The sequence below is a fragment of the Lathyrus oleraceus genome, chromosome 5 (assembly GCF_024323335.1).
Source record: "Lathyrus oleraceus cultivar Zhongwan6 chromosome 5, CAAS_Psat_ZW6_1.0, whole genome shotgun sequence".
Taxonomy (NCBI): Eukaryota; Viridiplantae; Streptophyta; class Magnoliopsida; order Fabales; family Fabaceae; genus Lathyrus; species Lathyrus oleraceus.
Genome location: NC_066583.1, coordinates 321314015 through 321380556, shown reverse-complemented (window position 1 = coordinate 321380556; position 66542 = coordinate 321314015). Strand labels below are relative to the sequence as shown.

General features: G+C 37.4%; 3 protein-coding genes and 1 non-coding gene across 4 annotated transcripts; 1 reads left to right on the top strand and 3 right to left on the bottom strand.

The window, feature by feature from the left end:
• The first annotated feature begins 4979 nt into the window (after positions 1-4979).
• Positions 4980-5086, top strand: LOC127088635 (small nucleolar RNA R71). Its single transcript, XR_007790464.1, has one exon. It is a non-coding gene; the product is annotated as a small nucleolar RNA R71 (small nucleolar RNA).
• An 8835-nt stretch (positions 5087-13921) lies between these two features.
• LOC127088307 (protein LEAD-SENSITIVE 1) lies at positions 13922-15023 on the bottom strand. The gene is made up of 2 exons (XM_051029243.1): positions 14805-15023; positions 13922-14621 (listed from the first exon to the last, which is right to left on the bottom strand). Exons 1-2 carry the CDS (start codon positions 14896-14898, stop codon positions 14029-14031), a joined length of 687 nt encoding a protein of 228 aa, XP_050885200.1. The 5' UTR covers positions 14899-15023; the 3' UTR covers positions 13922-14028.
• A 3479-nt stretch (positions 15024-18502) lies between these two features.
• On the bottom strand, positions 18503-19339 carry LOC127088306 (protein LEAD-SENSITIVE 1-like). Its single transcript, XM_051029242.1, has 2 exons — positions 19246-19339; positions 18503-19089 (listed from the first exon to the last, which is right to left on the bottom strand). Exons 1-2 carry the CDS (start codon positions 19337-19339, stop codon positions 18503-18505), a joined length of 681 nt encoding a protein of 226 aa, XP_050885199.1.
• A 30516-nt stretch (positions 19340-49855) lies between these two features.
• LOC127088305 (protein LEAD-SENSITIVE 1) lies at positions 49856-50952 on the bottom strand. Its single transcript, XM_051029241.1, has 2 exons — positions 50779-50952; positions 49856-50647 (listed from the first exon to the last, which is right to left on the bottom strand). The coding sequence occupies exons 1-2, from the start codon at positions 50870-50872 to the stop codon at positions 49998-50000; spliced, it is 744 nt and encodes a 247-aa protein (XP_050885198.1). The 5' UTR covers positions 50873-50952; the 3' UTR covers positions 49856-49997.
• Positions 50953-66542: the final 15590 nt, after the last annotated feature.

Genomic DNA, 66542 nt, shown 5'->3' with positions numbered 1-66542 from the left:
GAGAAAAGAAAAACAAGAGTTTTAGTCAGGATTTGGCCAAATGCCGAAAGAAGAAGAGAAAAGTTTTTAATAAATTAAAATAAATTAAGAATGAATACTAAACAAAAATTAAAAGAATAATTAAGGAAGAAATAGAAAAATAATAATAGAAAAAAAATAAATAAAACATTTGTGGGTTGTCTCCCACTAAGCGCTTTGTTTAATGTCGCAAGCTCGACATAAAAACTATCAATTATAATCTATAAGTTCTGGAGGCATTTCGTCTAAGTGCAAGACTTGCGAATCTTCATTGTTTTCTGCATAGTGATAATGTTTTAGACGTTGCCCGTTTACGGTAAATGGTTCCATAGATTTGCCTTTAATTTCTACTGCTCCGCTGGGAAAAACATTGGTGATTTGAAAAGGACCTGACCATCTAGATCGTAGTTTTCCCGGGAATAACTTTAGTCTGGAGTTAAATAAAAGGACTGTATCGCCTTGTTTGAAGATTTTCCTTGATATGCGTTTGTCATGCCATTGCTTTGTTCTTTCTTCTGGCATTTTCGTAAGCGTCTCTTCTGAGTTCCTCTAATTCGCTTATATCAAGGATTCTCTTTTCGCCGGCGGCTTTATAGTTTAAATTTAGATTTTTAATAGCCCAATAGGCTTTATGTTCTAATTCTACTGGGAGGTGACAGGATTTTCCATAAATTAGCTTAAATGGGGTTGTCCCTATGGGAGTTTTGTAAGCAGTTCGGTAAGCCCATAAAGCTTCTGGTAATTTCAATGACCAGTCTTTCCTTGAAGTGGCGACTGTTTTCTCTAGTATCTGTTTGATTTCTCTGTTAGACACTTCCACTTGCCCACTGGTTTGAGGGTGGTAAGGTGTCGCTACTCTATGTCTTACGCCATACTTAAGCAGTAATTTTTCGAGTACCTTGGATATGAAATGCGATCCACCATCACTGACTACTATTCTTGGGACACCAAACCTTGGAAATACTATATTCTTAAAGAGTCTAGTTACTACTCGTGTGTCGTTTGTTGGAGAAGCTATAGCTTCAATCCATTTCGATACGTAGTCAACTGCCACGAGTATGTATTTGTTACCGAAAGAGGATGGAAAAGGTCCCATGAAGTCTATTCCCAACACGTCGAAAATCTCTACTTCCAAAACGCCCTTTTGTGGCATCTCGTCACGTCTAGATATGTTTCCTGTGCGTTGACATCTGTCACATTTCTTAATAGCTGCATGTACATCCTTCCATATATTTGGCCAATAGAAACCGGCTTGTAGGATTTTAGAGCAGGTCTTGGATGTACTTACGTGTCCACCATAAGGAGCGGAGTGACAGTGTTGGATTATATTTTCTACCTCTTCTTCGGGTATACACCAACGGAAAATACCATCGGGGCCTCTTTTAAAAAGTAAGGGGTCATCCCAGTAATAATGTTTTATGTCATAGAAGAATCGTTTCTTCTGCTGGTAGGATAAGGTAGGTGGAACTATTCCGGCAGCTAAATAATTGACGAGGTCAGCGTACCACGGTGTAACAGATATAGCTAAAGTGGTTTCTACTTGTTTATCAGCGTTATTTTCTTCCAAAGTAGCTATAAGTTTATCGTACGAGAAATCATCGTTGATCGATGTTCTTTCCGGTTCAAGGTTCTCAAGTCTAGAGAGGTGATCTACTACTACGTTTTCAGTTCCTTTCTTGTCTTTGATTTCCAAATCGAACTCTTGTAGCAACAGGATCCATCTTAGGAGTCTAGGTTTAGCATCCTTTTTTGTTAAGAGGTATTTGATAGCAGCGTGGTCAGTGTAGATGATTATTTTGGTTCCGACCAAGTAAGAACGAAATTTATCTAGCGCAAACACTACTGCTAGAAGTTCTTTCTCGGTTGTGGCGTAATTCATTTGTGCTTCATCTAGAGTTCTACTTGCGTAATATATAACATGAAGCTTTTCATCCTTTCGTTGTCCCAAAACAGCACCTACAGCGTAATCACTAGCATCACACATTATTTCGAATGGTTCATTCCAATCTGGTGTCTGCATTATGGGTGCGGAGATCAGTGCTTGTTTAAGCGTTTGAAATGCTTCTAAACATTTATTGTCGAATATGAATTCAGCATCTTTCATTAATAACCCGGCCAAAGGTTTAGTTATTTTAGAGAAGTCTTTAATGAATCGTCGGTAGAAACCGGCATGTCCTAAGAAGCTTCGTACTTCTCTCACAGTTTTCGGGGGTTGAAGATTTTCGATTACCTCTATTTTATCTTTGTCTACTTCAATTCCTCTGTTCGAGATGATGTGTCCTAAAACAATTCCTTCTTGTACCATAAAGTGGCATTTTTCCCAATTAAGTACTAGGTTTACTTTTACACATCGCTCTAGAACTCTCTCTAGGTTTTCAAGGCATTCTTCAAAGCTTTGTCCGCATACGGAAAAGTCATCCATAAATACTTCCATGATGTTTTCTAGAAAATCGGCGAATATTGCCATCATGCACCTTTGGAAGGTTGCAGGAGCATTACACAAGCCAAACGACATTCGTCTATAAGCGAAGGTACCAAAAGGGCACGTGAACGTTGTCTTTTCTTGGTCATCAGGGTGAATTGGTATTTGAAAGAAACCTGAGTAACCGTCTAGATAGCAGAAATGAGAATGTTTTGCTAATCGTTCTAACATCTGGTCAATGAATGGTAAAGGGAAGTGATCTTTTCGGGTAGCTTTGTTTAGTTTCCTATAGTCAATGCACATTCTCCATCCCGATTTGATTCGTTTGGTTATAGTTTCTCCTTTTTCATTTTCAATGACTGTTACACCTCATTTCTTTGGTACTACGTGTATAGGACTAACCCATTTGCTATCAGATATAGGATATATGATACCTGCCTCTAATAACTTGGTTATTTCCTTCTTCACTACCTCACTCAGGATCGGGTTTAGTCTCCTCTGGTGTTCCCTAGAAGTTTTACAGTCTTCTTCTAGCATGATGCGGTGCATACAAATAGAGGGACTTATTCCTTTAAGATCGGTGATGTTGTAACCTAGTGCGGTTGGATATTTTCTTAAGATATGCAGGAGTTTTTCTGTTTCGAGTCTTCCTAGGTAAGCATTAACTATCACTGGTCGTTCAAGTTCTAAGTCTAGGAATTCATATCTCAGATTCTTGGGAAGTGTTTTCAGGTCTAAGGTTGGTTTCTTAAGGCATTGCGTAGGGTCCGGTGTTATTGCTAAACATTGGTTAAATTTGTCTTCTACAAGATAGTCAGATGATTTGTCTTTTTCTAACTCCGTTTCTTTTATGCATTCATCGATGATATCCATGAAGTAACATGTATCTTCTATTGCAGGTGCTTTCAAAAATTGGGAAAGAATGAACTCAATTTTCTCTTCTCCTACTTCAAAAGTGAGTCGTCCTCGTTTTACGTCTATGATTGCACCGGCAGTTGCTAAGAACGGTCTTCCCAGTATAATGGGTGTAACTTCATCTTCTCTAATATCCATAATTATAAAATCAGTTGGAATGTAGAATTGACCTATGCGCACTGGAACGTTTTCAAGAATTCCTACAGGATATTTGACAGAACGATCTGCTAGTTGCACAGACATTTTAGTTGGTCTTAATTCTCCCATTTCAAGTCTCTTTCATATGGATAAAGGCATAACACTAATACCGGCTCCTAAATCGCATAAGGCTTTGTCAATGACAAATTTTCCTATGTGACAGGGTATAGAGAAACTACCTGGGTCTTTAAGTTTAGGAGGCATATTCTGGATTATAGCGCTACATTCAGCGGTGAGTGTAACGGTTTCTCTATCTTCAAGTTTCCTTTTATTAGAAAGAATTTCTTTTAAAAACTTGGCATATGAGGGCATCTGCGTAATAGCTTCTGTAAACGGAATTGTGACGTTTAATTGTTTTAGTAGGTCAACAAATTTTTTGAATTGGCCCGCATCTTTGGTTTTAATAAGCCTTTGAGGGTAAGGGATAAGTGGTTTATAAGGTGGTGGAGGTACATAAGGTTCCTTCTTTTCTACAGTTTCCTTGTTACTCTCTTCCTTTTCCTTAGGTTCACTTTCCTCCTCAGTTGACTTTTTAGAGTTTGGGTTTTCTATCCTTGGGTCAGACGGTCCTTCCACTTCTGTTCCACTTCTCAGTATAATTGCATGAGCGTGGCTTCTTGGGTTAGGTTGGGGTTGGCCAGGAAATGTACCAGTTGGGGCAGCAGTAGGCACTTGTTGTTGAGCTACTTGTGAAATTTGCGTTTCCAGCATTTTGTTATGAGTAGCAAGGGCATCTACTTTACTTGCTAGTTGTTTAATTTGTTCGTCAGTGTGTACATTCTGGTTTAAGAAATCTTTATTGGTTTGTTGTTGAGAAGCTATAAAGTTTTCCATCATGATTTCCAAGTTGGATTTCCTAGGGGCATTATTGTTAGGTGTAGATGGAATCGGCTTCTGATATCCCGGAGGTATAGCTGGGGCTTGATTTGGAGATTGTCCAGGTGCGTATAAAGCATTATTACTTTTATATGAAAAATTAGGATGATTCTTCCAATTTGAGTTATAGGTGTGCGAGTAGGGGCTTCCTTGAGCATAGTTTACTTGCTCCGCTTGAATTCCTGTTAGGAGTTGACAATCTGCAGGAGTGTGACCTTGGATTCCACAGACTTCGCAATTCTGAGTTATGGCAACTACGGTGGCTGGAGGTGATACATTTAAACTTTCAATTTTCTGGACCAGAGCATCCACTTTTGCATTAACATGATCAAGGTTACTTATCTCGTACATGCCAGTTTTCGTTTGAGGTTTTTCTACCATTGTTCGTTCGCTTCCCCACTGATAGTGGTTTTGAGCCATGCTTTCGATAAGTTGGTAAGCATCAGCATAAGGTTTGTTCATTAGTGCACCACCTGCGGCGGCGTCTATTGTTAACCTCGTGTTGTACAGGAGACCATTATAGAAGGTATGAATTACTAACCAGTCCTCTAAACCATGGTGTGGACAAAGTCTCATCATGTCTTTGTATCTTTCCCATGCTTCGAAAAGAGACTCGTTATCTTTCTGTTTAAATCCATTTATCTGGGCTCTTAACATAGCTGTTTTGCTTGGCGGAAAATATCGAGCAAGAAAAACTTTCTTCAACTCGTTCCATGTGGTGACTGAGTTGGAAGGAAGAGATTGAAGCCATCTTCTAGCGCTATCTCTTAATGAGAAAGGAAAAAGACGAAGTCGAATTGCCTCTGAAGTGACACCATTAGCTTTAACAGTATCAGCGTATTGGACAAATACGGATAAATGAAGGTTTGGATCCTCGGTAGGATTTCCAGAGAATTGGTTCTGTTGCACTGCCTGCAACAGTGAAGGTTTGAGTTCAAAGTTGTTTGCTTCGATTGCGGGTGGAGCAATACTTGAATGCGGCTCATCTTGCGATGGAGCGGCGTAATCTCTAAGAGCACGAGCTGGTTCTGCCATCTCGGGTATCGAAGGGAAAATATTTTTGAAATCAGGAAGTTCAACAGGAGGGAGATTGTTTGCAGCACGATATTCCCGAATTCGTCGTAAGACTCGGAGATATAGTTCGATGTCGTTGATTCGTAAGTAGAACGGCTCGCCTTGTGAGCGAGTGTGTGGCATACAAATCAACGAAAGAAAGAAAAGAAAAAGAAAAGCCTTAGTCTCTACAGCGTAACAGAAGAGTTACGATATCGACTAAATAAAAGTCCCCGGCAACGGCGCCAAAAACTTGATCGCGACTTTATGAGTCGAATTTGGGGTACAAACTGCAAGTGCACAGTTCTATCGCGTAGTTTTAAAAGATATCGATCCCACAGGGACTTATGAATCGATATACCGTTATCTAAGGTTACTTCGTAAAGCTAAGGCAGGTAATACTTTGATGGTTTGGGGGAAAAGCTAAAACTAAAATAAGATCTAAAATAAATATCTAATAAGCGGATATCGGTATGTAGTTCGTCGTAATTAGGGAATCAATTCTTTGTTGGTTTCTTGGTTTTAAAATAAATCTTTTCAGTTGACGCTATTGATTAAAAGTCTTATCTCAAACTCTCGCTCTGTTGAATAAACTATGATTTTATATTAACGTAGCTGTCACTTATAGTTAAGTCAAAAACCACTTTTTGAAAACAATAGGATCCGTAGAAACTCTTTTTAAGAAAACACTAATCGTTTAAACACCCTTATCTCAAACTCTCGCTCTGTTGACTTAGGTTATATAATTAAATTCAAATGCTTAACTCTCGTCCTCACATTCAATCTTTAAAAATACTTTTTGAAAAAGGTTAGAATTTAATTAACTCTAAAAATTGCTCTCGCCCTGATCTAGAATTAATGTCCAATTTACACTGTCCAGTCAAAAACTCAAACTCTCGCTCTATTGCTTTTAACTTCTTTATGTCTTTTACTTTCGTACAAAAACCTTGTTATTAAACCTGTAAATTGAGACCGTAAAAAGAGTGATTTTAATTTTAAACTTAATTAAACCAATTTGGTTTTGATTCCTTCATTCCGCTTACTCTACATACCGATACCTAAGTAAATCAGCCAGACATGCTAAACAGACTTAAATAAATATCATGCATAAACAGATTCATCTCGGGCAAATAATATAAATAAACAGTAAAACAGGGCATATATAAATTCAAACAATAATTAAAGAACCTGAGAAATTAAATAGCAGTCTTGAACACTCCACCACAGGCCGGTTGGATTTGTTCTTGAATTCTTCAATCAAACAGAAAAATAAAAGCGAAGGAATAAAAAAACTAGATTCTAACGTAAGGTTAGATCCGGTAAAAGGTACACAATAGTCTCCGGTGTAGAAACTATTGTGCGAAAAAGAATTAACTAAATGCTAAAAAGGAAAATAGAAATTGCAAGGGAAACAATATAAAACTCGTAAAAGCAATGCTGTAAAAAATGTGCTCGTACTGCTGGAAAAGAAAAAAAATGCGAAAAAGCGAAAACGGCAAAGAAATCTGGAAAAAGCGTGGACCCGAGAGCTTTCCAAAAAGCTACTATTTATACTGCTACTTGTGTAACTGCTTCCAAGGGTTTTTCGTGTACACGGTCTTTACGTTCCAAGGGTCAAGCGTGGAAGTAGCTTCAACGTGGTTTGTTTCAACATGGTCTGTTGCGTTCCTGGTGCCAAAAATATAGGGGAATGGTGTGACGTCCGTCACACCATGTGTGACGCTCGTCACAAGAGTGTGCAAAGCGTGACGCTCGTCACAGCCTTTGTGACGCTCGTCACAGGCACAACGCCTGTGCTTTTTGGGCTGGGCTTTGGCTTTTGATATTTGCTTCTTTTCATTCCTTTTTGCACCTCCTTTTCTTCCTTTTTTACTTGTGCTTCAAATAAACCACCTGAGATAAATAGAAAGAAAATACCGCGTAATATCTAATAAAATGAAATAAATTGAAGTAAATAATAATATAATTTAATTAAATTGAGTCCTAGAATGTGATACTATTTCATGTTATCAGATTCGTCAAATGCAAATTTAGTATGATGTCTATGTTCAGGTTGTGGCACAAGATATAACAATCATCTGCTTATATGTCGATGACTTGCTAGTACTGGAAATAACTTGGAGAACTTGTCAAAGTTCAAAGAGCTGATGAAGAAGGAATTTGAAATGTCGGATCTGGGAAAGTTGTCATACTTCCTAGGCATGGAATTTCAAATGTTGAAGCAAGGTATGGTGCTACATCAAAGAAAATATGTCAAGGAGATACTCAAACGATTCAGGATGGATGATTCGACTCCTGCATCTTCTCCTATCGAACCAAATTTGAAGTTTGAGAAGCATGGAGAGGAAGACAAAGTCGATGCAACTTTGTACAAATAAATTGTCGGATCTCTGAGATATGTGTGCAACAGTTGACCTAATATATGTTTCTCAATCGAATTAGTGAGCAAATATATGAGTGAACTAAGGGTGTCACACATGAAAGCTGCAAGAAGAATCCTCAGATACTTAAAAGGATCGATAAACTATGAAATTTTATTTCGAAGAGACTCTGAAAGAAAATAAGCTATGGTTACTTGTTATTCAGATGCTGATTGGCGTGGAGATAAGGAAGATCGAAGAAGCACTACTGGATATTTCTTTCAAGTATTTGGTGCCCCAATCTCATGGTGCTCGAGAAAACAACTTGTGGTTGCATTGTCATCGTGTGAGGCTGAATATACAACATGATCCTATGTTGTGTGTCAAGAAGTTTGGATAAGATATGTTTTGGAAGAGATCGAGATTGAAGTGAAGAAACCTCTGGTACTGTAGATCGACAACAAGCCAGCCATAAATCTTGCGAAGAATCCAGTTTTGCATGGAATAAGTCAGCACATAGAAGCTAGATTTCACTTCTTAAGGGAAAAGGTGAATCGAGGTGAACTTGAAGTAAGACATTGCTCAAGTGATGTACAATTGACCGATATTTTCACCAAAGGATTGAAGATTGACAGGTTCCTAACTTTGAGAGAGAAATTAGGAATAATTCAGATCGACAATCATTAGTGTGTTTCGACAACTTGGATTATAGGGGGGTATGTTGAGATATTAGATATAATCCAAGTTGAGTTGTGTGGCCCAAGCCCAAAGCGAATTAAGGTTTAGGGTTTGTTACTTAGTTTGTTATTTTACTTAGTAGGGAAGTCACTCTAGTGTATATAAATAGACACTTTATAATTCAGTTTTACTCATTCAATTCAATAATACAATAATTATTTCATTATTATTTCTTTATCTCCTCACTTAAAGTGCCTCACGCACTAACATCTCCAATACTCTTTAGGGCTTGCCACACTTCTATCTCAGTGATAGGGTCTGTTAGATCATGGTGGTATTTCTCATTTAGTTGTGGTCCATTTCTCAAAGCTTCAATGTCCACATGGAGTAACTCACGAGTTGCCTTGCCAACCAAATCTCCATAGTATCTCAGCATTTCCTTCTCTATCTCCTTGAAGTCAGTCATTGTGTCACCATCCACAATCCGATGAATTTTGTTTTGTTTATTTCTACCTTTGACAATTGCATGGAAATATGAATTATTCCCATCTCCAAGTTGCACCCAAGTTACTTTTGCCTTTTGCATCAGTAAATTTTCTTCCTCGTCAGTTACCTCCAAAACCATATCACTCCACCTCTTTACTTCCCGAGTTAGATTCTAATTAAACCTATCACCTGCTAGTTTTTGTTGGGCAATTGTGAGATTTGTTCGATACTCCTCAATCCTCTCTGCATCTGCAAACACTTGTCTATTCAAGCCCCTAAGGAAAGGTTGTAAATGTTGCACTTTTATCCAAAGAAGATACATCGATTTACTAGTCTCCTCAATCTTCAAATTACTATTAACCACCTCCAAAAATTCAGGTGTTTCAACCACAATGTTCAGAAATTTGAAGCGAGATTGATGTCTATGTGTGTTACCATCGTGAAATTCTGTAAAAATTTAATAAAAACTAAAAAAAAATTAAAAATCCTGAAAATACACCATATTTCAAAAATATAAAAAAATTATTGTAGTAAAAATATAAGAGGTGTGAGAGTGTCAAATAAAATTTAAAAGGTGGACAAAAAAACGATTTTAATGCATCCTCTTTGTTTAGAAAAAAGAAAAGTATATGGTCAATTCTTGAACTAGGCGAAACACTTTTGATTTGACTCCTCCTTTGCGTAAAAAAATGACTTGGATCAACTGTATCATCATTATTATTATTTTTGTTTCTTCATTTTGTTTCACTTATAATAATAATATATATTTTTTTGTGTTTTTTTGTTTTGTTTCACTTAGGATATATATACCATAATTATTACTTTCAAAGTATTATTGTTTTAACTTTTCGAATCAGCTGTCAATTTTGCCCTTAAGTATTTTAACAAAATGGGATTCAAAATTATAATATTCAAAATTAGATATCTTTTTTATTTATTATTAATATGTATTTAAAATAGTAATTAAATAAATAATTATTAAAAATTAAAAAATTAAAAAAAATTAAAAAAAAAATATTAAAAAATAAAAAAAATAAAATAATTATTATGATGCTTCAATACTAGAATTAATTATTAAAATTGTTCATTTATTAATAAATAAATTAACAAATAGAATCATTATCCAATCTTAAATTTAGAATACTATAACACACATTATTATTTAAACTTCTCAAACCAGCCATCAAGTTTGCCCTTCAAAATTTTAATAAATTGATACTCAAAATCATTATGTTCAAAATTCTTATCTCTTTCTTCCTTATTATTAATCATTATTGTTATTTTTAATAATAATAATTAAAAAATAAATTATTATTAAATTTCTTCAGTACTATAATTAATTTTTAAAATTATTTATTATTAATAAAATAAATCAGTTTGTAATGATAACCTAGACACACTTTTATTGATATTAGTGGTGGTAAGTTTTGATATTAAGAATAATAAATTTATATTAGTAAAAAATTATCTGAAAAAGATATAAAATTAAAAATCTAATGACTAGAAATTACATATTTATTGAAGAAGGTGAAAATAATGTAATTCAACTTTGTTTCGTGTGATTAATATATATTCATAATAATTAATGTTGTGAAAAATTGACATCGAATTTATAAAAAGAATAAAATTAAACGTTGAAGAACATAAAAAACACAGAGTTTTTTATACTCCAATAAATGTATCTATATATTTTTATTTATTTGTGATGTTCTTTTTAAAATATATGTAATATATTCACTATAATTGCAAACACTTCTAATTCATAAAAAAAATATTAGTACTTTATTTTATGATAAAATATTAGAATGTGAATACACAAATTTGTTATGGAAAGGAAAAATTTAGCATTTTTTATTTTATTTTAAATTTATAAAAAAAATATATGTTAGTGTTTTTTTAATGAAAAAATGTTAGCATTTATACTATATAAAAGAGATTAATTGAAATACACTGTCAGTGTAAAAGGGTTTTACACCATCAGTTAATTATAGACGTTGAATATTAAAAGAAGTTTGACTTTTATTTTAAAAATCTATAAAGTAATACAAACGGGTGATGGTGATGAACCGACGGTGTAAAACTTTTTACACTGACAGTGTATAGTAATTAATCTCTATAAAAAAAGCTGCAAATATTAATTTTTCATATAAAAAAACATAAAACAAATATGATGGTTGAATATACAAATTTGTTACGGAAAACACAATTTTTTCTTCTTCTTAAATTTGCAGCCTCACCAAAATAATTTCAATAAATGTTAAAGTTTACTTTTATAAATCAGATTTTACCATTAAATATAAGAGATTAATTGAAATACACTGTCAGTGTAAAAGGGTTTTACACCATCACTTAATTATAAACGTTGGATATTATAAGAAGTTTAACTTTTATTTTAAAAATCTATAAAGTAATACAAACGGGTGATGGTGATGAACCGACGGTGTAAAACTTTTTACACTGACAGTGTATAGTAATTAATCTCTAAATATAATTACTCATTTGTTCTAACTAAAAAAATCTTATTTTACTCTTAAATTTTCTATCTTAGTTCTGAACAAAGTACAACACATTATATATGGACAATATTTAAATTTTTTTTGTAAACAATCAATGTATTTTATATCACCTCAAACACTTCAACAATCTACATTAAAAGTGGATAAGCATGCTGTGAATAATTGAAACTTCTACAAATAAATCAATAAATACATAAATGTGTTTCATTATGTAATTAACAGAAAAATTACTCAACTAGTTTAAATACGAGAGAAATGTGTCACCTAAAAATTGATTAATAAAAATTATTTTTTGTAGGGTGGTAAATGGATATGTCAGCCACATTCGAGTTCGATGGCGTGGAGCCAACATGGTAGACAGTGCTGGTATAAAATATCTTTGTCTACCCCGCCAAAAATTTAGCATGGAGCGAGGCCAGCCTGACAAACACCGTTCTATAAAATCTAAAACTTGCAAAAATTCATGTCTGACATGTTAATGCTCGCGTCTCAACAAAACAGGTGAAACATACATAATATGGGGTGTGAAAGATGAAAAACTTAGGCTCACACCGTGAAAAATGTAGGCAAAACAGGCATGTTAGACGGGGTCAGACCCGTTTTGCCACCTATAACAATTTATATCACTAGTTGTTTGAATCAATGTTTTAAAAATCGAACCAGAGATTGAACCGGTGAAACTTCTGGTTTAAGGTTCAATTGGTTCAACCGATTAAACCTAGGATATAACCGTTTATTAATATGAAACTAAATTTCATAAATATGTCATACATAATCATATGTTTACAACTTAATAAAATAAATATTTTAAAAATTTATTATAAACTTAATACAACAATATAGAGCTTCATTTAAGAATAATTCGTACAAATGAAAGAGTTACAATAAAATAAGTTAAACTAATTCAAAAAAAAATTAAAATAATAGAACATAATAACTAAAATAAAGTTCAAAAAATTAAATAAATAAGAATACCAAAAATAAATAATACAATATATACTTAATTAAACAACAAAAATCGAATTCGAACTGAATTACGACAAACAAGTCATAACTGACAACAACAAATAATATTGACTTGAACGACAAACAATATTGAACTAGACAACGTGATTATGTTTGAAAGAGACAGCGTGATGATGATGAAGTATGGTTGAAAGAAAAACTATAACGAAGTGATAAATTTTAAAAGTTTGTATGATTGTAAAAAATACATAATTCTTTTTTGTATTGGAAAATGTATGTAAAATTTTGATATTGACATATTACACTTTTTAAAAAAACTAAAAAAAATGGTCAATTTAATGCATTTTTTTGAATCCGAAAGTTTTACAAAATCGACTTTGGTTCGAATGATTTTGGACGGTTCAATCCGATTTTTTCAATTTTACTCCAATTTTGACCCATTAACGATTTTGAAAGGTTAATCCAACCGGATTCATCTCCGATTTCCGATCAAATGGGTTGAACCGACCAATTCCATAATGTTTTTAAAACATTGATTTGAATATTACTCCCTCCGTTCCTTTATAAATGTCAATTTCCTGAGATTTTTTTTTTTAATTGTCACTTGTAAAGTTCAAAATAGTATTAATTATACTTTTATCAAAATTACCCCTAAATAATTATTATAAAGAGAGAAAAAGTAAAATAAATGTAATATATAACTAAAGGTTTATAGGTAAAAAAGAATTATTATGTAAAAAGTAAGAATAATGATTAACTTTTTTAATATGTATAAAAAATAAAATAAAAATCACTTAAAGGAGTGAATAGTTACTTAATATTATTTTAAATGATACTTTAAACTGCTCCACTCTCACATTTAGCCATGCAAATACACATTTATCAGTTTTAACCCCCACAACAATTTGTGTCATTAATTATTTGAATATTAGTTACTTAATATTATTTTAATTTCCTCATTTTATCCCCGCAACAATTTGTGTCACTAATTATTTGAATATTAGTTACTTAATATTATTTTAAATGGTCCCGTAAACTACTCCACCTGTTTCAATTTATTTGAGTATGTTTCATTAATTTATGAATTATATAATTGATAAATATTTGATCATGCAAAGTCACATTTACTCAACTCAATTGTCCACATTTCTTACTCAACGACAACATTCAATGTGATTTTGTTATTTATACTTTTGGACAAATTGTTTCCGGTCTTCAGATTCTCTTTCCTTTTTTACTAAGTATCTTAAATTATTTTTAAAATTCTAAATTTTAATATATTTTAATAATGATCTACACTATCGACTATAAATATAACTAATATCTATTCATTATATATATATATAATATATATATATATATATATATATATATATATATATATATATATATATACTTTTGACAATTTCTTTTGACACATGTTAAGAACATAATTGAAACTTAACAAAGGCATCTTTAAAACACCATTCAAGTATAAACATTCCACAAAATAGTTTTTGTTTAACCACACTTACTTTCTCTTCTTTCTCTTCTAGCCATCTCAGATTTTTTCCACTGGTACTTTAGTTACATCTTCGCGATATCCAATATCAGAAACCAATCTTTTACCGCTGTACGATACACGACCAAAAAATGTTGGACTATAATAACGGACAGCCAAACGGACTACAGACTTGACAGCAGATCTTATTGCCTGTCCACTCCCCCCTCCTACACTGTCGTTTGTGATTACTCGAAGGCCCGTTTTGCAATAAATTGCAAAATCTTCACAGTTATTCTCGGAGACATGGTAGCCACCAAATCCATTTTCAACAAGATAATTAGCTCGGTGAATGACTTCATCTGCTGGATCAGAAGAAGCAAGGGTGCACGTACCTCCTCGAGCTTGGTTTAGAAAATGTAGTTTGTTGACACCATACAGAAAGAGGCATGGTTCACCACCAGAGAGAAAACAGTCTAAGCAAGACAAGATGACACCATTACTCCTTGTTTGCTTAGCATCAACACATTTTTGACATGGAATGTGCGTATCCAAAGCGGGGAATGAACTTGTAAAGAGACGGTCGAAAAGAGTTTGTGTTCCACTTGTTTCTCTTGTGAAGTGTATTACCATTCCCTCTCGAACATATATTCCTGTTATCATACAAAAATGGAGTTAGCAGTAGCACTAGCAGAACTCAAATATGGCATTAACTTGAGTATCATTGTAATAACTGAAAAACATAGAATAAGTTTCAGACATAGGAATATGATACATAGATGAATATGAATATGAATGCACAGATGAATAAAATAAAGAAAAGAAGAAAAGATAACCATGATGTGCATAAAGATAAGACTGCCTCCAAACGTAAATGTGATCGCCTGGTTTCAATTGTTTCCGATCAATCTTATTGGAAAGAACTTCCATTTTGATGTGTATGTGAAATGCCAAGGTGAAGACTGAAAGGGATGAAGAAATTAAATAAAACGAACACGAATACAGTTTCTGTGTCTCTAGACCTTTCACTACCGCAGTACTTTTTAGGCAAACGATATTCCATTTATGAGCTAAGTTCATGCAGTGTGAATAATAGCCTTTGGCTTTTCAAGGTGCATCGAATATATATACTGATATTAACAACATAGAGAAGGTAAAGGGGCAATGTATTTTCCATATAAGGCTCAAGAATAGAATCATTTTTTTTTTGCTAAAAAGAAATACAAGCCATTATTTTCTTTTTAAGTCTCTGTTTGGTAAAATAAAGTACTAGATTGTTTAGTTTTGGTTAGTAAAAAAATAACTGAAACTGGTTAAATTAATTTTTAGCGGATGAACTTATAAATTTGATTAGGGTTGGTAAATAATCCTACTCATTCGAATATAGTTTAAAATTTGATTCGACAATCAAATCATTGAATTAGATTCATGAATGAATCAGATGAGTTGAATATGAAAAAAAAAACTATTTCATTAATTAAATGAATTGAATTTAAATTATATATAATTTGATTCGTTAAGTTTATATATTAACTCGATTATATATAAGAAGAATTATATTAACTCTAATAACAGGTTTAAAAACTTAATTCAAATCTTAACCCTCTATCTTCTTTTAATTTAAGATTTTTAGTTGATAATTTATATTCTGAAATAAGTAAAATATTTTTGAAAATAACTATCCAAATAAAATCATAATCATAAAAAGAAATGTTATATATATATATATATATATATATATATATATATATATATATATATATATATATATATATATATATATATAAGATTGAATTGTTTTATTTAATAAATCTTTTATATCAAATAAAAATTTAAATAATTTATACCGGTGAGTACATTTTACTTTTATTTAAATAATGATTAAAAAACTAAAAACTCTTTCATGATTAAAATATTAAAAATTTATCAATAAAATTTAAAAATTAAAGCTATGGGAAATTCTTTATTATTTTATTTACAAAATATTAAAGATTTGTCAATAGAATTTTGAAATTAAAGTTATTTTACTTTAATTTAAATATTTTTCATTTAAAAAATAGACTTAAAAGAATTATTTTTAAATTCGTGAGACAAACAAAATAAACCTAATGAATTGAGTCAAATTGTTCATAAATTTAAACTTAAATAAAATTTAAGTCAAACTCAAATAAAATTTTAAATTGAGATAATTTTTATCAAGGACGAGTTCGACTTATCTCAGTTTATTTATAGTCTAAGATTGATGAATGTTGGCAAATAAACTTGTTCATTGAATTTGTTGTTTTTAATAAAATTAACGACTAGCTTATACTTGTAAAATGATATAAAAAGATGTATTAATTAATATTTATTTATTTTGTTAAGATAACAAGATAAAATTGAAAAATATTGAAAAGGTATAAGTTTTAAACTATAGCTTTAAGCTATAACATATTTGAATTAGCTTATCAAAAAATTATAAGTTATATTTTTTACTAGAAACTCGTAAAAAAAAAGTTATCAAACATACTTTTTATAAACTATAAATCATAAATTATAAGTTTAAATACGTGATATTGTGAAAAGGTCTCTTAATTTTTGCTTGAATTGATAAAATCGGATGAAACAGAATTTTATTCTATTACATCATTTATCACCATATTTCATCCCTTTCGATTTCTTCCCCAACATAAAGGAAAATTTTTATTTTGTGGTTTTTCTTTTAAGAGCAACACACATTTGTGAGTGACACATCACATACTCACTTAAAATTTTAAGATGATAAATGTCTGAATTCTCTCACTTATAAATGCTCAACTCTATAGTTTTTTAACTAATGTGGGACTTTCCTACACTTTGTTTCTCAAAATTTCCAGCTCACACTTGTTATTCTCAAGACTTTCCCTCAAATGTGAGTTTATCCATAATATTCTCATTCAAACGAAAGTTCTTTCATCCACATACACTTGTACCGCCCGTTGAGACTCTTCAATGGGACACCTCCTATCCACCATCTCTGGATAGTACTTTCATGTTTTGATTACATATTTATGTTTTGAGTACATATTCATGCCAATACAGGTGTAACTAATTGCCAATGTTGCATACGTCCTGCAAATCCTAACATCCAAGTAGTTGTTGTATGAGAACGAAATTTCTTCCAATCTAATGTGACCGGTGGCAATGGAAACCCCTCTTTCATGTTAACCTGATAAAGTAAAATAATTAAAATATTAAGTCATATAACATAAAATATTAACTGAAATAATGTAGTGAAATAATTAAAATATTTAGGCATATAAATACGTACCTGAACCCAATGATTGTGGTTAACAAAACCAATGCAATAAATAGAGACATTTGGTGAGTGTGAACTTGTCATCGGAAAGAAAGTCATGCACGAATTGCCTAAACAGACAAGTACAACATTATAGCGATTCGCTATCAAGTAACCCATATCTGGTAGACTCAACCATTTTTCAGGTGGCTGTGAACCAAAGGATTCTACCATCAAAGATTCTCTCACTTCTGACAACCGATTAGAAAATAACTTGTCATACAAAGTTGACGTATCCTTGTCTATTATTTCCAACCCCAACTCTCTGCGAACCATTGGCCAACCATCCTCACCATATCCATGCAATGATGCAATGACTCTAAATCCACAATTACCATCTGATTCAACATTAACTACATCTTCAATGTATGACCTAATATGATTAGGAAATTGAAGAATGAATTGTGGTTGCTTCTTTGATAATTTTATCTTCTTCGAAGTCTGTGATGGTTGAGATTGCCTTTGTGAAGATTGAGATGCCTTATCAACATACTCATGATACGAAGGGTCCCTATAAACATCATATTCTGCTGGTTTTTTCCCTTTCTTCTTCACTCCTCCTTTGGTTTTTAGTTTCTCAGGTGGTGGACACAATGGAGTCATTGTTGGGTATGATAGTTCACATACCCTACTCTTTAATGCCCTTTTCCCAATAACATCTAATGACCTAAATCGTCTGCACAATTCATCCATTGCAGAAGTCATATCCACCTCTGATCCATCATCTTCACCTACCTCTAACTCAACTTCCATAGTTAGTTTCCTCCAATGAACATGAACAACATCAATGGGTATAGCTATACCACCTAGTGTGTATCTTCCTAACTCACAAGTACAAGGTAACCCATAAGATGTTCTAAGAGTACAACCACATATTTTCCTGTTAGTTCCAACATAATCAACTCTCAATAACTCTTCAGCAATACGTCTCAAAGCAGCTCGAGATACGGAACCACGCAAATAACCATAAAAGGGACTTACGTGCGCGTGTTCAACTTCGTAAAAACTCTTTTGAAAAGAAGCTCTAATGTTTCCCAGTTGTAACCTCAAGTTGTTATTCATGGCTTCCCAACATTTGACCATGTCACCTATACTGTTTCCTAACATCTGCTTTAACTTCCAATGAGCAGATTCAACCATAAAAATATTGAAAATAACACATAAAAAATAGTTTTTGTTTAACCACACTTACTTTCTCTTCTTTCTCTTCTAGCCATCTCAGATTTTTTCCACTGGTACTTTAGTTACATCTTCGCGATATCCAATATCAGAAACCAATCTTTTACCGCTTACACGACCAAAAAATGTTGGACTATAATAACGGACAGCCAAACGGACTACAGACTTGACAGCAGATCTTATTGCCTGTCCACTCCCCCCTCCTACACTGTCGTTTGTGATTACTCGAAGGCCCGTTTTGCAATAAATTGCAAAATCTTCACAGTTATTCTCGGAGACATGGTAGCCACCAAATCCATTTTCAACAAGATAATTAGCTCGGTGAATGACTTCATCTGCTGGATCAGAAGAAGCAAGGGTGCACGTACCTCCTCGACCTTGGTTTAGAAAATGTAGTTTGTTGACACCATACAGAAAGAGGCATGGTTCACCACCAGAGAGAAAACAGTCTAAGCAAGACAAGATGACACCATTACTCCTTGTTTGCTTAGCAGCAACACATTTTTGACATGGAATGTGAGTATTCAAAGCGGAGAATGAACTTGTAAAGAGACGATCGAAAAGAGTTTGTGTTCCACTTGTTTCTCTTGTGAAGTGGATTACCATTTCCTCTTGAACATATATTCCTGTTATCATACCAAAATGAAGTTAGCAGTAGCATTAGCAGAACTCAAATATGGCATTAACTTGAGTAGCATAGAATAAGTTTCAGACATAAGAATATGATACATAGATGAATATGAATATGAATTCACAGAGGAATAAAATAAAGAAAAGATAACCATGATGTGCATAAAGATAAGCCTGCCTCCAAACGTAAATGTGATCGCCTGGTTTCAATTGTTTCCGATCAATCTTATTGGAAAGAACTTCCATTTTGATGTGTATGTGAATTGCCAAGGTGAAGACTGAAAGGGATGAAGAAATTAAATAAAACGAACACGAATACAGTTTCTATGTCTCTAGACCTTTCACTACCGCAGTATTTTCTTAGGCAAACGATATTCCATTTATGAGCTAAGTTCATGCATTGTGAATAAATAGCCTTTGGCTTTTCAAGGTGCATCGAATATATATACTGATATTAACAACATAGAGAAGGTAAAGGGGCAATGTATTTTCCATATAAGGCTCAAGAATAGAATCATCATTTTTTTACCAAAAAGAAATACAAGCCATTTTTTTCTTTTTAAGTCTCTGTTTGGTAAAATAAAGTACTAGATTGTTTAGTTTTGGTTAGTAAAAAAATAACTGAAACTCATTAATTAAGTAATTTTTAGCGGATGAACTTATAGGATTGATTAGGGTTGATAAATAATCGAACTCACTTTAATATAATTCGAAATTTGATTCGACAACAAAATCGTTGAATTAGATTCATCAACAAATGAGTTGAATATGAAAAAATAAAATAAACTATTTCGTTAATTAAATAAATTGAAATTAAATTATACATAGTCTGATTTGTTAGATTAGTTAATTCAATTATATATAAGAAGTTTTATATTGGCTCTAATAACAAATTTAAAGACTTAATTCAAATCTTAATCCTCTATCTTCTTTTAATTTTAGATTTTTAATTGATAATTTATATTCTCAAATAAGTAAAATATTTTTGAAAATAACTATACAAATAAAATCAACATCGTATAAAGAAATATTATATATATATATATATATATATTATATATATATATATATATATATATATATATATATATATATATATATATATTAAAGATTGAATTGTTTTATTTAATAAAAAATTTATATCAAATACAAATTTAAATAATTTATACCGGTGAGTACATTTTACTTTTATTTAAAATAAAGATTAAAAAACTAAAAACTCTTTCATGATTAAAATATTAAAGATTTATCAATAAAAATTTAAAATTAAAATAGTACCTATGCTATGGGAATTTTTTTATTATTTTATTTACAAAATATTAAATATTTGTCAATAGAATTTTGAAATTAAAGTTATTTTACTTTATTTAAATATTTTTCATTTAAAAATATTAATTTAAAATATTAATATAAAAAAAGTAGACTTAAAAAAGTTATTTTAAAATTCGTAAAACAAACAAGATAAACCTAATCAATTAAGTCAAGTTATTCATAAACTTAAAATAAATTAAAAAATTTAACTTAAAATTTTTTAAGTCAAACTCAAATCAAATTTTAAACTGAACTAATTTTTATCAAGACGAGTTCGACTTAACTCGGTTTATTTATAGTCTAAAATTGATGAATGTTGGCAAACAAATTAGTTCATTGAATTTGTAGTTTTTAATAAATTTAACGACTAGCTTATACTTGTAAAATGATATAAAAAATGTATTTAATTAATATTTATTTATTTTGTTAAGATAACAAGATAAATTGAAAAATATCGAAAAGGTATAAGTTTTAAACTATAGCTTTAAGCTATGTCATATTTGAATTAGCTAATCAAAAAATTATAAGTTAATTTTTTTTACTAGAAGCTCGTAAAAAAAATAATGTTATCAAACATATTTTTTATAAACTATAAATCATAAATTATAAGTTTAAAAAGGTGACATTGTGAAAAAGTTCCTTAATCTTTGCTTGAAATGATAAAATCGAATGAAGCAGAGCATAATGAAATAATATTTTATTATTTAGAATATTTAAAATCGAATGAAGTTGAGTGGAATAAAGTTGTATGGATTTTATTCTATTTCATCACTTATCACCATATTTCTTCCCCTTCGATTTCTTCCCCAACATAAAAGAACATTTTTACTTTGTGATTTTTCTTTTAAGAGCAACACACATTTGTGAGTGACACATCACATACTCACTTAAAAATTTAAGATGATAAATGTCTGAGTTTTCTCACTTATAAATACGCAACTCTACAGTTTTCTAACTAATGTGGGACTTTCCTACACTTTGTTTCTCAAAGTTTCCAACACACACTTGTTATTCTCAACACTCTCCCTCAAATATGAGTTTATCCATAATATTCTCCCTCAAACAAAAGTTATTTCATCCACATACACTTGTACCGTCGATTGAGACTCTTCAACAGGACACCTCATATCCACCATATATGGATAGTACTTTCGATACAAAGAAGTCGGTCCCTCACTTGAACCAAACTCTGATATCATTGTTGGATCATCAATTTTGGGCGATCAACATGAGGTAGCATTTTTATTTTGGGATTTCTCTTTTAAGAGCAACACACTTTTGTGAGAGACATATTACATACTCATCCAAAATCTTAAGGTGATAGGTATGTGAATTCTCTCATTTATAAATGCTTAAGTCTCTATTTTTCTAACTAATATGAGACTTCTCTTCACTTTGTTTCTCAAAGTTTCCAACTCACACTTGTTATTCTCAACATGAATAATTTGTCTTATTATGTTCTAAAATTTCCAAACAATGAAATGGTAACTTCGTTTCACTCTGCTTCACTCAATTCCGCTTCATTTGTTTCATAATATGCATACATTAGGTTAGTAAATGAGCTTATAGATAATAGCTTTTAAGTTGGTTCATGGCTCATAGATAATAAGAATGCTAAATGAATTTGCAATGTTTTAGGAAAATTAACTGTTAAATTAATTTATACTTGTAAAATAACATAAAAAATATATGTTCAATTAAAAAAAAATTAAAATCGCTAGAGTAAAATTGAGATAGAAAATGAAAAGTTATAGTATAAACTTATCGTTATAAGCTATGTTTGGTAAAAATAGTTGATAGTTGATTAGTTAACTGATCACTTATAATTAATGATTAATAATTGATGGTTTACAACTAATGATTGATAACCTATAATTGATGAATAATATCTAATAAATTAATTGAAATATTTGATAAATTAATGTTTACATTAGCTAATAAATATAAAATAACATTTTTAATTAATAACTTTGCAGTTTTATTATTGTTTATATATTGTATTAAATTAATTTTCATTCGATAAAATCAATAAACATATGTAAAACATTATATATATATATATATATATATATATATATATATATATATATATATATATATATATATATATATATATATATATATATATATATATATATTGATGCGTTTATGTAAATTTTGGCGGCGGACGATGAATAACAGAGTAAGAGTGAATAACAATAGCGATAAAGAGTAAGGGTGAAATCGACGAATGAAGAGAATTAAGAAAGATGGAATTGAAATGATGAGAAAATGAATGGAGGAAGTGTTGCAATAAGAAATTTATGATCTTTTTTTTCCAGATATAAAACTTGATTTTTTCTATATGGAATTTGAAACATATTTATTTTATTTTAAATCAAAATAAATTATAAAAGATAAAAATGAGTTTTAGTTTCTATAATAAGGTTAAAAATGGAAGAAAAAACTGATAATTAAAAGTTAAAAGTTCAAAAAATAACTTCAAATAACATTTGAAAAAAATCTAAAAGGCATTGGTGGAAAGGCTGACTAGGATCGAAGAAAGTATACACATCGCCAATTTGAGAAACAACTTTGTGCAATAGGTAGCCTTGCACAAAAGCGTCGCTCCTGAGCCGAGAAGGGGTCCAGAAGAGATCCAAAAATCTCCAAGCCACCGACGACACAAGTGTCATACTCCGTCCTCTGATCCCGAAGGAGGAGGGAGAGGCAGACACACTTCTTCTGAAGTTCCCCATCTTAGGAGAAGGGAAATGTATGAATAAGATGCTCTGGTCCATCTGCAGAAGAAGTACCCCGTGTCCACTCACATCTTAGACAAAAGGATCCTAAAGTCACTGGATAAGCCTTTAAAACTCCAATTATAATGATATTAGAGATTCTGATGATCACATCGAGCATGTGGATGACCGACTGGACTACTATCATGCTGACAGTGATGTGAAGTTCAAGCTCTTTTCGCTAACCTTAATCGAATATGCTTTATCCTGATATAATCCCATTCTATACAAAAGCATAGATTCTTGGTATGTCTTGTGCAAAGCTTTCACCGCCCATTTCACTACCAGTAAGAGACAACAAAACACCATGGTCATGCTTAGAGGGATCACGTAAAGTAAGAAGGAAATCCTATGCGGATATATTGATCGTTTCACCAAGGTGGGGGTAGATGTTGAAGGCTCAAATGAGAGCCTAAAGTGTTGGATTTTTTAGAAGAGCCTCAGATTGGATTGTGCATTATGGGAGAAGTTAGGGCTCAAAGAGACCCAAAATCTGAAGGATTTGTTGAGTAGGATGCAATTGTACAACAACTGTAAAGAAAAGTTGTTCGACAAAGGAGGTAGCCGGGGGTCAGTACACACTAGATATTATTGACCTTTAGAGAAAGACTTTAGATAGTCTAAAAAGAGAATGAATGTAGACCCTGCTCGAGGTTTGGCGTGTATACTCCCTTTAACACTTAACAGGAGAGAATCCTGAAGGAGTACGCCAACACAAAGTTAAAAGATTTTAGGATAAATAACCATTATCCCATCAAGGAGTCTGCATGGAATAAAAATTCTAAATACTATCGTTTCCACAAGAGTCACAACAAAGACAACAACGATTTTATCCAACTGAAGGATGCCATTTAGGGGATAATTAACAAATAATGGTTATCAGAGTATACTAAGGACGACATGAGAAGTATAGAGGATTATCCTAAGAGGAAGCAATCCCCTAAGAAATTCTTTGAAGTTGTGGTCAAGGTCAAAGGCAGAGAAGTAATCAGTCGAGAAGACGAAAGGAATAAGTGGAAGCGCCGATACATCACTTCCACTACTAGAGGTGTCTTGAGAGTAAGCAACCCATTGAAGATTACAATGAAGAGGTAGATTATAGAGTTGATGGTCGTTAGCAAGAAAGAGGGGGGTACCTCTACGAAAATCTCACTGAGACATATCATCTAATTTTGGGATATCAAAAGGTTGGCTGAATCCCTAACATGATTTTCCCTTTGGGTCATAACAGTCGTGACCTACAACTTCGATGTCTCCAGGATACTGATTGATGGCGACACTGCAATATTATGTACTCGAATCTCTTATAGAAGATGGGATTGAAGAAAGAAAAGTTGAGGCTCTATGAAGGGTCAGATCTACAAGCCTTCAATAACATTGTAACCTGTCTATGGGGGTACATATAGTTGATGGTCACCTTGGGGGAGGGATATATATCAGGACCACTGATTCCTAATTCCTAAAGTTTCCTTGCAATAGTGTTTACAATTTCATCCTAGGTCGTCTCTTTGTGACAACGCTAGATGCATTGGCTTCCCCCGTCCACATCAAGCTAAAGTACCATAACTTGCATGAAGAGGCGACCACATCCAACGCCAGTCTTTCTGGAGGAAAGCGGATATGCAAGGCCTTACAATAGGACCAGAAAGAAGGAAAAGCTAAGGCCAAGGATCAATATGTCCTCCTTGACCGGGCATCTAAAAGACATGTCTATCTAACCTCCTCTGAGGAAAGCGAGTCATCTCGGCCTGACCAACAGAAGTGCATGAATATGGAAAAATCCTTGAAGTGGCCAACAAATAGTGGCTACGCCACTTGGTTATGTTAATTTTAATTTCTTTTTGTAGAATAAAAACAATCATAATGTATTATAATCATTTTATTAAAGAAAGGAATTTTTTTCACTAAATTATATATTTCCTTTGTGATTATGAAGGTAACGACGAGTCAGAGGTAGTAACAGAGATCAAAGCCCCATCACAAAGACTTAGGGGTGTTGTCATAAACATCACATGCTTATGATTAATGCAATCAGATCCCACTATGCTAACAGACACACATGTGCATACACACACACACACACACACTCACACACACACCCAAAAACACATACACAAAGAGATAGGGAGAGAGAGAGAGAAAGCCTAAAAATGGAAAAATAAATGGCTCAACCCCTCTTTGTAGGTAGACACTTTAGAGAGCATTATGGGTCCACCAATGTGTCAACATAAAATTATATTTTCACCTAGGGGGATGGGAAGGGTCCCCATAGACGTCCGATAAACTTCGAGGAAAACTTTGAGGACAACCTAAGTCATAGATAAATCTAAAACTAGAAATAACACCATAAATCTTGTAAATTATCTATAAATAAATGAAATCAAGTTTATATACATTGAAGAACAAAAGTGTCAAAGCGACAAACATGTCGACTACGAGAACACCTCTAAAAATAATAAGGTGTTCGTCAAAGTACTCTACTTGCTTCAAATCACTCTCAAAAGCAACCTTAACGAAAAAGAAACCCTCTTGTAGCGATTTAGCTAGATCCTTACAAAGATCAAGGTTCTCTTGACATATCGCGCAAAGACTGTCCCCGACATTCAATCCCGAGATTTTTCCAGAGAATTCTCTAGTTCTTCAATCCTTTTTTGAGAAATATTCGAGAACTGATTCACTTCTGCCATAGCGGCCTCTGCCTTGGATGAAGATGATGGAACAAAGGCCAAAAGCTCATTCTTCTCAGCTACCTCTCGGGGAAGCCATTATACCTTTTCTACCAAAGTACAAAGATATTTTAAAGGCTACATAGCAGCTTCTATGGCCAGGAATTTGTTGGAAGCACGTCGAACCTCCTGCAAATAATTATCCTGCTTGACTATAAGATCATTGACCCCTTCATTGAGCTTCCCCTTACGTTAAAGCCGATAGGGCAAGAAAGCTTCTCCTTAGCCAACAAATTTGAGTTTCAAAATAGCCGACAGTTAGTGAGTATGGAAGGCCAATTCGGACAATTCGGCCAATTTCCATTGTCGGACTTCCTAGAAAATACCTAAGAAATAAACATAATCTTCATCAGAAAACAAAGACCAGACTTTTTATTTGTTCTCGAACCAGGACACACTAGCAGTACTAGATTTTTCTCCACCTGAGTGGAAGCATACCCTTCTACAGATATGACTGGGACGCTTATGAGGAGTCCCTTCCACCTAAATCTCTTTCACCTATGGGGTGGGCACTAACCTTTCCATCGCAATTGGGGAGGAATAATCTCAACCTTCCACTTAAGGAGGACGGATAATCCTTCCATCTGGGATTGTAGGTGTTGGAATAAGGGTTATTTTTCTAGAAATTAGCAAATTGGGCCTCTTCACTTACTCCTTCCAAATAGCATCTTCCATTTGCATGTCCCTCTCCACAAAAATCGCACCTAAGTGCTTGTACCTATCTCACATTAGATTTACTCAATATGCTTTCAGCTAGCTTTTTATTCAATAATTCAATTTGGGTTAAAAGTGCAATATAACTATCAACAACTAACACACCTTTCTATGTGCCTACAATTTCAATTTTTACTGGCCTTTCACTCTTTGAACGATATTCATTCAATCACATCTTTTCAATCAGGTCTTTAATTTGTGGTTCGGGGTCATTGTTCTGATCGTACCTCCCGCGGAAGCATCTAACAACATGCGTGTTTGACTCTTGAGACCTTTGATAAAATTTTGCATTTGCTCCATGTTATTCATATTATGACTCTGGCACATGCATAATAAAAGTTTAAATCTTTCCCACTAGTCATACAGGGATTCAGTTTCCTGTTGCTCAAAATTTGTAATTTTCGCTCTTTGCTCAGCAGACTGAGTGATGGTGAATAATCTCTCTAAGAATTTATCCTCCATCTCTTTCCATATCTGTATTGTTCCATTCTGAAGGCAAAGCAATGAATCCTTGGCTCTTCCAAACAACGAGAACCCAAACAACCTTAGCTTGACTTGGTCTTCTGTGACGCCAGTTGGTATGTACATTAAAGTTGTTTCGTAGAAGCAAGCAAGATGCTCCCACTGATCTCTAATTGTGTTCCCATCAAACGAGTTTCCTCTTCAGAGTCCGAAGAAATTAGTGGATTGTCTTTTACTAAGATACGTTGAGTTAGAATTGCACGTTTAAATCTTTCAATTTCTGGATCAAACAGTGACAATACCGATCCTGAGTTGTGCATACACAAACAAGAAATACCTCTGTAACACTGTAATTAACAAGAAAAAAAACTAAATAAACAAACGTTGCATAAGCGTTGCCTTTTTGAACTTAACAATAGTCCCCGACTACGATGCTAAAAACATGATGACTTCTCGGAAAGTGTACTAATAATGCCGCAGTAATAAAAATATCGAATCCATAGGGACTACTATTTAACAAAACAATATTGTGCAATGCGTAGAAAATAGTAAATTGGGGGATCGAATTTTAATTACAAAAAATAAATAAAGTGTTATGTCAATAATACGAAAGCGATGAGGTTGTGTATAGAACTCCAATTTCTCTATTATTGATGTTCGGTGTTGTCACTATAATTCTACGATGAATTAACAAAATCGTTATACCCAATCCCTTGGTGTATAACTTACTAATATATACTCAGAGTTTTATATCCCTAGTCCACCAACGTAAGCACAATTAGGCAATACAATAGAACATTAATTCCTAAGCCATTACTCGAGGTCTCTTATCCCTATTCAACTGGCGTAAGCACAATAATTGTCCTAGGTCCAACACATATACTAATATTTAGTATTCCCTATATGCCCAAATTTAGATTAAAAGAGTGTCTCGCATAAAAAGCATTAAGAATAAGGTGCAATTGAATAAAATTATAACTCAAATTATTCATGCAATAGAAAATCAAACATGCGTCCCAATAGTATTAAAATAGGTTCATCAAACACAACCTAATCTAAAAAGAATTAGCTACTCATGATGGAAAATATAATACCGAAACAAATAAGAAGGTTGCATGAGAAACCCTTGAAAAATTGGCCTCCAATGGCTTCAAATGCTCTCCAAATATGCCTCATGGTGTTGTAAACCCTTCCTTCACTTGTAAAACTTCAGAATCCTTGAAAAAGTACCAAACTTCCCCTCTTAAAGCCTTCAGAATGGATCAAAAACAAGTCAGAAAAAGCCTAGAAAAAATACCATCGCGCGCGTTATAACCTGCATTAAGTGCGCGATGCTTCGCGTGATTATTCAAGTAGCTGCACGTTTTTGCTCCTTTTTTCACCTGATTTTCACTAAGTCATTATTTCTTCATACTTACTCATTTTTGCATCATTCTTTGGCCTTTATTCTTCATTTTTGTTCCTCTTTAACTTATTTTGATCTGTTTCTTCAATCAAAAATATGTAATGATAGAGTGTCATCAAAGATCATCATGAAAGGAATAAAGCAATCAATTGTCTTAAATCAATTGTCTTAACTGCAATAATACTAATTACCATGTTCACAAATGTGGATATGCACCATAGTGACTATTGGAAACTTTAGTTCAGCATGCTTCAAAAAGTATTACGTCCTCCAAGGTGCTTCAAAAAATACCACACAATAAAGTTTTTGGCCAAGGACCTACGCCGATTACGCCAAAGTAGAGCATCATCAATGGATGTTTCGCTACAATCTTGTCATTAAAAACTTTATAATGTCAATCAAATCTAAATCAACTCCTCATTACATGTATTGATATAGATCAATTACAATTGGGTTTCAGTCTGAACTCAAATAATTAGTCGACCCACGCCAACAATATTTATCATCAAACACCTAACAAACTCACACTTAACACATGCCAACAAGCTTCATTATCAACAACACACACCCACAAGCTTCATTATCAACAACACACACCCACAAGCTTCATTATCAACAACACACTTACACTCAACTCTCAATCCAACAAAATTTCCAACCCACAAACACCGAAACACATAATCAATACATGTCACATACACAATCCTAAAACCAAGAGGATACCTTGTACTACCAACAACAACCATAACATTTTTATCACTCACAACACCAACAAACATCACCCACAAGCTCATCGTACACATACCAAAAAACCAACAAGCAACTCAAATAGATATATACTTCCAAACACCACAACATTAAAAACCTTTTTTTCCCAACGCAACGTCATCATTCAACTGATCTGGCTACCGTCCAACCACTACGCCAAAAACTGGAATAGACAGCGCACCTTAGAGGGTGCTTTATTACAAAAGTGAAGCGAAAAAATAAGGAGCAATAGACAGCGCACTTTAGAGGGCGCTTTTGTAATAAAGCGCCTGTCATACCCCAAAATTTGCCCATTAATCTTGCAAAACATCTCTCGAAGCACTCCAACTTATTCTGCAAGGCACTGACCTTAAAGGAACAAAAGCCCAGCTCACAACAGGCCCAATCCAGAAAATGGCCCAAACTGGCCTGCTCGCTAGGCGAGCAAACCCTTCGCCTAGCGAACCCCTCGTTATGACACTCGTCCCAGCGAAGCACCAGATCCAGTAAAAGCCCAAACTAGCTGGCTCGCTAGGCGAGCAATTCCTTCGCCTAGCGAAGCTTGCGATATATCAGAATTTTCGGGCTTCATTCTGAGCCCATTAGGTCATCACAATCACTATAAATAGCCAAGCTTCAGTCACGGAAAAGGGGGAGAACGAAAACGGAGAAAGGAGAGCCCTAGCAAGCAAACCCTGATACTCACTGGAGACGAACCCTGAAGGAACTCGGCGGCACCAAGGTCTACCTCTGCCCAATTCAATCCGATTTGCCGATTCGAAGTCGCAATTCAGTTGCCCACAGGTTTACCTTGCTATTGTTGCCTTATGTTCTTAATTTGCATATGGCTTTATGATTAGATTTATGAAAATAGCTTAAGTTTGGCATGTGAACTTTAATATATACCTGAATACCTTAAATGATTAACCATATAATTGCAGTAATGAAAGCCATAAGGCATAAAATTGGTTGAAAATGTACTGATATCAAAACCAGAATCCGCAGCCGCTCGCTAGCACATCGCTAAGCGAGCATGCAGCGAGTATTCGCTACGCCTTCGCTAGGCGAGGCAGGAGCGAACGTGACAGTGGCTGACTTTTCTGTTCTGATTTTTCACTCATGTTTTAGCATAGCCATGCATCATTTATCAAACCCTATTTACTGTTGTGATCTTTTTCCTTGTGGTGTAATCCTCGATTGCACCCTGATTTGGTGTTTTGACATGTTTGTTGAGTTTTGTAAAGGTTCGCATGCATCAGGAAAGGATTGCTTGTTAGGTATCCCACTTTATTCGTGGGGTACCCTTATGGAGATTCACCCTGAATTACTCAATTGATTTTAATGTATCAATTTTATGGCGAAGATCCACCCTAATGGCTTAATTGGTCTTCATGTATTAATTTTAATGTGGACCTAATTACCTACTTGATTACGGCTACCTAATTGAATGTAAAACTTTGTCTTTAAATAAGTGATCTCGGACCTCTCTTTGTTACCCTACGATTATGGTATTATGGTCATGTCCCGCGAATATGGGGATACCCTTAGCAAAGACCCTTCGGTTAAATCATCATAGTCCCTCGAATGTTGCCTTTGTCCCTCGATGACCCTTCGGTGTAGCCTACGGTTAAATGATGATAGTCCCTTCGAATGCTAAGGTATCCTCACAACTGTTGCCTTCAATGACCAATCGATGACCTTACGATGACCCTTTTACATCCAAAGGATAACACTACTTACTTCTCAATAGTAAGGACAGTTTTACCCTCATAAGGATAGGAAATGCCCGTAAAGACCTCGGATAGGTATAACTCTTAATTGCTCATTCATAACCTAAAATACTTTTCACACCTCAACATCCTTTAGAAAATCACCACTTGGCATACATTCGTACTAGAGTCATTGCCGAGTTATATTTTTCTAAACAACTTTCAAAACTAAACGAGATAACCACTTTGTATACATTCATACAAGGATCATTACAAAGTTAAATTCTCCTTTTCAAAATATTTTCTACACATTTTTCAAACACTTGTTCAAACGAGAAAAACATAAATGATTGAGCAATTAAGAGCCATGGATAACCATGGATACAAAGGGTGCTAACACCTTCCCTTTGTATAATGTACCTCCCGAACCTAAGAATCTAAATTAAGGTCTTTCCTGTTCTTTTCCACCTTTCCTTATTGGATAAAAGAAAAGTCGATGGCGACTCTTGCTAACCGCGACATTGCGATTAAAAAACACATTAAAGTCAGTTCACCGTATGACAGAACTGGCGACTCTGCTGGGGAATTACAAAGAGAGGTCACCTTAAAAAATCATTTATGTTTTTAAATTGTTCCTTCTTTTAAGGGTATTTTTGAGTGAAAGATCCTACACCCGGATCTAGTGTACCTTAGGTAAGTAGCAATAGATCATCGCGACTATCCGGCGTATACTGGAATGGTTAAAATGATGGCTACGGTTAATGTGACACTTTGGATGTCCTGATGTTCCTCATGTTTACTTGAGGAAAAATTTGGCATTCGCGTGGTGTCATCAAAGCATTAACCAGACCTTTAGAACCCTAATTGACTCATCCTAGCCATTAGAAAGTAGTGAGATAACTGGCTTCGGTTCCGACTGGGGTTGGTTGATACTCGATACTACACTCTTTGAGATTGGACTTTAGGGAAGCTTCGGTCAACCACTTGGTGTTGCACTGAAGTGGACTTAAAGAAAGTTCAATGATTTGAGATCCTTCTAGAACCCGATTACTATTCTAGGACAGGTTGAACCAACCAAACTTCAGTGGGGAGGGTACTTACCTATGGAACTCATGCAAGCCTTAAAACCTAGGAATGATTGTTGTGTGACTTGCTTGTGCTCGTTATTTACATAACATCATAATATCATAATATCATAACATCATGACATTGTACTAACCATTTCAAGGACTTAGGGATTTAGCTTTGCTCTGTTAAACAGGTTATGGCTTCCAGGAAGACTATCCGGATCAATCTTGTAGCAATCTCTCCTCAACTCAAGGGTTTAGTGTCAGAACTTCCCGATCATGCTCAGTTCATCAAGAGACATGGTTCTATCCTCAATTTGGTTACCACTGGTTTCAGAGAAGATATGATAAGAGTTCTATTCCAGTTCTTCGATCCTAAACATCATTGCTTCACCTTCCCAGATTATCAGTTGGTACCCACATTAGAAGAATTTTCCAAGTTGCTTGGGATACCTATTCTTGATCAAACACCTTTCAGTGGTTTAGAAAAGATTCCGAAGTCTAAAGAAGTTGCCATGGCTTTACACTTGACAAAATCCGACATTGAAACTAATTGGGTAACAAGAAGTGGAGTTAAGGGATTACTTGCCAAATTTCTGATAAGTAAGGCCCGAGAATTCCTAAAAGTTATGAATGTCCTTGCTTTCGAAGATGTCCTAGCATTACTAATCTATGGTTTGGTGTTATTCCCTAATCCAGACCAATTCGTAGATATGAATGCTATTAAGATATTCCTCACTCATAACCCTGTGCCTACCTTGCTCGGAGATATTTTGCATTCCCTTCACACTCGTACTATGAAAAGGCAAGGGACTCTCATGTGCTGCGTACCCTTATTGTCTAGGTGGTTTATTTCGCACCTTCCTCAATCAGTCTTGAAGAATGATCAGAATTTGAAATGGTCTCAAAGGATAATGTCGCTCTCCCATTCAGACCTCCGTTGGTGTCCTCATCTCAAAGAAAATGTTATCATCATTGACCGTTGTGGAGAATTCTCTAACGTACCACTCCTGGGGATAAGAGGGGGTATTACTTATAATCCTGCCTTAGCCCTACGTCAGTTTGGGTATGCGCGAAGAGATGGTCCACATGAAGTAATTATTCAAGGCACTGTGTTTGACTATGACGACGACTCTCAAGATCTCTGTCAAAGGTTTGTACGGGCTTGGGGCATGGTGAAAAGAAGCACTTTAGGACAGAAAAATTCTATTTCTATGGAGCCTTATCTCAGATGGGTACGCGCCAGAGCTCGTGAACTTGGCATGCCATATCTTGCAGTTGGACCGCTGATTGTTGAACCAGAAGCTGAAGGAGGTACTTCTCAGATCATTCCTTATCCAGATATGCCTACCGATGTTGAAGAGTTGAAGAAATCCTGGACCCAGTTGAGAGAGGAAAGGGATGCTTTTGAAGCCCAGTTCAATGCAGAAAGGAAGAAAGTACTAGAGCTCACCAGCCAGCTTAATGAGGAACGAAGACTCAATACATATCTTCGCCCAAAAAGAAGCCGTCCCTGGGAGACTTGAGCTTTTATTGTATTCTTTATTTTTTGTAATGAACATTGATTAAAGAAATCATTAATAAAAGTGACCCTCTTTTGGTAGTTTACGCAAAGTTAAATTCCAAAAGTCCTTGAAAACATTTCATCCATTGCATAGCATGACATAACATTGCATAACAGGTATTCCAAAAGACCATATTCTTACGGTCTTCCTCTCAAACAGAAAAATGGCTCTCGAACAAACTGTCAAAGATCTCCAGGCTCAGAATGCTCAATTCCAGGAGATGGTGCTGAGCTTATCCAAGGGGCAGGAAGAACTGAAGGCTCTCTTGCTCGAGAAGAAGAAAGACCAGAAACCTGTGGGTTACATTAACCCGGGAAGAAGGCTTAAAAGACAGGTCGCGGGGGTCAAGTTTGGAATTCCGAATGGTCCAGAAGAGGAGACGGAGAATGATTCAGAGGAGGAGAATGTTGATTTCAGCCAGGAGGATGACGATGAAGATTATGAGAAGGAACAGTACTCTCCAAGAGATGGCAAGTACAAGCTGCTGGAAGAACGTATGCTAGCTATGGAGGGTCAGAAGGCGCCCGGTCTGGATTTCGAAAGTTTGGGACTGGTCTCTGATGTGGTCATCCCTCGCAAATTCAAGATCCCCACTTTCACTGAGTACGATGGTGCGTCTTGTCCTCAGATGCATCTGAGAGCTTATGTGAGAAAGATTCAGCCGTATACCACTGATAGGAAGCTATGGATCCATTTCTTCCAAGAGAGTCTGTCTGGCACTCAGTTGGAATGGTATTATCAGCTCGAAAGTTCTAACATCCGCATCTGGACTGATTTAGCGACAGCTTTCTACAAGCACTACCAGTATAACTCTGAACTAGCGCCTACTCGGCTACAGTTGCAGAATATGGCTATGGGATCTAAAGAAAGCTTCAAAGAGTATGCTCAAAAATGGAGAGATTTGGCTGGCAGAGTCAAACCCCCTATGACTGATCGAGAATTGGTAGACATGTTCATGGGTACGCTGACTGGCCCATTCTACAGCCATCTACTGGGAAGTTCTTCTTCGGGTTTCACCGAACTTATATTGACAGGTGAACGGGTGGAGAGCGGCATTCGAAGTGGAAAGATACAGGCGACTACTTCTGCAAGCACCAAAAGGTCCTATCAGGGGAGGAATGAATCAAATGTTGTGTACAGTCAAAGGGGTCGTAGTAAGAAGAATCGTGACCATACCATTGGAGTAGTTACGATTGCAGCACCGCCAACTCAAAACTTCCAGCCCAAACAAGACAAGCCAAGAAGGCAGTTTACCAGGATCAACATGACCTTGGCACAAGCACTACAGGGGATGCTAAAGGCAAATCTGATCACCCTCAGAGACCCTCCTATGAAACCCAACACTGCCTCTTCTCGTTATAATCCCAATGCCAGGTGTGCATATCACTCCGATATCCCCGGGCATGATACAAATGATTGCTGGTCATTGAAGAATAAGGTTCAGGATATGATCGAAGCTGGGGAAATTGAATTTGAGCCTCCGGAGACTCCCAATGTCATCACTGCACCTATGCCTAATCATGACAAGGCTGTTAATGCTATGGATGACAATTCTCACATTTCTAATGTAGCTGATCTAGCATCTCCTCTCCTGGCCATCAAGAAGAAGTTGTTGCAAGCCGGTTTATTTCCAGGTTGTGCGGCAAATTGCGATCTCTGTCTATCCCGACCCAAGGATTGCTTGAAGTTAAGAATTGGTATTCAACGGCTGATAGATGATCGTACAATTCTCTTTGAAAGGATTCCTAAGGTGGGAAACACTGTTGAAGAAATATCTGTGATTGCAAGGTCCAAAGTTCCGGTGAAGATTACTGCTCCCAGAGTACCCGTGAAGATTACTGCTGAGCCCAAGGTAGCTCCCCTAATCATTACTGCACCGGGCCCAGTACCGTATTCTTCAAGCAAAGCCATTCCGTGGAATTATGGAGGTGATGTTTACATCCATGGTGTAAAGCAAGTTGGTAGTTCTGCTAATCCTAATGACATTGTTGGGACTAGTAAAGTTACTCGAAGCGGAAGGATCTTCTCTCCGGAGATCTCACCTCCAGTTCCCGAAAACCGAGGAAAGGAACCAGTCAACCCTTCTCAGTCAGAGACACCGATCGAAGCTACTACTGAAGATGTTGCCAAACAAGAAATGGAAGAAGTGCTGAAAATCATCCGCAAGAGTGATTTTGATGTGGTAAAACAATTAGGGCATACTCCTTCCAAAATCTCGATGTTATCCTTGTTGTTATCTTCTGAATCTCATGCCCATGCCTTGATAAAATTCTTGAAGACTGCTCATGTACCTCAGGAGACCTCCGTCGATCAGTTCGAAAACTATGTTGCTAATCTGACTGTTGACGATGGCCTAGGTTTTTCCAATGCTGACCTGACACCAGCGGGAAAGAACCACAATAAAGCTCTGCATATCTCCATTGAATGTAAGGGGATCACCTTGTCTCATGTGTTGATCGATAATGGCTCTTCATTGAATGTGCTACCGAAAGCCGTGCTCGATAAACTTGACTGTAAAGACATTGAACTGAAGCCTAGTGACATTGTGGTGCGTGCTTACGATGGTGCGAAGAGTGTTGTCCATGGTGAAGTGGTTCTCCCTATCAAGATAGGGCCTCAAGTCTTTGACACTACCTTTCATGTAATGAACATTCGTCCTGCCTATTCCTGCTTGCTGGGACGCCCTTGGATTCACGGGGCAAGTGTTGTAGCTTCGTCTCTCCATCAAAAGCTGAGATATCCAATAGAGGGTAAGATCGTCACTGTGTGTGGGGAAGAAGAGTATATCGTCAGTAGTGTGCATACCTTCAGATACGTTGAGATGGATGGTGAATTCTTCGAGACTCCGTCTCAGTCATTTGAAGTGGTTCCTCCGCCCAGTCCTGTCCTTAAGCCAACTCCCCTTGTGCCCAAGGTTATTCGAGCTCCTCCTGCCATGGTTTCTCTGAAAGATGCTCGAGCTGTGGTCGAAAATGGTGGTCGTACTGGTTGGGGTCAACTGATCAACGTACCCTACAAGTCTGATAAATCTGGTCTGGGATTTAACTCTGAAAAGATGGTCAAGGATCAAATTAATGCTGTAGAAGATGCTGATAGCGATTGCGATCTGGATAGCTGGATTTTCCCAAAAATTGGTGACGGACTCAATAATTGGAAGGCTGAAGACACTATCCCGATTTCCTTTAGTCAGGAGTAATTGCTATTGTCTGTTTTAGTGTTGCAATTTTTAAATTTTATAGTTGAACTTCTTAAAGCATTGTGTCTATGCCCGGGGCACAATAGCTAATCTGTTAAGGGTTTTGTCATTTTCATAAGCATATTCATATTCAATAAATCAATGGACTTTTTGCATTCAAATATTGCGCTCTTTATCTTTCCTGTCATCTTCCGAAAAAGCTATGTTTTCTTACACACACTCACGTAACAAATTGCAGATCCACACCCACTCTGGATTCTGTTGATAATAGTTCTACTACTGTTCATTATGCCTTTGAAAATCCGATCTACCAAGCTGAGGATGGAAGTGACGAAGATTGTGAAGTACCTGGAGAACTTGCCAGACTGTTACTACAAGAAGAAAGGACCATACAGCCGCATGAAGAGTCAATCGAAATTGTAAATCTGGGTACTGAAGTAGACAGAAAAGAAGTCAAGATAGGAGCAGGCTTGGAAAACAGTGTCAAAGAAAGATTGATCCAGATGCTACATGACTATGTAGAGATCTTTGCCTGGTCTTATGAAGACATGCCCGGATTAGATACTGATATAGTAGTGCATCGTCTGCCAATGAAGGAAGACTGTCGTCCTGTCAAGCAAAAGGTTCGCCGCATGCGTCCCGAAATGTCTGAGAAAATCAAAGCCGAGGTTATGAAACAATTCAATGCCGGTTTTCTAGCCGTTACTTCTTATCCTCAATGGGTTGCTAATGTGGTACCAGTGCCGAAGAAGGATGGTAAGGTGCGAATGTGCGTAGATTACCGAGATTTGAATAAAGCGAGTCCCAAAGATGACTTTCCACTCCCGCACATTGATGTTCTGGTAGACAACACCGCTCAACACAAGGTATTCTCATTCATGGACGGCTTCTCAGGATATAATCAGATTAAGATGGCACCTGGGGACATGGAGAAAACTACGTTTGTGACGCAATGGGGAACTTTCTGTTATAAAGTAATGCCATTCGGTTTGAAGAATGCAGGAGCAACTTACCAGCGTGCTATGGTAGTTCTGTTCCATGATATGATCCATCATGAAATAGAAGTATATGTGGATGACATGATAGCCAGATCTCATACTGAAGAAGAACATCTCGATCATTTATACAAACTGTTCGAGAGGTTGAAGAGGTACAAGTTGAGATTGAACCCGAACAAATGCACCTTTGGCGTAAGATCCGGTAAACTCTTGGGCTTTATTGTCAGTGGTAAAGGAATTGAGGTTGACCTGGCTAAGGTGAGAGCTATTCAAGAAATGCCAGTTCCACGTACAGATAAAGAAGTCAGGGGTTTCTTGGGACGTTTGAATTACATTGCCCGGTTTATCTCCCATTTGACCACTACCTGCAAACCCATCTTCAAACTACTGAGGAAGAATCAAGAGATGATATGGAATGACGAATGTCAAGAAGCTTTTGACAAAATCAAGAAGTATCTCCAGGAACCTCCAATTCTGATACCACCAGTTGAAGGAAGACCTCTAATCATGTATTTAACCGTGTTAGAAAATTCAATGGGGTGTGTGTTGGGGCAACATGACGAGTCTGGTCGAAAAGAGCATGCCATATACTACCTTAGCAAAAAGTTTACCGACTGTGAAACAAGATACTCACTGCTCGAGAGAACTTGCTGTGCTTTGGCCTGGGCTGCTCGCCGACTAAGACAGTATATGTTGAATCATACTACTTTGTTGATTTCTAAGATGGATCCCACCAAATACATATTCGAGAAACCTGCCCTCTCCGGAAGAATAGCGAGATGGCAGATGATCTTAACAGAGTATGATATCCAGTATACTACCCAGAAAGCAATCAAAGGAAGCGTGCTAGCTGATCATTTGGCTCATCAAGCGGTGGACGATTACCAATCTATGAATTTTGAGTTCCCAGATGAGGATGTCATGCTTGTTACTGATTATGAAAAACCTGGACCGGAGGAAGGACCCGAACTGGGATCCCGATGGACTATGGTTTTTGATGGATCTTCTAATGCATTGGGCCATGGTATTGGGGTTGTAATTATTTCTCCTGGGGGTTACCATACACCTTTCACTGCTAGACTATGTTTTCATTGTACCAATAATATGGCTGAGTATGAAGCATGTATTTTGGGACTCAAGGCTGCTATAGACCTGTGAATCAAGTTCTTGAGTGTGTATGGAGACTCAGCATTAGTAATCAGTCAGATCAAAGGAGAATGGGACACTAGACATCCGAATCTCATCCCTTACCGAGAGCGGGTGATGACATTAATCCCATACTTTGAAGAGATTACATTTGAACATATTCCACGGGAAGAGAATCAGTTGGCGGACGCATTGGCCACCATGTCATCTATGTTCAGAGTCAGATGGGACAGTGAAGCTCCCAGGATCACCATTGAACGACTAGATGAACCAGCATATTGTTATGAACTTAACGCTGAGGGAGTAGAGGAGAAACCTTGGTTCCACGAAGTGAAAAGATATTTAGAAACTCAGGAATACCCTGAAGGGGTATCCATCAATGACAAAAAATTCCTGAGGAAGTTCTCCGCTAAATTCTTTATGAGTAATGGAGTATTATACAAACGTAATCATGATTCGACTCTGCTTCGCTGTGTGGATAAAAAGGAAGCAGAAAAGATTATGGAAGACATACATGACGGTATTTTTGGGACTCATTCTAGTGGACATACGATGGCCAAGAAGATTCTGAGATCAGGGTATTATTGGTCTACCATGGAAGCTGATTGCCACCGTCACTCCAGAACCTGTCACAAGTGCCAGATCTATGCGGACAAAGTACATGTACCTCCTGCTCCATTGAACGTGTTGACAGCCCCTTGGCCCTTTGCAATGTGGGGCATTGATATGATTGGGGAGATTAAACCTACGGCTTCCAATGGACATCGCTTCATCCTCGTGGCTATTGATTACTTTACAAAGTGGGTAGAGGCGGCCTCATTTGCTTCTGTCACCAGGAATGCGGTGGCACGGTTCATCAAGAATAGTCTCATTTGTTGGTATGACATCCCTGAAAGAATTATCACTGACAACGGTACTAACTTGAACAACAAGATGATTACTGAACTCTGCACGCAGTTCAAAATAAAACACCATAACTCTTCTCCGTACCGGCCAAAGATGAACGGCGCCGTAGAGGCTGCTAATAAGAATATCAAGAAGATCATACAAAAGATGACAGTAACGTACAAAGACTGGCATGAGATGTTACCATTCGCTCTCCATGGTTATCGCACTTTAGTGCGCACTTCGACAGGGGAAACTCCGTTCTCTTTAGTCTACGGAACGGAAGCCGTTTTACCAGTGGAAGTTCAGATTCCCTCTCTAAGAATCATGAAAGAGGCAGGCTTAGATGAAGATGAATGGATTCGGACTCGACTCGACCAGATAAATTTGATTGACGAGAAGAGGTTGGCAGTTGTTTGTCATGGTCAGATGTACCAGAAACGGATGATCAAAGCTTTCAATAAGAAGGTTAAGCCAAAGGTATATCAGGCTGGTAACTTGGTAATCAAGCGTATCATACTACCACAGGGTGATCCTAGGGGCAAGTGGACTCCTACATATGAAGGACCATTTGTGGTCAAAAGAGTATTCTCAGGAGGTGCCATGATGCTCACTACTATGGATGGTGAAGACTTCCCGCATCCGGTGAACGCAAACATAGTTAAAAAATACTACGCATAAAAGAGACCTGCTAGGTCGACGTACCTAGGCAAAAAAGGGCATCCCGGCGAACCAAAAAGGGTTCGGGCAAAAATTAGGGATAAACATATAAAAATGTACACCCGGCAAGTCGAAAACCTGAAAAGGCGGCCTGGGCAAAAAAGGGTATCCTGGTGGACTGAAAACCTGAAAAGGCGGTCCAGGCAAAAATTAAGGATTAAAGCGTATGACTATGTCCCGTTCTCGGACAACTTCATCCAAGTTCTAAGGACTGAACAAGCCAATCACTTCCATCCGACAGCATGGGATGAGATGCTTGAAGACATAATGACAGTAGTGGAATTAAAATCAATAGGACTTTTTCTGCATAGCTTTCTCTTTGTTTGCCTGACAATTTCCTCTTACTAGGATTTCTGTCTCCTTGTACACAAATTGCCTGTTTATAGGCCCTCTGTCAAGTCAATATAATTTTGTTTCCAAAAAGATGATTTCGTTTTTACTTTTCTGTTTTGTTTGCGTAAACGTCCATTGATTTAATTTGAATTGATTTATGCATTTGAATATGATCAAGGTTTACAAAAAAAAATTGCATGCTTAAAATAGAAATAGCAATCACTACAAGACTTCAGGATCGAGGAAAAGGTCTAACCATGCTTTCCAATGAATCCGTTGCTAATTCTATTCCCCAGCAAAGCCAGTTATTCCCCAAAAGCAATTGGCATTACTAGACAAATTGGTCATCTCTTCCACCCCCAGCCAGGCTTCTGTTAAATATTTCTACCCTCAGACAGAATCAAGTATCCCCAGCTAAGAAGAGATCACCGATACCAGTATCTCCAACCAGAAGACTGAGATTTATTTCCCCAGTAGAGTCCTCGGGAAGAACTTTTCAGAGGCATAATTCATTCATTACATCATTTCACAGCATACGCATGCATACATTGTTTGCAGTTATTGTCAAAAGCATAAAATATCTCATGCATCATGACATGGCATGAAGCTAACTTTATTTTTCAGGTTAATTATCCTCCTAAGGATGGTATCTTTAGGCCCATCCCGGCCATTTATAATACGATCAGATACAGTCTAACGTACGGTTCATTCTGATTCAGCTCAACATATGACTCCTTCCTCTCAGATACGATCTAACGGACGATCCATTCTGACCTTCAACTACTCCAATACAGTCTAATTTACGACCCAGTTAGACCTTCAAGTCCTCAGATACTACCTAGCGTACGGTACATTTCTGAAGTGTAGTCTAGCGTACGACTACCCCTTTCATCATCAGATTCAGCCTAACGGACGGCTCTTTCCGCTACTCAGATACGATCTAGCATACGATCCATTCTGACCCTTATATCTCAGATACAGCCTAATGGACGACTCAGTCCGCTACTTAGATACAATCTACCGTACGATCCGTTCTGATCTTTACCTCTCCAGATGCAGCCTAACGGACGGTTCATTCTGCAAGTCAGATACGATCTAGCGTATAATCCATTCTGATCCCTTATCCCCAGTAGCGTATAACACACTCTGACTCCCCAACAAAGTCGACAGCATAATGGAGGACTCACTATACAGTCTAGCGTATGACCCAGTATGACGCCCCTGCCTTCAGATATCGTCTAATGTATGACGCACTCTGAAGCTCTCATCATCAAACTTCCTGGATGGCATCTTTAAGCCCACCTCTCGATTGACAAATGCAAATTTTTGGGGCATTCTAGTGTTCAATAATCTTCCACCTCCAGACCACAAACGGCATACTTGCCATCCTAACTCTCTCGGTTCAAGAATATTGAACAGGGGCAGCTGTCATACCCCAAAATTTGCCCATTAATCTTGCAAAACATCTCTCGAAGCACTCCAACTTATTCTTCAAGGCACTGACCTTAAAGGAACAAAAGCCCAGCTCACAACAGGCCCAATCCAGAAAATGGCCCAAACTGGCCTGCTCGCTAGGCGAGCAAACCCTTCGCCTAGCGAACCCCTCGTTATGACACTCGTCCCAGCGAAGCACCAGATCCAGTAAAAGCCCAAACTAGCTGGCTCGCTAGGCGAGCAATTCCTTCGCCTAGCGAAGCTTGCGATATATCAGAATTTTCGGGCTTCATTCTGAGCCCATTAGGTCATCACAATCACTATAAATAGCCAAGCTTCAGTCACGGAAAAGGGGGAGAACGAAAACGGAGAAAGGAGAGCCCTAGCAAGCAAACCCTGATACTCACTGGAGACGAACCCTAAAGGAACTCGGCGGCACCAAGGTCTACCTCTGCCCAATTCAATCCGATTTGCCGATTCGAAGTCGCAATTCAGTTGCCCACAGGTTTACCTTGCTATTGCTGCCTTATGTTCTTAATTTGCATATGGCTTTATGATTAGATTTATGAAAATAGCTTAAGTTTGGCATGTGAACTTTAATATATACCTGAATACCTTAAATTATTAACCATATAATTGCAGTAATGAAAGCCATAAGGCATAAAATTGGTTGAAAATGTACTGATATCAAAACCAGAATCCGCAGCCGCTCGCTAGCACATCGCTAAGCGAGCATGCAGCGAGTATTCGCTACGCCTTCGCTAGGCGAGGCAGGAGCGAACGTGACAGTGGCTGACTTTTCTGTTCTGATTTTTCACTCATGTTTTAGCATAGCCATGCATCATTTATCAAACCCTATTTACTGTTGTGATCTTTTTCCTTGTGGTGTAATCCTCGATTGCACCCTGATTTGGTGTTTTGACATGTTTGTTGAGTTTTGTAAAGGTTCGCATGCATCAGGAAAGGATTGCTTGTTAGGTATCCCACTTTATTCGTGGGGTACCCTTATGGAGATTCACCCTGAATTACTCAATTGATTTTAATGTATCAATTTTATGGCGAAGATCCACCCTAATGGCTTAATTGGTCTTCATGTATTAATTTTAATGTGGACCTAATTACCTACTTGATTACGGCTACCTAATTGAATGTAAAACTTTGTCTTTAAATAAGTGATCTCGGACCTCTCTTTGTTACCCTACGATTATGGTATTATGGTCATGTCCCGCGAATATGGGGATACCCTTAGCAAAGACCCTTCGGTTAAATCATCATAGTCCCTCGAATGTTGCCTTTGTCCCTCGATGACCCTTCGGTGTAGCCTACGGTTAAATGATGATAGTCCCTTCGAATGCTAAGGTATCCTCACAACTGTTGCCTTCAATGACCAATCGATGACCCTACGATGACCCTTTTACATTCAAAGGATAACACTACTTACTTCTCAATAGTAAGGACAGTTTTACCCTCATAAGGATAGGAAATACCCGTAAAGACCTCGGATAGGTATAACTCTTAATTGCTCATTCATAACCTAAAATACTTTTCACACCTCAACATCCTTTAGAAAATCACCACTTGGCATACATTCGTACTAGAGTCATTGCCGAGTTATATTTTTCTAAACAACTTTCAAAACTAAACGAGATAACCACTTTGTATACATTCATACAAGGATCATTACAAAGTTAAATTCTCCTTTTCAAAACATTTTCTACACATTTTTCAAACACTTGTTCAAACGAGAAAAACATAAATGATTGAGCAATTAAGAGCCCATGGATAACCATGGATACAAAGGGTGCTAACACCCTCCCTTTGTATAATGTACCTCCCGAACCTAAGAATCTAAATTAAGGTCTTTCCTGTTCTTTTCCACCTTTCCTTATTGGATAAAAGAAAAGTCGGTGGCGACTCTTGCTAACCGCGACATTGCGATTAAAAAACACATTAAAGTCAGTTCACCGTATGACAGCGCCCTCTAAGGTGAAGCGAAAAAATAAGGAGGAGATAGAGGGACAACAATACATGGCGTTTTTTAGAAAGCGCCCTCTAAGGTTACCCTTAGAGGGCGCTTTTAATAAAGCGCTGTTATAAGTCCATGTGCATTTCCAGTTTATAAAGCGCTTCTGGAAAGCCTTAGAGAGCGCTTCCATAAGCGCCCTCTTAGGCCCCCTTTAGAGGGCGCTTTTTTTCCACAAGCGCCCTCTAAGGTCCCCTTTAGTAAACATTAAAATTATAACATACTGTGCGTTTTGTTATTTCACTCTCTGTTATTTTCGTTCTTTTTCACGTTAGGGTTCTAAGGCGTTCTCCTTCCACCTCTGTTAGATCTACGACGTTTCCTCCTTCTACCAATCAAAGGTACACGATGCATACATTATTACTTGCACTATTACTTTGTTTTAGCTTTGCCCCATTTCAGTTTTATGTTATTGTTGTCTATGCTACGTTTGTTTCGACCTGTAAAGTTTCAATATTCATAGTGATTTAAATAGTTTGGGTTTATTAGGCAATTGACAGTTGGTTTTTAGTGACCATGATAGCGCATGCAATGGGACTACATTACCCAGTAGTTAGGGTTATACGACCTATGAACATCTGATTTTGTGTCAACACCAGTATCATTAGAAACCTAGGTCCGAATGTGTTTGAATTCTTCATTAACAGCCAACCAGTACATAGCGTAGCTAGTAACTTAAGAAGTTTAGGTATGGATGTTATTTGGTAGAGTAAATGGAGACATGAATGCCCTGCACAGAGTATCTTCTGAAATTGGTTTCTCTTCTGAAATTGTTTTTTGTTTATTCTAATTAGTAATGGATAATACATGGATGTCTTCCAATCGATTGTCGAGAGAGTACGAGAATGGGGTATCCGAATTCGTTAAGTTTGCCGTTGCGCACGCCGAAGACCCCAGTAGAATGATATGTCCTTGCTTGGGTTGTTGTTATGGGAAACGGGTTGACGCAGTTCAGTTGACATCGCATCTAATGAGGCATGGAATTGATCGAAGTTATACATGTTGGAATTTGCATGGTGAGAAAAGTAACGAGAATGTTGAACCGGGGGATAGTACGACCTATGCCTCAAACTATAGTGGCGCAGATACATACGATTGTGATCGAGTTGAAGAGATTGCAGAAGCACTTGAAGGAGATCTTAAGGATTGTCCCGAAATGTTTGAGAGGTTGGTAAGTGATGCAGAGAAACCTTTGTATGATGGTTGCACTAAATTCACAAGATTGTCTGCGGTATTAAAGTTGTACAACTTAAAGGCGGTGTGGAGGTTTATGATGGATATAGGAAAGAAAGTTTCAACTTGAGGGCGATGTTGTTTGGCACAATTAATGATTTTCCAGCATACGGAAATCTATCAGGGTATAGCATAAAAGGTCAATGTGCGTGTCCTATTTGTGAAGATAAAACAGATTGGAAGCGCTTGGAGTTTGGTCAGAAGAATGTCTTTCTCGGTCATCGGAGATTCTTAAATTCAAATCATCACTACCGTGGATGGAGAAAGGCGTTCAATGGAGAGACAGAACAAGGCAGAGCTCCACCTATATTGACGAGTGATCAAATTTTTGAAAAGGTGAAAGATTTGGATACTCAGTTTGGCAAGCCTTTTGCCCACACACTTGTCAAAAGTGGGTGGAAGAAGAGGTCAGTTTTTTTTGAATTGCCGTATTGGAAGTCCTTGTATGTGAGACATTTTCTTGATGTTATGCATATTGAAAAAAATGTATTTGAAAGTGTTATTGGCACGTTACTCAATATACAAGGAAAGTCTAAGGATGGCCTTAAGGCAAGAAAGGACTTGATAGCGATGGGAATAAGAACTGAATTAGGACCCTTGAAGAAAGGAAAACGAACATATCTACCGCCTGCTGCTTATACTCTATCTAGAAAGGAGAAAAAAACATTGTGTAAGTTTCTAAGTGAAGTTAAAGTTCCAGAAGGGTACTCTTCAGATATTAGAAGACTTGTGTCTATGAAAGACCTCAAGTTAAAGAGTTTAAAGACCCATGATTGCCATGTTATAATGGAACATTTTCTCCCAATAGGTATACGTTCTATTCTTCCAGAAAAAGTAAGAAGCTCTATAACTAAGTTGTGTTCTTTCTTCAAGTCAATTTGCAGTAAGGTGATCAATCCTGCGATCTTACCAATGTTGCAAAAAGAAATCGTTATTACTTTGTGTGAGCTTGAAATGTTTTTTCCTCCATTATTTTTTGACATAATGGTACATCTAGTTGTTCATCTTGTGAAAGAGACACAATTGTGTGGACCAGCTTATATGAGATGGATGTACCCTGTTGAACGTTATATGAAAATATTAAAAGGGTACGTGAAGAACCGAAGTCGACCAGAAGGTTGTATGGTTGAAAGATACATTGTTGAAGAAGCGATTGAGTTTTGTACTGAATATTTGTCTAATGTTCAGTCAATCGGACTCCCCAAGTCTCAGCTTGTCGAAAAGAAAGAAGGAAAAAATCTAATTGGAAATAAAATCGTGGCAGTATCAAGGGTCGAACGGGATCAAGTGCATTTGTATGTTCTGCACAATGAGAATGAGGTTGAGCTGTATGTTGAAATTCACAAGGATGTTCTCCGAGGTTTAAATCCCAATAGAAATGAAAATTGGATAATACGAGAGCACAATCGATGTTTTATACCTTGATTTAAGGATCATATTTATTCAAAGTATTATTCAGATCCCGCTTCAATAACAGAAAGGTTGAGATGCTTAGCATATGGTCCAAGTTTCCATGTTTTTTCTTATAGCGCATACGCGATTAATGGATACACATTTTATACCAAAGAACAAGATGATAAAAGTACTATGCAGAATAGTGGTGTCACCGTGGTAGCTGAAGCAATGCACATATCAAGTGTGAAGGACTTAAACCCCAAATTTGCAAGTCTGTCGTATTTTGGTGTTATCGAGCGCATTTGGGTGTTTGATTATGAGAAGTTTCAAATTCCTATATTTGGTTGCAAGTGGGTTGAAAATAATAACGGCATTCGAATGGATAAGTCAGGATTTTTGCAAGTGGATCTTAATAGGGTGGGATACAAAGATGAGTCTTTTATTCTAGCCTCTCAAGCTAGACAAGTGTTCTATGTCAATGATCCGAAAAGTACGAAATGGTCTATAGTTCTTTTTTCCAACAAAGTAATTGATGAAAACACTGGAGATCAAGGTGATATTGATGTTGAGATTGAATCGTTTACCAGAAATGATCAAGATGAGAATATTATATCAAATGATTCATATATTAGAAATGATCATAATGAGGGTATTTGGATCAATCCAACCGTCCGTGTTGTTAAGAGACATGTAGAACATATTCCAACCAAGAAAAGAAAGAGAACTTAGTGAAAAAGGTACAGGTCAAATGATTTTAATTGTTTTCTTTATTACAGGTAAAATGACTTTTATGATTTTAATTGTTTTTACATTTGTCATCTGATTTTAATTGTTTTCTTTATTACAGGTAAAATGGCTATTATGAAGTCAATCATTCGTGCAAGGGGCAAGGGATACTTGAAAGTATCAATTGATATTTGTTTAGATGGAGATGTTCCATTGTCGTCAAGCCTCATTCGCGTAGATGATGATGCTGGATATTTGAAAGTATCCCTCTACGACAATGGAACATGTCCATCTAAACAAATATCAATTCTATCTTCAAAAGATAAGGGACCAAAAATATAAGGGGATTACGCAGCAAATCGAGTCAGTTGCATAAAAAAAAAGGTATAAACACAATTATATGATATTTATGCATAGAAAATGTTAATTCTTGATCTTATACATCACCTAACTAATTTTATGATATTTTAGGTTCATGCTATTGATATTGAACAAAAAGAGGTTGTTGCTAAGAAGACTGCTGCTAGCAAAAAAACATACATCTCAGAGATGCTTTTGCTACTTAGTTTTATTTCTTTTTAAGTTATGAATTGGTTGTATATTTAGAATCTTTAGAAGTTAAACGATTATATATCAGTGGATTGTTGTATATGTATGGATTGTTGTATATAAGGCTTGTTGAATGCAATGTGTGAAAAAGGGCTTCAAATTATACAGTTTTGGGTGTACTGTTTCAATACAGGTTGTCTAAAATAAATAAAAAAATATAGCGCTTTTTTAAAAAAAAAATTTAAATAACCACCCACTTTAGAGGGCGCTTCCCAAAATAAGCGCCCTCTAAACCCTTTAAATTTCCACTTTAGAGGGCGCTTTCCAGTAAAAGCGCCCTCTAAACCCTTAAATGTTTCCACTTTAGAGGGCGCTTTCTTTAAAAAGCGCCCTCTAAAGTGGCCCTTAAAGGGCTTAAAGAGCCACTTTAGACAACGCTTTCACCAGGAAAAAAAACGCTGTCTTTACCTATGCCAGCGCCAGATTAGAGAGCGCTTTAAAGCGCTGTTATAGGCCAAAAAAAACGCCCTCTTTTCCCTTATTTGGCGTAGTGAACCGTGTTTGCATCAACTCAAACAACACAACTGCACTACGAAAACATGGACAAATAACTCAGTTACGACAGCGCCGACATTGAAACTCAAAACTTACAAGAATTTTAAAAATTGTTTTTTGATGATCCAATCTCGGACACTTCGTATTAAACACATGAGGATGATCAGACGAGATCTATAGGATAAATATAACCTCGTTCAAACAAAAACCGATGGCGACTTCAATGAACTGCATAGTAAACGATAATGTAAAAAAATTGTTAAATATATTACATTAATAAATTATTAAAACAATAAATTAATAATTATATAAAAAATAATTAAAACCCATAATATGAGGAGGTGTCAATTAATTTAAAATACTCTTTATAAAATATAAAATTTGTATCAATTTATCTAACGTTTATTTTTGTAAAATTTTGTTTTTTATTTGTACATAAATATTCTCTCAATTTTAAAACAACCGCTCCTTTAACAAATAAAATTTATTTTTAATATAGAGTAATACTACTATTTTTTTAATTATATTATTTAATTATTACTCACTACACTATTTTTAATATATTAATAAAGTTAATTAATAAAAATATAATGTTTTATAATAATATGATTACATTTTTTAATTTATTTTAAAAAAATTTAAAGGAGGTTCATTTTAAAATGAATCGAGTAGTATGAAACATGTGGAAAAAAGTTTGGTATTATAGAAAAAAAAATGCAAAATATAGGTATTACGATTAGAAAAAATCACAAAATTAATTTTCTAAAATAAATTATTTATATTAATTTTTATTTTTTAATATATATTTTTTAATTTTACCATTTAATTAATATTAATTTCATCATTCCTACTATTTAATAAAATATATTTATTAATTCTCTTGTTTTTTTATTTACATCACTAAAGTGTCTATACGGAAAGGGTTAAGAGGATTCGGGTTTCTAAATCCGATTTCGACCGTCATACTTGATTGAAGATAAAAAATGTAATCCATGAGCTTGAAAAATCGTTGAAATGGGTTGGATCAACTAGAAAAAGTACTTATCTTTAGGTTTCACACATCAAGCTGGAACTAAACTCAAATTCAATAATCGAACAAAGATAACATTAAAAACATATAACTAACTACAAAGAAACAATATTCTAACAATGACGTGCTTGTTAAGAACAACATACATGAAACTTAACAAAGACCTTTTACAAGAGTGGTTTTGATGAAACCACACTAGTTTTCCCACCTAGCCATCTCATGTATTTTTTCAACAGGAACTTTAGTTACCCCACTGCGAAATCCAATATCAGAAACCAATCTTCTAATGCAGTACATTCCACAATGAACCAATACCCTACCGTAAAAACTCGTCTTCACAAATCCAAGCGGCAAAGAACCTATGCAGTTGACAGCAGCCAAGTAAGATGCAACCTGTCCACTTCCGCCACCACCTACAATGCTGTTTATCCTTACAACCAGTTCTGTTTTGCAATAAACCGCAAAATCCTCACAGTTATTCTCGAAGAAATGGTAGTCACCAAATCCATTTTCAAGAAGATTCAAGGCGCGAGTAACAACTTCTTGAGTTGGATCCGAAGATGCGAGAGTGCAGGTACCTCCTCTAGCTTGTGCTAGAAAATGAATTTTAGATACACCATACTCAAAGAGATGTAGTTCTCCTCCAGAAAGAAAACAATCTAAGCAAGATGAGATGACACCATCCGTCATTGTTTGGTTGCAGTCACTGCATCTTGGGCATGGAATGTCGGTGTCAAAGGAAGGAGCTGAACTTGCGAAAAGATTGTCAACAATAGTTGGCGTTCCGGTTTGTGTTCCTCTTACAGCTGTGAAGTGGATTACCGTTCCCTCACCAACATATATTCCTGTTATCTTAGAATATGAGTATGAGACATGAAAATATGACAGATAGTTGAATATGATGAGTATATAAGTTCACATAAAAATGTGACATCAAAGCAATGAAAGATTGAAACAAGAGAGAATTAGAGATCACCGTGATGTGCATAGAGGTAAGCCTTCCTCCAAGAGTAAATGTGATCGCCTGCTTTCAATTGCTTCCGATCAATCTTATTGGAAAGAACTCCCATTTTGATGTGTGTGTGTGTGTTTGAAGAATGAAATGGAAGAAGAAATTAAATAAAATGAATTTTTACTTTACTTTTTGATGGTACAAATTTTACTTTATTTTACTGACACAGAGAACTTATCAAGTTAATGTTTGTACGATTTTTACAGCACTAGTCGAATAAAAGAATCTTTACCGCTATATGCCACTAGTTCACTTATTTCAAACTATTCTTTTGAAAAAATTCTCTTTCCATACAAAAAAAAATTAATAGCTCTAGTCAATCAATTATTTCCATTTTAATTTATCAAAATTGTTTAATTTATCAAATTTTATCAAATTAGTTATCATTCTCACATTATTACTTATTCTTTCACTGATTTATGTGTTTAAGGGTTAATATTGTAGGTCAGTCTCTTCTCTCCCGCTCTGAATAGAATGATTTAAAATCAGATTCTAGTTGGGGTAGCAAAACGGGTCATCTATCCCGTCCTGCCTCACCCTGCCTTAAGACTAGCAAAAAAAGAGCGGGATAGACAAGTTCGTCAAGTGAATTTGAGCTTAAAATTTAGTTCGCCCCGCCAAAATGACGGGTTGGCGGACGGCGGGCTTCCCCGCCTATTTTTTAAAGATATTTTTCTTCATTTTTTGATAGACTAAAAGGTTTTTTTTTACATTTCAATTAGAAAGATCCAACCAACAATTAAAAAACATAAAATGGCAACTAAAAGTCTAAAACCATCAAGAAATTTCACCTAAAATAGAACCACTAATAAGAGTTCCAAAACTATATTTCAAGTGTTAACCTTCAATCAACCAAAATAAATATTTTGAATGCTTCATAACTAGGTTGACATGGTGGCGGGCAAACACGACCCTTTTTTGGCAGGCTTAAGACGGGACACGTTTAAGGCGAGGCGGGCTGAACGGATAGGTGGTTATAAAATCTCAACACAATCCGCCTTTTTTGGCGGGTGCAAGGGCGGGGCGGCGGGCCACGATCCATTTCACCACCCCTAGATTCTAGTGTGAGAAATAGCGAGGAGACACCCTCCTTGTATAGGAGAAAATGTAGCTCAAAAAGGAAAATTATTCATGGACTTTTTAATGCTCATAATTGATTATGCACACCCCATAATCGATTATTTAGTGCAAATATGAAAAGTTTTCAAATTGTGTCATTACAAATCGATCACAAACCCTAATAGTCAATTATGAGGTGAAATAATCTATTAGGTACAAAGGATAATCGATCATCTAATGTGATATTCTCTCATAATTGACTATATGAACTTGTAATCAATTAGCTATATACAAAAAATAAATTATGATTTTATCAAAAGAGAGAGGGTCCTCTAAAACATTTTGTGGTTGTGTGAGAGTTGGCTTAGTATTTTATGAGTTACTCTACCTTTTTATAATACTCTAGTCACCGAGCTAAACACACAACTGACTAGGCGAGCTTTCACATTTTCTCTCTTTCACAACTTTGATGCTTCAAGATCTTTTCTACGTTATCTTTGACTTTAGCATTTCATGGAATATTGAATCTTTTCTCAGATGAAGCTTAAGATAACTTCAAGAAGAGCAATATCATCAAAGACAGGTGAAACCACATAAATCCTCATATAGATTTTCAAACACCATTGGTTAGTCAACATATCAATGTACCATTGTCGCATCCGCGAAAAACAACCGGCGGGCTAAAACGAAAATAACACAGAGCCGCCACCGTGCGTTATTTATCCCAAAAGAGGGAAAGGAAACGCTCGAAGTAAACCTGGGAAAAGCATGGTCTCGCGACCAAAGAGAATGGGATCGGGAGTCGGTTACGCAAGGGGAAGGTATTAGCACCCCTCACGTCCGTCGTACTCGACGGGATCCACGCTCAAAAGATAGGTTAAGGTTGCTAAAACAAACATCACACACACACACACTGAAAACAACACAGGTGGGGGAAAAGAGGAGAGGGCTCGCTAGGACATCGCGTCCTATGCCTACGTATCTCGTCTGGAACGAGAATCAGAGCTGTCGTAGTTCGGCTCACGCACGCCAAACAAAACACACACAAACACGGGCAAACTTGGAACCCGAACGCCAATTGCTGGACTTACATCAGCTTCCAAACCAAACAAAACCCACACTGGAAACCAGATGCCACTTGATGGACTTATACCGGACTCCAAGCACACAACAAGAGGATACGGAATGCCAATGGCTGGGCTTACATCCGTCTCCTACACACACAAGAAGAAACAAGCAACAAGTTACTAAGGAGTCGGGAACTCGAGCCTAGCAACTGTCAGGCAAACGCACACAAAAAGAAAAAAAAGTGAAAAACAAAAAGGGTGCCCGGAGAGACCTCGCACGGTCTCTTGCCTACGTACCTCATTTGGTATGAGGATCAGGGCGACGTAGTTCCCCTAAACGGGAAAGAAATTCTCACCTAACCAGATACAAAGGGAGACACACTACTAGGGAGCTGGACTCGAGCCTAGATGTTATCATGCATCATTGCCCTATGTTATGGTTTCTATCCTAACTTGCACAGGCAGCAAGCTAATCCTAAACAGGCAAAGCAAACAATCACAAATAGCACACACTATATCCAAACAGAGGTGGCTCAAACAAGGGTTAGACTGCCAAAGCAAGTCAACTGTATCAGGGTGATGTTAGCTCTTAACCCTGACATTGAGAGTCAGGGTGAAGCCAGATGAAAGGTGTGTGAGGGGTGTGCCTCACAGCTCTTATCCCTGGCCTGGGAGAGCTTCAGACAATGAAGTGTGGGTCCAGAAAGTGGGAACCCTTCTACACTTATGACACTGACTCAAATGTACAACTGTACATGGATCTTGGGTTAGGGTCCACAAGGCATCAACATGTAATGTGAGCTAAGGGACGACTCAATAGATTAGCAGGAGGTGGACTGCACACCTCTTGTGTCTGCCAATTGCCTTAACAAAGGTCTTTTCCTGCTTGGGGACAAAAATAAACAAGCACAAACATTGCCTCTTAAGGAGGACTTCAGACAGGTGCCTGCCCAAGTAACAGGCCAGGTCTTCCAGACTACATGGAGTTAGTGATTCTACCTCAATTGGTTTACACAACCAAGCAGCAGCACAAGCAAGTTCACAATGAACTATAGCATCTAAGGTACCTGAAATCAATCTAATATGATCAGTACTCAGCTCAAACAGTTAAACAGACAAGTTAAAAGTCAACAGCACAAACGGATAGCAAGCATCAATGCACAAAGGTGCAAGCCACAAGGCCTAAGCATAATTCTCAATGCCTACAAAACAAACTCAAGTTAGTCATAAACAAGCAATAAACCAATCCCAATTGAGTGCATATCATCAAGTATAAGCAATTGTGCTCTTTGACCTGAAACAAAGCTCAAATGTGAGAACACAAACCACTAGTACAAGACTAGGGTCAAAATAGGATCAATAAGTCAAAACAGAACATGAAACTTATCCAAAATCAAGATCAATCAAATAAGAATCAAATCCAGTTGGTCTCATGTTCATATCATCAACCATTATCATTTCATGAAAGAAATAGTGCAAAGCATGCAATTTAGAACCTCAAAGGACCAAACAGAATGAATAGATTCAAACTCAATCCAAAACAATTCAATAAATCCCCAAAAAATTCACAGCTAAACAGCATTCATTACATGTCAATCACACCAAATTTCAAGCCAATTGGACAATGGTAAGCAAGTCAATTAAATTCATCAAGTTAAAGCATGCTCATACAAGTCCAAACAAAGCATAATATCATGTATCAACTTCAAGCAAGCACAAAACAGTGTAGGAACATGATAAATGCACCAAACCAAAACCATGACAAACTTTAATGTGTCTATAATCACTCCACAAAATTTCAAGTCCATCCAATGCATATCCAGAATTTCACAAAACATTTAAAAACATGACTCACAAAAAGTCCACATTTGGCTAAACATCAAATAAAATCCCAATCAAATAGGAAATGGATTTAAAAATTCCAGAAAAATTCACATGCATTCTCAACATTCACAAGTATCCTCATGCAAAAATCCAGCTCAATTCAAGTTCAATAAGCATAGCAAATAAAATCAAGAAGATGCACAAGACATGGTGTGATACAAAATGTCACACCTCTAAAGATCATGTCATAACTCTCAATCCAGGAGCTCAAAAATTACAAACCACATACCAAAATGACCAGGAATGAGTCTAGTTTAAGCACAAAAAATTTCATGAATTTCTAATGAAGCATCAACATTTTATGAGCAAAATACCAAGCAAGGTGCATGAAACCACATACATGAACAAACCCTAGGATATCCAAAAAACCACACGTGCACAAATTCCACAAAAATCACCAAAAAATAGTAGAGATTACAAGGATCATGGTGAAAAAAATTTCATTCAATTTGGATCATTCGTTTGTGAGTTATGAATTTTTTATGTGGAAGAAAAAATAAAAAAATGATGAACAAGCATGTGGAATCATGTGTACATGGTGAAAATAAATACAAAAGGCAAAAGTGAGATTTGGCTTGGCACGGAATCGAAGCCTGTCCTTATTCAAAACAGTAGCGCGCAAAACATCCTGGCCATGAACAGTAGCACGAAATTTGGATCTAAATCAAGTTTCTGGAAAATTTTCACAAGTTCTTCATGTGTTCATACATTCATATGCTCAAGAACAAATCTCCACCAAATTAGACAAACCATATATCAATGGAAAGGTCTTTCCAAGCACATCATGAATATCAAATTAATTAGGCCTAATTCCTCATATTTTAAGAGAATCGAAGCAAAACATGTTTGTGCACAAAACTTCAAATCATCATAACTTCCTTGTTTCTCAACCAAATTTAGTGAAACAAATTGCAGAATTCTCTACTAAGAAAGATCTATCCAAATCATCAATCAATTTCAAGAATTATTGAATTCGAAAACTGACCTTGATTTGAGCACAGTGATGAATTCGCGTGTATTAGGCTTTGAAATGTGAAAACAGAACTTCTATGATGCTTGTAGAAGTGAATGAAACAAAGATTAGATGTTGATTGTACACGAACTTGATGAAATCTCAAATTGCCATTGATGCACCTCACTTTAACAGTCCAAAATTTGGCTTGGAAATGAAGAAATCTTGCTTCGATTAGCTTCAATAATGCATGTAGATGATGAATGGATGAAGATCTAAGCAAGGTTTGTGAAGAAATTGCAAAAAAAGTGAGGATGAAAAGTTGAGAGAATTGTGCAATTTTGGATCTAGATCTGAAATTCTGTTATGATTATCATGAAAACAGTTATGATTAACAATATATATGTGATGTTAATCATGTTAGTAATCAAGATTAGTGTTAATGAAGTGGATTAGTGAAAATGTATTTTCATGCTAAATGGCAATTTGGTCAATTCACCCACACAAGTGCAATGCAATGTAACAGTGGAATTTCTTTGGTGCAGCAAATTTCAAATGGCATTTGTGAGCTAGTGCAAAAGGAATCATGTGAAAACAAAGCTTATTTCTCAAAATGCACTTTTTCCCTCCATTTTTCAAAATTGGTTCACTTGAAAAATGGACTTTTTATGTGATGAGTTTTGATGAAATATAATGATGGATTATGATAGCTCATGTCAAATGAATTTTGCTCAAAGAAACCTCACTCAATTTGGCCTTGTGAATCAAAAGTTATGCCACTTTGAAATTCAACTTTTTTGGATAATGATCAATCCATATCTTGCCAACCACACATGCGAAATTCATGTTCTTGGATTTTTTGGAAAGGTGAGAGCAAGATCTACAACTTTCATGTTGAACAAATTTTCATTTGAAACATTTTTGGACACGTAATTTTGAGGAGAAAAACTTTCCATTTTTGGCAATTTTCAATTATAAGTCACTTTCTATTTTTGGAAAGTTTCCATCTGACTTTATTTTCTTCATTCTTGATCTTTGAAATGTCAAATGAAACTTGTTTAGGCATGAATGAAGTGTCTCTAACTCTCTCCCTCCTCCAAATCCATGAATTCAGGCACAGTTGACCACAGTTGACTTTTCTGACCGATAGATGAATTTGGCTATGCACTGATCAAGTTGAGCTTCAAACTCCTGATGAAATGGCTCAATGATGAAACCCTAGCTTCCATAAGCTCAATATAACCATATGATCATCCCCATATCCACTGAAAACCCCATCTCCTTGCCAAGCCCTGATTGGCCCAATACAACTGATTAGGGTTGACTAGAGGTCAAAACCCTAATCTCAAGGTATCTGATCAAGCAATGAATCCCTTGGTGATGACAAGACCATGATGATGATGATGTGCCATTGCAACCAAGATGAAGCTCAACCTCTTTGAAGAACCATGAAACCCTAATTTGAATCACACATCCTCAGATGATTAATGATCAGTCCATGAAACCTTAGCTTGCATCTTAACCTCTTTATCTTCTGATCAAGACTTAGGAGGATGACTTGTTCGTTGCCACATGATATGCAAAGATGCAATGCCTAATGACCTAAAAAATGCAATGCAATATGTTAAGCTAGTCCCAAGAGAGGAGGGCAAATTTTGAGGTGTTACAGCTACCCCTATTCAATCCACTGTGAACCTGTCGATATGAATAGCCTCGGCTTTCAGATGATCAGGATGAAGAGTGATTGAATACCAAGAACAGACGAACAATTTGCACTCTGATGGGAAAATAATTAACAACGCCTGTCAGAATCGGCGAAGAAGTAATCTCGAAGGAAGAATCCGTCTGGTACGGAAAAAGTCGGCCTGATTACCGAAACAGAATGTCGACCTGGATACCAAAATAAATGGTAACGCAGGGATAACCATGGCCTGAACACTACATCCGCTGGGAATTATCATCTCTTTTTTTTTGCTTTTCTTGAACCCCGAAATTTTCTCTTTTTTCGTTTTCTTGAACCCCGAAATTTTGTTTCGCGCAAATGATCCCAGATCACTGTATTTGGACCCCGACATCTTGTTTGCCAAAATGATGAACCCCGTTCGCCATTTGAACCCCAGTCGCCTGACGATAACTTGCGATCGCCAATGTGAACCCCGTTCTCCAGAAAACACTTCGTGTCCCCCTTTCTCCATTTGGACCCCGCTCTCCAGTTTCTTGTGATAATTCCGCTGGCAACGCCGGAAGTAACACCAAAACGCCACTCCGATTGGCGACATATCAGAGGACACTCGACCAGACATTGACTGATGACTGGGAAGAAACTCGACGTTTACCTGACATCGAACAATGATGTTTACTTGACACCAAAGAAAACTCGACCAGACATTGACCAATGACCGGGAGGGAACTCGACGTTTACTGGACATCAAACAATGATGTTTACTTGACACCAAAGAAAACTCGACCAGACATTGACCAATGACCGGGAGGGAACTCGACGTTTACTGGACATCGAACAATGATGTTTACTTAACACCAAAGAAAACTCGACCAGACATTAACTGATGACTGGGAGGAAACTCGACGTTTACTGGACATCGAACAATGATGTTTACTTGACACCAAAGAAAACTCGACCAGACATTAACTGATGACGGGGAGGAAACTCGACGTTTACTGGACATCGAACAATGATGTTTACTGACACCAAAGAAAACTCGACCAGACACTTACTGATGACTGGGAGGAAACTCGACGTTTACTGGACATCGAACAATGATGTTTACTGACACCAAAGAAAACTCGACCAGACACTTACTGATGATTGGGAGGAAAACTCGACGTTTACTGGACATCGAACAATGATGTTTACTGACACCAAAGAAAAGATAATACAGGGATCGACACGACACTTACTGGTATCGCAAGGATGACATCCATATGTCAAAACCAGGCAGACGCTTGCCAGGGAATAACTGGGAAATGCTGTTGATCCAGAATCATGATGCTGAACTCCTCAGAGTAACACATTCCAACTTCCGGCAAAACCAAATCTCAAGCGGTAACCACGGCTCGAGTAGCGCTGATCGCGATCTTCATTCCCATCTCTGTCCGACGGAAAAGTTTCCTCCAGTATCGTACTACTGGGGAACATTGGTTCTGATCTGACATCATGATGCTAAACTCCTCAGAGTAACACCTCCAAATTTCTATCTCGCACGACAGAAATCTCCTCCAGTATCGCACTACTGGGGAATACCGTTGACCTGACGTCACGATGCCAAACTCCTCAGAGTATCAACTTCACTGACCGGCAAAACCCATTCTTGGATGGTAACCAATGCTTGAGTAGCATCTTCACCCACTGGCGAAACCAAATCTCAAACGGTAACCTCGGCTTGAGACTAGCTGATGCTCGCAATGCTGATGCATGATATTTTTTAGCGTAATGCTCCACAATTATGGAAATGCTACGCGATTCATTATGCAATATGCTATGCTTATCTACATGATGAATGTATAAAAAGTATCCCCCTCAAGGGGCTCTTCTGGGGAGCTCGAGACACTCTGCTGAGGAACTCGTCAACACTCTGATCTCCACCCTGCTGGGGAATAGCACTGCTGCTGGGAAAAAGGCAACCCTTGCTGGGGAAAAACCTCCTTTGCACCCGGTCCGCTTGGGGACATCACTGGGGAAGAAATCACCAACGCATTCTGTGGGGATACAACAGTCTTTGACTTGCTGGGGATATAACACTCCAGACTCTGCTTGGTACACCACCGCTCACAGATACCTCTGCTGGGGAAATTGCAACCTTCAGGCCTGGCGACTGGGGAAGCATTGATCCAAAACCTGCTGGGGATAACCATCCTGACCCTGCTAGGGAAGCCACAGACCATGAATCTGCTGGGGATTTAGTCATTCCGACTCTGCTTGGGGAGGAGGACAGTCTGGTACTGAACACCCGTCGACTCGTCGAACCATGGTATTCATATCCAACTCCCATGTCAGCTTTCCAATTTTGAGAACTCCCAGACTCATCTGGACTTTTCTGCTCCATCATCTTGTATTCCAAACCGCTTCGTACTCGACAGAGAGCGAACTCCTGGGATTTATACAAACTTTTCAATCTTCAGACTTTGAAGAGTCTTCTTGATTAATCTCAAGGATCGTCGTACGTCTCGTCATCTTTTCGCCATTCGTCCGTCTCTTGTCCCTGATTGGACTCCACGGGGATTATTTTGTCAAAATCTTCCACATCACAACCTGCAAGTGAGTGAAAAATATCTAACAGCATCTGCAAAAGAGATCATTAGATAAAACCGTGCCCCAGGCGTGTCAAGATTTCAACACTTGGGTCGCTCAACCTTCCGAATAAGATTTCAAATTTTCAATCTTATAAGCATGCATTGGAAGGGACCTGTATGTCTTAAAATGCAAGATTCTTTATCACAATAATTGGATGTTTTTGCAATCAAAGCGGTAATGAAAAACAAAAACAAAATTATTTGACTGAATATGCATTTATTGATTGAAAAGTGTGGCTCAAATTGAGCAATACAAAGGAAGCAATTCCTAAAAAGAGGTAATTGCGCATAAAAGGAAAAATCTATCCTAATGGCAATGTGAAACCCGTGATCTCATTGAGTTCCAACTCGGTTACACCCCATATGTCCTCAGACTCTCCGTGCTTTCTGCCTTCTGAACAAGATGATTCCGATTGATCCCTACCGGGTATTATCCATGATGCCTTAACCAAAGCAAAACGATCATGCCAGACGCGGTTGTTCGTTTCAATCCCTCTTTTTCCTGGACCGCCCTTTCGGGTTTTCAGTCCACCGGGATACCCTTTTTTGCCCAAGTCGCCCTTGCGGGTTTTCGACTTGCCGGGTGTACATTTTTTGTTTTTTATCCCTAATTTTTGCCCGAACCTTTTCATTCTGTTTTTTGGTTCGCCGGGATGCCCATTTTTGCCTGGACTATTTTATTCTTTTCGTCCAGCGGGTCTCTTATACGAAGTATTTTTTAACTGCGTCCGCATTCACAGGGGATGGAAAATCTTCGCCATCCATGGTCGTTAGCAACAAGGCTCTGCCAGAGAAAACCTTCTTGACCATGCCGGGGATTCATGATTGGGTGTCCACTTGCCCCTACGATCGTTTTGAGGAGGAATGATCCTTTTCAGCACCATATCACCTACGTGATATACTCGAGGTCGTACCTTTCTGTCAAAAGCACGTTTCATTCGTTGCTAATACAACTGCCCATGACAGATGGCTCCCAGCCTCTTTTCCTCAATCAAGCTCAATTCTTCCTACCGGGTCCTTACCCATTCAGCCTCTTGCAACTTTACGTCCATCAGGACTCTCAAAGAGGGAATTTGAACCTCAACCGGTAGTACGGCTTACATCCCATATACCAACGAGAAAGGCGTTGCCCCAATAGATGTACGCACCGACGTTCGATACCCAGGCAATGCAAGGTTCATATTCAGCCACCCTTGCTGGTGCATTCAAATATTATCCGGGAAACGACGGGAACATGGGATCCCTTTTTTGCGTAACCAACACGGCACTGACTCATCCATATTAACCCCATCAGACATCAGAATCCGTTCGGATTCGGGGTCAGGCCCCTCCTCCGGGATCGGTCACTCTGAATCTTTCGATTTGAGCACCTCGAGATGTCCTCATCAGGGAACTCAAACTTCCTCGGTTGATAATCCTCAACAGGTTGCTGGGCGAGGTAATCAGACAATACACTCCCATTGATTGCTTTCTGAGCGGTGTACTGAATATCGCATTCAATCAAAATCATTTGCCCTCTTGCAACCCGTCCGGTCACTGCTGGCTTCTCAGATATGTACTTGATCAGATCCATCTTGAAATCCACAAAATGGTATGAACTAGCATACACGGTCTCAGTCGACGAGCAGCCTATGCCAAAGTACAGCAAGTTTTCTCGAGCAGTGAATGTATTGTTTCACAGTCGGTAAATTTTTTGCTAAGGTAAATTGCATGCTCTTTTCGACAAGACTCGTCATGCTGACCTAATACACCTCGTAGACCCCTCGAGGGCTGTCAAGTACAGATTAACAGTCTCTTTCCATAGGGAGGCATCAGAATCAGAGGTTCCTGCAACTTATTCTTTTATTTCTCAATGCCCCTTGGCAATCATTATTTCACCTGACCGTTTGATCCGTTTTCATACGGGTTCATACGTGGCTGTTAGAAGAGATGTGAACCATGACATGTAGTTCAATCTACCTAATAGACCACGAACCTCTTTTTCTGTTCTTGGTTCAGGCATTTCTTGCACTGCTCTCTCTTTTTTTTTTTTTTTTTAACAGGATCAACCTCGATTCCTCTCTTACAATGGACCCCAACATCTTACCGAACCGCACTCTGATAGTGCACTTATCTGAATTCAACCTTAGTTTGAATTGTCTCAACTGGTCCACTCAGCTTGGCCAGATCTACCAACTGCCCCTCTTCTTGTTTGGGACTTTGCTATCATGTCATCAACATAGCATTTGATTCCATGATGAATCATATCACGAAACAAAGTCACCATGGCTCTCTGATAAGTAGCACCGGCGTTCTGCTTCTCTAGAGGACAGTCTCCTCTCCATGATAGCTTGTGCACAACAACATTGGTATCTGACCCTGGCATATCCTGACATGACCAGGCGAAGGTATCCACAGGCTCTTTCGACAAGGCTACCATTCTGCTCTCGGCTCGCCTCTGAAACGGCCCCAATTTTCCTTTCCTTTCTGACCTCGGCGGTATACAGGTTAACAAGCTCAACTCGCCCCTCGTGCGGCTGAATCACCTTCTCCTCTTGTTTCAACAACCTGGTTAATCTTCCAGCAGATCACAATCTTCTTCGCCTTCTTCTTTGGCATGATAGATCGGATTGTCGAAGTCATACAGAGGTGTAACCAAATTGTTATCAATGAGATCTGGAGAATTATTTTTTGATGTCGGCACGAGACAAATCAAAAAAGGAAAAATGAAAACAAACATTGCCATTTTTATTTGTTTTTAAACTGCAAAAATAAATGAAAAACAGGGAACACCGCTTTTAATTTGAAAAACATCCGTTTATTTATGATGCAAAGTACTGCAAAATGAAACATGAGGTGACCCTTACAATGAACCAGTACGTGTCAGGCAACACATAAGGCTTTCATGCAAACAGTATTGAGAAACAGAAATATTACTCTTCAGGATGAGTGACAGTGCTGATCTTTTTAGCCTTCCAGTTCCCTGGTACGCACGATTTTATCCACGACTCCAGCTCGCGGTCACTGTCAATCTCTTCACCCACTGTATAGGCGTGACTTGGATCCAGCACTCCGGCACTGATAAACGTGAATGATGGACGGCGACCTCTGTTTTGCTCAGACGAGTCTTGGCCTTCCTGATAGCCGACCCCAAACATATCCGCCTTTACCACAATGCCCACAATCTTTCCCCAGCCTGGGATCCCTCCATTTCTCACCACTTCCACAACCTGTTTATAAGAAGAAACGGACGACTTTTTCTCTTTCTCAACACCAATGGCATTCTCCGTCCGGACAACCTCAACTGCCAGACTGGGTGCTTTACATCTCACATCGCCCATTTCTACTTTCATCATTCCCTGGATTGTTTTCCTCATCATTGCACGCCCCTTCGTGGCGACAGCCGCGCAACAGTTATCAACACCAGGGAAAGCTCCACTCTTCCTCGGATGCTTCTGAACCATAGACATTGGAATCTTTAACTGATCCCCGTTCGTTTCACCCATTTTCCTCTCGTCTTTGGACATCACATTCACCCCCATAGGGCCCTGCATCGGCACAGGGTTAGTATTAACATCCGACATCAGCGCAAAATTGATGGCTTTAGAATCCACCAAGTCCTGGACCACATGCTTAAAAGCTTTGCAATCCTCAATGTGATGTCTGGGTGCCCCAGCATGGAACTCACACCTGACATTCTCATCGTAACTGGCAGGCCTCTGATCAGGTTTCAACAGAGTCAACATCCTTGGCCGCACCAATCCAAGATCCTTCAACCTCTTCAACAGAAGAGCATACGTCATGGGTGGCCTATCAAATTGACGATCAACCCCCTTTCTTCTCACTTGTTTCCCAGCTCTCTGTGCTCTTTGTTGAGGATGCCAAAGCCTGATTGACCTTCCCATAGTAGGCAGTATCCATCTCAAAGCGCTTTGCTTCCAGGGCATGTCGCTTGTCTTGATCTTCCATCTTCACTTTGATCTCCTGATTAGCTGCCTGAATCCGAGCAACACTCATCTCCAATTCAGTCTTCTCCACAAGCAACTGATCTCTGGCTCTCTTCATCTCGAGGAATTCTTCCATACTGACAGAAGAACGCGGACCCTCAATCAAAGGACATCCAGGATCGCCTCCCGGAAATGGTAGATGTGTGATCTCAATTCTCTTCCGAAGCCAATCATCAAATAGAGGGAAATACCGGCTATTAACCTTGCCATAAGGAACTTTGCCCTTTCTCTGAATGTTGCGCCACTCATCCAACACTTGTCTCAACTTGGCCTGATTGCCCTCAATTGGGAAGTAGAAGGACTCCTGAATCTCTCGTCCAAGAGGAGGACCCTCCACAGCAAACCCCATCTGTCTCCTAAGAAGCACCAGATTGTAATTGATGCAACCCTGAACTCCTACAAGAGGCACATTGGGAAGACTCCCGCAACTGTATATGAAATCCCGTCCAGCCATACCATTGTGAGTCCAAGCTATATCCTCGGTCCGCAAACCCATCAATCTGAATGACCACTTGACAGTAGGATCCATAAAAGCAAAGGCACCCTTGGAAGGCAAATACCCCATAAACCACTTGTACAGTAGCTGAGCACAACATCGGATCAAGCCACCACGCCTCTTCTCGTTCCTGTTATGAACCGAGTAATAGACATCTCTGATCAGAGTAGGAATAGGGTTCCTCTGTATAAACAATCTGATAGCATTATGGTCCACAAAGTTCTTCTGATTAGGAAACAAAATGGTCCCATAAATGCTCGCAGCAATCAAGGCACAGACCGTCTTCCAATTACCCAAAGCAGCATGTTCCTTGGCCTTGGCTTCCAAGAAACTCAAATGAAAACCAGGTAATTTTCCTTTCTCCTTCAAACCCTCCTTGATCATCTCCGGACTCAAATAAAGAGCACGAGAAATCTCCATAACAACAGGCTCCACCTTAGTGGCAAAGAAAGGAATTTGATCTCGGATCTGGATACCCAGGATGCTAGCATAGTCCTCCATTAGAGGCCCCAACAAATAGTCCGGGAACACAAAACATCTCAAACCCGGGTCATAGAACTGAAGAAGAGTATGAATGGCGCTCCTGTCACTGTCTGTGAGCCTGAAAACCAGCTTCAGAATACCACCGTATGCCTCACGGAACATCCCCACATGGTCGGGTGTAATCAAGGCTATCATATCTCTCAGCACACCAATCTCTGGGTCGAAGAAACTGTAGGTGACGTCATGCTTCAAACCGGTCCTCATGTCTGAGCAGAAAGTCTCTCGACCAGGATCTCGATCAAAAATGTCCCTGCATATGGATAAACATGTGTTAGATGCAGGTAAATGCAAAATGTGATGATACTGATGAATGAATGCAATGCATTGCCGTCCTCCAAGTCATCTGAACATCTGTTGCACTGAAACCCGATCTCTGAACTGATCATAACCACCTGAAGGAATATATAATCACAAATCCGACTTGAGGGTTCCGAAATAAACGGAACTGAAAGATACATCACCATCATCACCAGACAATCTCTGAGCAGATACCCATAACCATCTCTGAATCGGCCCGGGGAATCCTGAAATAAACGGATCCCCACTGATAAATAACACGGACAGTACTTCGGCGTCTCAGAAAGAAATGTCCATAAATCCGACTTATAAATATGACTCTGATCCGCGGAACCATCAGTCACCAACAAAGTCACCATCTGAACATGCATCTGTAAGAATCAACCCTCCCCTCACAGGGGAATTCTAATCAGGTTATCCTAAGGCGGATAATAGTCTCGACAATCGGGCAAAGATACTCAACGGGTTTGCCCTTTCGGGTCTGCCACTGCAGCTCTCTTAAGATTGTCTAAACCAAAGATCCGGGAAATGATCGGTCACCGAAGTCAATAGTTCAGATGAAGTGACTCAACCAGAGTGGAGTACCCCACAAAGGAAGAGCACTATCAAATGAACCTCGTCCGGCTTGTGGTACATCACATTGCCAAGCACATGTTGACCTAACATGAAGGAGGCAACATGAGACCACACTACTCCTAGGTGTATACTCGGGCCTGGGTTTTAGCCCCACTCAGAACACCCACCCCAAACAGTGGAACCACCTGCATAGAGGACGGCAACATGATAGTATGATGCGGCACAAGCAACCTAAACTATCCTAGAACGCTAGGAGAGACTCGCTTATGGAAGATGGACCAGCACAGGTCAACATCTTATAGTCCCCAGCAGAGTCGCCAGCTGTCGCATCCGCGAAAAACAACCGGCGGGCTAAAACGAAAACAACACAGAGCCGCCACCGTGCATTATTTATCCCAAAAGAGGGAAAGGAAACGCTCGAAGTAAACCTGGGAAAAGCATGGTCTCGCGACCAAAGAGAATGGGATCGGGAGTCGGTTACGCAAGGGGAAGGTATTAGCACCCCTCACGTCCGTCGTACTCGACGGGATCCACGCTCAAAAGATAGGTTAAGGTTG

What these genes read in the sequence shown, in the direction of transcription:
- LOC127088307 (XM_051029243.1), bottom strand. Translation starts at nt 14,898, where the DNA reads ATGGAAGTTCTTTCCAATAAGATTGATCGGAAACAATTGAAACCAGGC. An exon ending in TTATCTTTATGCACATCATG is followed by an intron (nt 14,622 to 14,804) that starts GTTATCTTTTCT and finishes GTATGATAACAG; the next exon opens with GAATATATGTTCGAGAGGGA.
- LOC127088306 (XM_051029242.1), bottom strand. Translation starts at nt 19,339, where the DNA reads ATGGAAGTTCTTTCCAATAAGATTGATCGGAAACAATTGAAACCAGGC. An exon ending in TTATCTTTATGCACATCATG is followed by an intron (nt 19,090 to 19,245) that starts GTTATCTTTTCT and finishes GTATGATAACAG; the next exon opens with GAATATATGTTCAAGAGGAA.
- LOC127088305 (XM_051029241.1), bottom strand. Translation starts at nt 50,872, where the DNA reads ATGGGAGTTCTTTCCAATAAGATTGATCGGAAGCAATTGAAAGCAGGC. An exon ending in TTACCTCTATGCACATCACG is followed by an intron (nt 50,648 to 50,778) that starts GTGATCTCTAAT and finishes CTAAGATAACAG; the next exon opens with GAATATATGTTGGTGAGGGA.